Source organism: Ceratotherium simum, chromosome 11 (assembly GCF_057802395.1).
Source record: "Ceratotherium simum simum isolate JZ-2026a chromosome 11, ASM5780239v1, whole genome shotgun sequence".
Taxonomy (NCBI): Eukaryota; Metazoa; Chordata; class Mammalia; order Perissodactyla; family Rhinocerotidae; genus Ceratotherium; species Ceratotherium simum.
Window position 1 is genome coordinate 63,080,961 of NC_141910.1, and position 72,089 is coordinate 63,153,049.

General features: G+C 46.9%; 1 long non-coding RNA gene across 1 annotated transcript; it reads left to right on the forward strand.

Annotated features, from left to right (window-relative positions):
• The first annotated feature begins 29,928 nt into the window (after positions 1-29,928).
• Positions 29,929-30,649, forward strand: LOC147916023 (uncharacterized). Its single transcript, XR_015553593.1, has 2 exons — positions 29,929-30,170; positions 30,287-30,649. It is a non-coding gene; the product is annotated as an uncharacterized LOC147916023 (long non-coding RNA).
• The last annotated feature ends 41,440 nt before the right edge of the window (positions 30,650-72,089 follow it).

Here is a 72,089-nt window from a genome sequence, read left to right on the forward strand (position 1 = left end):
TCCCAGGCTCCCACCCTGATCTGCTCACTCCCAGCCCCACCACTGGATAGTAGTGTTTGGCCTGGATCTATTATTTCTGTTAATGATTAGTAAACATGGTCCAACAGAGCAGAAAACCAGTTTCATTCCCAAAGGCAAGAGACTGCAAGCTGGTCTATTCTGTGACTCTCTGAAGCCAAGGAGATGGAAGCTGTTGGGTCTGCCTCTGTGCCTGGTCTGACAACCAGAATTTGACTCTCTGCAGAGAGAAGCAAGATCCTGCCAGCAGAATGACGGCTGAGATTCTGGCTTTCCCCCCGTCTGTACTATCTAATCGGGAAAATGGCAGGATCGGGTTTCCTGTTTTATTGGCATTCGATAATATATATTGAGTGACCATGTCTGCAGTGAGGCAGTTGGTTTAAAAGGGGGTTATAAGGATTGACTTGTATTTAAGTGCTTAGAATTCCAGAATGGTAATTATCTCAATGTGCATCCTAATTTATAGGAACTCCAGAGAGCTCGACAGCATATAAATTTGAGCCTAAGTGAGTCTCTGAAAGAACATCTCTAACCAGAGAGGCAGAAAAGCACATCGCCAGAAGAAAACCTGGAGAAGTTTGGTCCAATGTTCTCAAACATTTTAGCCACAGGATCTTGTTTTTGCAATAAAAGCTTACATGAACACCAAATACAAAAACAGATACAAGTGGAACAGCTCAAGCAGAAGTAGAATGAGGCCCCAAGTCCTACCTCCCTTTCCCTAATTCAGCCCCCTCCCCAAATAGGCGAGGCCCAAGGTGCCCATGGAACTTGTAGGGCTCTTAGAAAGTTCCTCAGTTTGTAGATGAGGACACCAAGGTCCAGAAAGATGAAATGACTTGTCAAAATCGGAGTGTAAGTCAGAGACAAAAGACCAACTAGATTTTCAGGTCTCTGAGTAAAGCTCATTTACCATTACATTAAGTGCCTGCTTTTTAATAGTGTCCCAGCCAATATTTATTGCTTACTTCCATTCAGAAGCTAATTTTAAAAGCGCCCTTTTTAGAACTGAAACAAAGTTTTAGCCATGATAAGATGAAAAGGCATAACACTGTGGTGGAAAGGCAGCTGACCTGGAAGTAGGAAGTGGTGGTTCATTACCTTAGATAAATCCTTTTCCTTTCTAGAAACCATCTTCATCTGTCAAGTTGGGGGTGGTACTGGGGGATGGGAGACTCTAAACTCACTGACTTTAAGATTCATACAAATTTTAAAGCTAAATATCATGAATTTAGAGCCTCAAAGTTATCTCCTCTGTATTCTCCTGTAAACGGTTCCTTTGAATTAGACCACATAGCTAAAATAGAAAATTCAGTAGAAAGATTAGAAAATAAAGTTAAAGAATCTTTGAATTATTTTGTTTAAATAGCAAAGAATTGGAAAATAGGACAGAAAAGATGAAATGTCAGGATCAATCCAGGATATTCAACATCTGACTAATACTATTTACAGAAAGAGAAAACAAAGGGAAGAAACTTATTAAAGATATAATAATTACTTTAAAAAAAATTGCCTAGAAGGGAAGGATATGAGCTCCAGGGTTGAAAGTATATCAGAAAAAAAAGAAAAGAAAAAAAAAAAAGAATGACAAAAGACCCACAGTAAGTTACATCAGTGTAAAGTTTCAAAATACCAGAATAAGTAAAGATCTTAAAACCTTGCAGGGAAGAAAATGAAAATTCTGTCCAAAAGACTGGGGATCAGAATGGCATCAGACTTCTCAACAGCAACACAGAATATTAGAAAACAAAGAAACAGCGCTTTCAAATTTTTGAGAGAAAGTGATTTTCAACATAGATCTCTATACCCAGCCAAACTAGCTAAATGATGTGAAAATAGAATACAGAAGTTTTTCGTTATGCAAGAACTCAAAAATTTTACATCCCATACACCATTGCTTGGGAAGTTAGCATGGGTTATGCTCCATCAAAATAAGGAATTAAACAATAGATAGATCTGTAGATAGATGGAGAGATAGAGAGAGAGAGAGAAATGATAGATAAATGATGGATAGATAGATGATAGGTAGATAGATAGATAGATAGATAGAGAAAGAGAGAGAGAGAGATCGGTCAAATGAACAAGCCAACTAGGAACAGAACAGCCAACATAGAAAGGCAGCAATGATAAGTCACACGTCCCAGACAAAATAGGCTCTCTTACGCTAGGGCTTACAACTATAAAGGTTTATTTCTTGCTACATGTCCATTGTGGGTTGACTATGGCTCTGCTCCATGTCATCTTTACTCCAGATCTGACTTGATGGAGCATCCTCTATCTGAAATGTTGACAGCCATCATGGCAGAGGATAAAAGAGATCATAGCAAGCCATACTCTGGCTCTAAAATCTGTTTTCAGAAGCAATACACACACATGCCACTGCTCCTCACATTTCATCAGCCAAGGCAAGTTACAGGACTAAGCCTGATATCAACGGGACTCAGAAATATAATCCTCACCCAGGAAGGGACAGTGAATATGTTTTAACATGCAGTCCACCATATCCCAGGATGACAGCTGTGTATCAGGCTTAAAAAGTAGTCCAAATTGGAGCAGAACACAGAGAGTCGTGGGAGGGAGTTCTACAGGTGGGAAAATGCAACTGATAGATGATCTGCTTTATATAAGCACTTGCAAAAAACTATTGATAAACCTTAAAGATAAAAAGAAAATTAAGAATATGTACATAGTCCTAGGCAGGGAATTATTAACTCTAGAAGAAACCAATAAATTATATTAAAAAAAGGAAATATTCCTAATATAGTGCTTGGCTCCTCAGTGAACAATACTTTCATAGTAAAAATGTAAACACTGACTATTGATTTAACTATAAATGAAGTAATTATATCGGGTGGATAGAAAGAGAGGACGTGAAGGGCGTAGTTATAAGAGATTTAAATCCTCAGGTCTACTAAAGTAACGTGAAGGTTAAAGATATTCTTCCTGGATTCTGATTCTGTAATAGCTCACTCTGGGTGTGCTCCATCAAGAATCAGTAACACATGGTAATCAACCAGAGATGCGCTGGCAGTCAATATGGATCATGCCTGGCATTAATAAATTAAAAAATAGCTATATAAGCACATAGAAAATGGAAATAAATCATGTAAAAACCAGCGTGATGTGCTGCAACTGGTTGCCTTTAAGGAGCACAACAGGAGGTGAGAGGGGTAGAGCAGGGGGGTTTTGTTTTTGTTAAAACAATGCACATTTTACTGGGGCCAGCCCCATGTGCTCCACTTCAGTGACCTGGGTTCGGTTCCTGGGCACGAACCTACATGACTCGTCAGCAGCCATGCTGTGGCAGTGACCCACATACAAAATAGAGGAAGCCTGGCACAGATGTTAGCTCAGGGTGAATCTTCCTCAGCAAAAACAAACAAACAAACAAAATGTACATTTTACTTTAACAAAAATACAAAAAATACATATGTCATGCTCTCTCTGATTCATTTCTGAAGTCAGCTGGGTACAGATCATAAATAAATAATAAAATACTTATACTTAAATGATTAATTTTCAAGGCATCCAGACATAATAAACAGAACCTGACATTATAACCATCCCCACATAATGCAATCTTTCTTTGGTGATTCAAAAGGCATTTTAAAGACCTGGCAATGACCTAAGGTCATTCCTCTGAACATCCTTCCTCATTCTTTCCTAATTTGTTAGTCTCGTAGGAAGTGATTTCATGTGGGCCATTCTAAAATCTCAAAGAATCTACTTTCTCTTTGGTAAATGCAAAACCCCCCTGGAGGCTCTACCGATGATGCTGGAAAAGTCCATGGCTTTCCCTTTGCTCCTCAGCTGACTAGGGGAGAGCAGAGGGCTTCCGGCCCAGTCAGAGATCCAAGTTGTGCAACCCAAGATGTGGAAATCAAGCTGAGAGGAGACACTCTCCCTTCCTCAGATGCAGAAGGTATTGAAATAACGGAAGTCACTGAGGAATTTGGAAACTCTGGGTCCATTGTGCCCAAATATCACCACGTGGGAAGTGTAGCCAAGCTCTCAGAGGTAGAAAATTTCTCTGGGGTTGTTTTGCCTGCCCTCAAAAGGCTGGGCTGACCTGCATTGCTTGAAACAGATTTTACCTGGAAAAAAGAAACACAATGAATCTTTCAGATAAGTTCTCCTATATAAATATTAAAAATCACATTTACAGAAAAATTCCTAGTGTCATGGTAAAAACACTTATGATATAATGTTAAGTTTAAAAAGTAGGAAGAAATTGATATATAATCTATAAGTTGTATATGTGTATATGTGTGTATGTGTGTACGACCAACACTGAGCAGATTTATTTACCTCTTTGGCCTCAGTTTCCCATATGTGAAATGAAGCGTTGCATGAGAAAAGTAGCGTGCACTCTTCCTCAAAGCCCGACACCAGTACCTGGTGGGTATGAGGCAGGTGAGGCTTCACATCCTCCATATCAACTTTATCCGAAACAGCTACCCTTCCATCAAAATATGCGATTACATAATCTCTAAAGTCACTGCTGACCATATTTTTGCGTGATTTTGATACGGACAACTATGCAATCCAGCCTGCTTTCCTTCTGGCCTTGGGAACGGGAAGCTCAAAACCAAAGGCCGTGCTCACCTGCACTTACTATATTATCCCAATTACCTGTCGGTTTTTCTTTCTCCCCCACGTGAGAGATTCACATCTTTGGCTTTTTTATTCGTTAGTGGTTTGGTTTTACTGACATGAATATTGAAAGCTCTCTCCAATCCTTTTTTGGAAGAGGCAGAGTTTTAACGACGAAGTTTAACTGCCATTTGGGCCAAAGTCAGAACTGGCTTTCCAACCGCCCCACCAGGGAAACTCAAAGGAAACTATCAAAAGAGCAAAAATCTGGAAATAATCTGTGGAAAACACATAAATCTTTTCTTTACCTAGTATCTAAATGTCCTATTAGCTAAACAAGCAGAAAACCTTATAACATAGCCCCACACACACACATGCTTGTGTCTATTTGAGGTCTACCGTTTATTTTTCTCATCCAAAAAATCAATGCAAACTTCTCATCCAAGCCAAGGTTTAGAAACCATACCTACAAGAAGATTTGCTAATTGGTTTACTAAAGAATAGAAATAAAACTGCTTAGCTCAGTCTTCACATCAGAAGAAGGAGACCTCCTTAGTGAGTTAAAAGGAATTCTGCTGTACTTAATCCTTGGATTCTGGTTCTGCAATAAATCACTCTGGGTGAATGCCACCTAGAAGCAGCAGCAACCACTGTCCACTGGATGCTCATACAGGTATACACCAGTCACATTAGGAAGAACAAACACTGACCAGGGCATAGCGTCGTCGGAAGGCAGAAATGGGTGCTATTCTCTCACCAGTCAAACTGGCTTGGCCTCGGCCTGGGCTGGAACCCATGGAAAGGATTTACTGTCCTCTGGTCTTCTAGGGCAGCTTTTCAGTGGGTCCCAAGGAGCTAGGATTGCAGACTGGTATCTTCAAGACATACTGATCTTGCTCAGCCCAAGGCCACCAAGAGTTTCTACATGGTATGGAAGTTTGCTGCCCAAGGGTTCACCGCTCTACTGAATTCCGGCTTCCATCATCCACCGTTTCGTTGACACTGCCCTCACCAAGTTCACCTACAACCATGTTACCTAACTCAATGAGCTTTATCGGTCTCTTCCTTTCTAGACTCCTGCTACATTAGACACATTGACCATCATCTTCTTCCTGAAATCTATTTTCTCTCATTGAGAGAAATCTCTCCTATACCTCTGGATTCTCCTTTGCAGACACCTTCATGCATTTTCCTTCTCACAATCCCTTATACATTGATGCTCCCTAGGGCTCTGTCCTCAACCTTCTTCTTCTCTCACTGTGCATGCCCCCAGCTGATATTCGTTTCTATGGCTCCAACAACCAGCCTGGCCTCTGACAACCCTCCAGCCCTCTCTTCTGTATTTACAGCCCTTCAAACCCAACTGCCCACTGAACATTTATGCTTAGATTTCTCATCTGTCAAATCTACAAGTTCAAACCTGAACTCAACCCTCTTTCCCCAAAAACTTCCCTCATCTCTTATGTTTTCTCTCCTTGTGAATGGCATCACTCAGGCAAACAACTGAGTCAGGAAGCTGGGATGCTGTCTAGACCCTCCCTCTCCAACCCGCTCCGGCCAATCACCAGGTGATGTCAGTTCTCGTACCAGAGTAGTCTTACATCTTCCCTCTGTTATTCCCTGGCCACTGTCTTGCTTGCTCAAGCCCATGTCATCTCTTACCTGAATAAGTACACAAGTCTCCTCCCTGGCCTCCTGCTTCCACTCTTCCCTGCACATTCTGTCAAGTGATCACATAACGAAAGGCTGACCATATTCTTCTTAGCTGAAGTTTATTCTTCCTTCACGATCAAGCTCAATCATCACTTTCTTTGGGAAGCCTTCCTTGATTACTACTCTGAGCTAATTCTCCTTTTCTGTCTTCCCAAAGTAGCTTGCCTGAGTTTGCCTCTATCACAGCACACTCCACGCTCTTCTGAACTGTTTACTTGTCTCTCAACAAGACTCTTAGCTTCTCTGGCTCAGGGTCTGGTCTTTTGTCTTTTTAATCCTTAGGGCCTAACACACAATTCTTGTACTGAGTAGTCCTCAAGACATCAATAGGAGAGAAGGAGGGAGGTGGAGAGAGGAAGGGCACCTGGGTTCCTCTACCAGCTCTGCCATTAATCTCCTGCATGACCTGGAGCGTGTCATCTTAATTCTTTGAGTCTCAGTTTACCCATCTGCAGAAGGAGCTATTTGATTTATTGAAAACAAATATGTTTTGAGCACCTTCTTTTACGCAGAGCACAATGCTCCGTGCAGTGTCTGTCATAAACGTAAACAGGTCCTTTCCTTTTCTAGGACCTTGTGGTCCGAGTCATATTTTCATGGATCTGTTCTGCAGCAGGGACAGATGGCTCACTTCTAATGCATTTGCCATAGCTCTTCCATTATTTATGTGCCCCCCTGCATGCCTCTCCCGGGGCTCCTGGGCTCTGAGGAAAGTGTGTTTCTAATCCCAACTAGGTTCTCTTTCACAAAGTATTGCAAGGGATAAACAGATGGAGGAGGACACACTTTACCAACACAGTTTTTCTAGAGATTTCCTGCTTTGTGGAATACATCATATGGCTTTGGGGTCTGCATGCACCAGCATCCTTTACATGGATAATTTTAGCCCCAAACTCCACATTTGCCACAACTCACCGAGAAATAGTTTATCTTCCCTTGGCTTGGGGCGTCTGGCTCCATAGTTTGCTTCTTGCACCCCTTTCCTCGTCCCTATCCAAAGCTGTGATGTAAGGGAGGAATGCAACGTTTATGTCAATAGACGTTCGGAGGGGGGACAGTCACAAAAAAAGCTACATTTTCACCTGCCATAGTGGGAAGCCAATAGATTATCCCTCCAACTGTCACATCCAGACACAATATGTTACTGAAAGATGTGGAGCAAAATGACAAGAGTCAACTAGAAGAGTTAGAAGTCGTTGCTCTGGGGAAAAGGAAATAGGGAGGGAGAAGTCGGGGGAAGGTGCTGCTTTTCACAAGAAGTCTTGCAGAATTGTTCAAATAATATGCATGTATAACTTGGATACAAAATTGAAAACTAAATTAAAGAAAACTGAAATCCTCACTGAGCTTGAGTAATAAATAGCCCATATGATGCCAATAAGTTGAACCATTGGCCACTGTGGTGTCTGATGATAAAAGAGTAGTTTTGAAAATCCCTTCCAGTGCCACCCCTCCAAAGGCCCGTTCTAATGAGCCCGCCCCTCTTCCTCTGCTCATGCGCCCTCCAAGATTCCACAGCTCCTACGCTGGGGTGCATCCTGAGAGACCCAGGTGACTCGCATCTTCAGCAACATTGCAGACAGCAGGTGGGACCTGATCAGCCCAGTTGAGACCCGCCTGGAATCTTGCGCATGCTGCTACAATGTTTCTGGCTGGAGGACTTGCTAACTTTCTCATCCGGTCAGCCCCACCTCCTCATCAGCTTCTAGGAATCTAAACAAATAAATGCCTCCCCTGTTGGAAGCAGCAAATCTTCATTTATGGGCGAAATCTGCCAGACCCAACAGCAGAGAACAATTTCTCTCATTACACCAACTCCTCGAGCTCTTGCCAGTGGCAGCTGCTGCCCCATTAAGAACGCATTTTCCACGGTGTAAACCACCCTGCCACCCGCCGGGCTACAGCCAGCTTCGGAGTTGCCGCCAGAAACAGCTGGAATGGGTCACTCAAATCCACGGACTGTGGCGCCCGGAGAAACATTAGTCCCCCAGATAGAGTGTCTCCTTCTTCCCATGTGAGCAGTAGAAAGAGAAAGCCGCCCGGGGGGATGGTGGTGGCTGTGCTGCGGTGACTGGAATCACTAGGAAGAACAGGCACTCACACACAAACTTGTATGCACGCCCACACAAATAATACACCCTGCATCCCTGAAGAAGAGCTGGAGTGCTCAGTGGACACCAGACAGAGCCCAACCTGTGTTCCTGATACATCCAAGAAAAGGCACAATGTTCAGCCACAATATCTACGGACCCAAGGGATTCTGAGCATGCATTAGATTCACGCCTCACTTTTACTCACAAATGGGACAAAGAATTTTTTTTTTTTTTTTTCATTTCATCTAGGGCAAGGATGGAAGCCTGCTTCCTTTGGCTTACATAGGGAGATTTGCGGGGTGGGGGGCACCATAGTCTTATTTTACAAATGCTCACCGTCTCCCTTCCTTCACTCCCTCCAGAATTATTCCTGGAAACCCTGCTGCTTCTAACAGTATCCCTTGCATTTTGGTCAAAGATAAAAAATATTTGATCTGAACGTCCCAGTCCCAACTGGATGGCTTGTCCTTGCCCCAGCAGACTGCCCCCCGGACTCAGATCGCTCAACTGCATTGTGAAAATCCCCCGGAAAGCTCCAGGCATTGTAAGCAGGTCCTGCTGACCAGGCTGATGTTTTCCAGCCGAGCTCTCGAACAATGCCATTTACTGCACACGAAAGATCACAGCCCGCAGATGTGGGCGGCCTCGCTCTGGCCTCTTGAAATTGCATCTGTTTTGAAATGTGACTCGACTTCAATCCGAGGCTGACCATAACATCCACGACACGGACGGGAGGTGTTTACTAGATAAGCTTTTGATATTTGATGTTTGCTAATCATATTAAAGGCTTGAAACAAAATCCCAGCTACAATAAATCCTCACAATTGTACACAAGAGGCAGGAAACGCCCAGAAGCTCTGCCTGGGGGCGTGGTCAGAGGCTGGGTGGCACAGTGAGAAGAACCTGGGTCTGGAGGTCAAAGAAACAAGGACCTAGGGGCTCATTCTGATTCTTTCTGTGACTAGCAGGGGGTAAGTCACTGCCCCTGCTGGGCCTCAGTTTCCCCAGCTTAGAAGTATGGCCCAGACGTGCTAGGGTCCTTCGCATAGTTACAGAGCCTGGGTGGACGGGGAGGTCAGGAGCCTTCCCATAACTGCCTCGGAGTTGGATGTATGAAAAGTTGTGTGGTGATGAGTTTGACTTTGCAGTGTTTCCTACCTCCCTCTCTTCAGTCGATCCCGACTCCGTGACAGCCCGACGCTCTGGTGTCCCTGAGAGATCAACATATCAGAAGCAGCCCCTCATTGCAGTGGGCAAAGCGTGTTTCACCAACAGGGCAGGGTGGCAGGCTCAGGACTTGGACCACAACTATCACTCTCTTGAAGGGTCACCACTGGATTCCTTCCCAGGAGTCGGACTCTAAGAATGGAAGGCAAACTATTTAGGGTTAAAATTGGCTCTGGATGTCATCTCAGCCGCCCCACCCCACCCCACCCCACCCCGCCGTTTCCTAGATGAATAGCCAATGTCCCCTTCCCATGCATCATGTATTAGTGCCTCCTATCTCACTGACCCCATCCCTTACCCACTCATCCCTCATTTGAGATGTCCTCCTAGATTCTTTCCTACCTTCATCATAACCTTGCTTTAGGCTTAGCACACATTAAATTTAAAAGTGGATGAAACATAAACCCCAGGGGATCAGAGAGGGCTGGTCTAGGGTCTCCACCACCAGTCTCCTGTCTGCCTTCACTTTCGCACGGCCCTCAGAACCTAGCCAGTGCCCTCTCCTTACTTCTCCTATTAACCTGACCTAATAGCAGTTACTAATACTGGCATAGGATGTGACCTTCCCCAAGTGGCCTACCTTTTAAAAAGTGACTGTGCGGTCTAACGGCCTTCGAGGCTCTGAGGAGCTGGAGCCCTCGTGGTGGAATGGCAGGCATTAATTAGGTTGGTCTTTCTAGACACGGCAATCTCCCTCATAACCCCACAAATCCTAGCCATCTAAGCCTCTGGCTTCCTGGGTCATCTTGGGCTTCTCAGGGCCATCTGGTCAGAAAATAAGAATCATCGACATTTGTGAAATCCCCATTTCGTAACAATGGGGAGGTTTTACTTATATCTCAGGAATCTAAAACTTCACTGAACTGGTGCCAGGCAGGCAGAAGACCAGAGCAGAAGGGTACACGGGCTCACCTTCCCGGGAGCCGTGCCAGGAACCCTGCCAGACACCCCAAAAGCTGGTTTTGCCTCCAGTTCTCAGATCTGAGGAAAGCCCTGGGCAGAGGGAAGTGACTGGCCGGAGGCTTTGTCTTGGGGGGCGGGGAACCTTCTCATTGTATCAGTGCATGACATCAGGAAAGCAATTTCCTTTGTGGGACTAATTTAGTGCTTGTTCACACAATAGGGTCTGCCTACTAGGCCATGTCATTAACCAAACTGGCCAATTTAAAACTGGGATCTGCACAGCAAGTGCTCACAACCAGGGGACGCGTCTCTCACCAACAGAGGAGGAAGTAGCACGAGTCAGCTAGGAAGAATCCTACAGCCGTGAGCTGCCTTGGGCTGAGTCCCTCCTCCGAGTCAGACACTGCAGCCAGTACCTAACTGAAATCTCCGTGCCTACCTCTTTGGGGTCTGTGTTGTAATTCCCTCTTTGACAGATGACACCCAAGATCCCAGAAGGAGTAAGAAGTCGAAGCAGAATTTGAGCCTGAATCTCTGACCCAAAGTCTAGGCTCTATAGTGAAACCTCTCAGCCTCCAGTTTCCCAAGAAGTTTACAGACAGAAATTAGGCCATTTTAACATTTCACAAAACCCTGGATAGACAGACTCACAACTTTCTTCATGTCACTGCTGGATACTGCAGGACCTGACAGATGCCTAGGACTCAATGTTACCCCTTGGTGCCTCCGTCTGAGCCTCTGCAGAGTTGATATCACTAAGAAACCTACCCTTTGGTCTGGGGTCCACCATGGCTGTCTCAATGGCTTCCTTGCCTAGTTTTCCCTCACTCCAAGCACTCTTCTGAGGCCTGAAGCTGCCTTCTTCCAAGTCGTGGACCCAGCCATAGTCCCCAACTGCCAGAAAAGGAGTGAGAATAGTCTGGCCCTGGCTCTAGAGTTTTGCTGTTATTTTTGTTGCCATCATTTTTCATTTTCATTTTAAAAACATTAATAGAGTTTATCTTTTTTTTTTTTTTTTTTTTGTGAGGAATATCGGCCCTGAGCTAACATCTGCCAATCCTCCTCTTTTTGCTGAGGAAGACTGGCCCTAGGCTAACATCTGTGCCCATCCTCCTATACTTTATATGGGACACTGCCACAGCGTGGCTTGACAAGCGGTGAGTCGGTGCGGGCCTCGGATCCGAACTGGCGAACTCTGGGCTGCCGCAGCAGAGCATGCACGCTTAACCGCTTGCGCCACTGGGCCAGCCCCAATAGAGTTTATCTGTTCTATTAGAAAAGTAAAATCAAGGGGCCAGCTGGGTGGCATAGTGGTTAAGTTCACATACTCTGCTTTGGCGGCCCGGGGTTCACAGGTTTGGATCCTGGGCGTGGACCTATGCACTGCTCATCAAGCCATGCTATGGCAGGCATCCCATATACAAAATAGAGGAAGATGGGCACAGATGTTAGCTCAGGGACCATCTTCCTCAAGCAAAAAGAGGAAGATCGGCAACAGATGTTAGCTCAGGGCCAATCTTCCTCACCAAAAAAAAAAAAAAAGAAAAGTAAAATTAATTTTTAAACCCCTTATAGTTCCATCATTCAAAGATGGCCATCATTAATACTTCTTTCTAGTTTTTTTTTCTATTCATAATTGTGTGTCTGCTCCTCTATGAGACTGTGTGTTTTCATAATGGTGACTAAATGCACAATTTTATATCCTGTCACTCCCTCTTAATGTTATGACATAACCATTTCCCTCTGCTTTTATAAAGTCTTTGTAAACATCCTTTCACCAACTGTATAAAAACCTATTGTGAGGATGGAATGCAGTTTACATTGTGAATCCCCTGTTGTTGGATCTCTAGGTTATTCTCAATTTTTCCCTATTATAAACAACGCTGTAATGAACATACATGTTTATAGATTTCCTTCAGAAATATTCCACAAAGTGGAATTACTAGGTCAAATGTATGAAGAGTTTAAGATCCTCAATAGATGTGTCCAAACAGCGTTATAAATATTTAAATATGTTTTAAACATTGACTCACAGAGTGACAAAATAGGAAGGAAGTTTTAAAATCACCTTGTTCAATATCTTCAACTTCCAAATGCGAAATCCCAGTGGGTCTATGAGATCGTGGTCAGCAGTCACCACTCACTCAACAAAATGGCCCCACCCTATATTTTACTCATTTCCAACAACACTGCACATTTGGCCTTTTCTCAGTTCCTTGCTCTTTCCTGTGCCTGGAATATCCTCATGTTGCCTCCTGGCCCATTTCTCCTTGTGGAGAAATCACACAGACTTCAAGGGCCCTCCTCTGTGGAGGTTTCCCTCCCTATCGGTTGGTTATCATTTGTGCTGGGAGCATGACAGGCCTACAGGAATATGAAGGTCCACTGGTGAGACTCGCTCATCCTGAGGATGGCACCTCTGATCCCACTCTCCCTGCCAAGGGTGTGCCTGCCCCTACTCATGAACACAGAATAAGTGTTCAATCACGTCGAACATTTTCTTCCTCTCCAGCCCAACCCCAGCCCAGCCCTTGACTCTAGGTCACGGCCAGCCAGGCACAGCCCCACTGAGAAGCAAGTTCATCAACCCCTCCCTGACTGCACTTCCATTTCTGCGTGGGGCACCCCAACAGCCAGGTCGACTTCCAAGAGTGAGGCTGTCATGGGGAAAACGGCAAGTTTCCAGCCAGAGACCCACTTTCAAATTCCAACTCCAACTCTTATACGCAGAGACCTTGAGCAAGTAACATGGCCTCCCTGAGCACCAATGCTCTCACCTGTGGAACGCTCTAGCAACTCCCCAACAGGGTTACTGTGAGGAGCGAACATCTGTAAGGCATCACTCTCCCTTTCCCATTACCAGGCACCTATTTCCTATCACTAGGGTTACTTACCCCAAGGGGCCATCAGTCAGGGGCAGGCAACAGAGTGGGCAAGTTGGAAAAACCCAGAAATGATCGCCCCCTCCTTCTCCAAATGGCTAGAGGCTAACTGAGGTGTCTTGTCAGGAAGCGATGTGTACAAAGACACCAAGCCTAACTGTGTAATTATGCCGGGATTCTTTCTAGTAATTAGCTTTTCCTTATGCGAAAGGCAAATAATTATCTTTCTGCCTCAGATCCAGACAGCACGTTCAGAGGCATCTATCCACATATCCGGGGGTGGGGTGGGAGGGAAAGGATACTACCCAACCGAATACAGAACTGTTTGAAGCCAGTAAACGTTCTCAAAAATTGTCTACACAGACAACGCAACATTTTGGAGGATAGTGAGGCTTTTGTGCGTTGCTGGGGTGTTTTACAAATGACAAAGGTAGGTCCTGCTCGAAAGTGGCATGTACAAAGGTGTACCCAGAGGCAGCCTCTGTCAGGAGGTGGTGGTCAGAGCCGGTCCATCCCCAGGACAGGCGGGAAGTTCCAGCAAAGGGACCACACCTACAGAAGGGAGTACACATCTCCACACCCTCCAGGCCCTTCAGAACTGAGGGCCAGAGCCCACTCCGGGCTCGCCTGGATTCCTGCTCCCATCTCCTCACTGTTTCCAGTGTCTCCCCATTAACCCACCTTCCTTCTGACCTCCAACGCAATTCTCCACCCCAACCCTTTTCCTCACCTGGCTAATTCCTTAACTTTCAAGACTTGTTCAAGTATAATCTTGTCTACCAAAACTTTTGCCTTCCATGAATACCCCCAGATCTGGTTAAGGCTCCTCTCGAGGGTTCTCCTAATATGTTGTTTTCTTCATCACAGCACTTCCTGGGTGGCACTGTCAGCCACTCGCACTAAAATAACATTCTAGAGGGCCGAGACCACCTGGTTTGTCCTTTATATCTCCTGAACCTAACACAGTTCCAAGCTCTTAATAAAGCGTTTGTGGAATGAATACACGAAAATAACTCATTGACTGACAAAGAATAGGTTTTTAATTGGAAATGAATGAATGAGTGTATTAAAGAAAGAACATAAGTTTACTTTTGGACAGTATTAAACCTGGGCCAAAAAGCAGCAGCTAATAGGCTAACAACAGACACCACTCTGCCACAGAGGAGACTCTAGGTAGATTCCTAAAAGTTTGGCACAGAGCCAAGGCAGTTCTGGCCAGCTGCCCATGGGCAAGCCCAAATTTCCTGAAGAGGCACAGAGACAGATGTCAATAAAGTGCATCCGGCCATCTAGAGGCAGTCAGAAAAGGCTGTATTTAACTTGCTGTTTGATGCTTCAGTGTCGTTTCCTCAAAGTCATTAATTGGAATTTTAATTGAGATTATTCACTTCGGAGGAAATAGATTAATTCTCCCAGGCTATACAACATTGCTTAATAAATTTATTATTGTGAACATTTTACATCCGTCTCGGTCAGTTTTACCATCCCTTTAAGGTCCAGCTCTTTCTCTCTCTATGTAGAATTCAACATGCATCAGAGTCTTATCTGTCACCCCACCTCCTGATGGGTCATGCTCTCCTACCTGGGTACTGTTACCACTACCAGACTGGGAGCCCACCGAGGGCAGGGACTAGGATTTGTTCCCTTTTGCATTCCCAGTGCTAAGAGCAATTTACCAATCATCCAGAAAAGGTGCTCAATTTCTGTTTGTATAAATAAGTGAGCAAACGAATTGATCCTTCCAATGTTTTAAAAAGCTCACCAAAACCCTTCCTAATACCTCTACCACCTCTCAACCCCTTGGAACCTGATTCAGAAGACTTGGATCCATAAGCCACATTTATTCCTGTCTATTCTATAAAGCTCCTTCTAAAAACATCAGAAGTGGCCCTACACTTGGCTTGAAGAGACTAAACGCTACACTTTCATTGTTCCAGGTACCGCTGAAGGCACGTGGAGGAGTTGGTGGAAGTGGGGCGCCAACAGGGAAGAAAACATGGCGCCTGCCTTCAAGGAGCTCTCAGTGAGGCGGACCCAGATGGGAGGGGAAGTAGCTGTAACTGCTGGCAGCCGGCCAGAGGTGTTGTCACAGAACTGCAAGTCCCAGGAAGAGTTCCATTAAGGTGGAGTCTGTGGAGAACTTGGGGAGGGTCAGGGAGGCCAGAACATTCCAGGGGACAACAAGCAAATAGAGAATCCTGGGAAATGTACTGGGGTCAAGTGTGAGAGAGAAGAGAGTCAGGCCACAGGGGTGGGACTGCGGAGGGCTGGGGGCTTTAGGTAAGGCTCGGTCCATCCCTTCCCAAGGGAAGAAGACCCCAGGCCCTGAGGCTTTGGCTTGGGGAGGAGAGAGGGCTCTGGTGGGGAGAGAAGCTGAAACGCCTCCCCCTGGAACCCACCCCCTCTTGTCTCCAAGCCCCATTAGCTGAGCTCCTCTGTGCTGAGGCCCAATGACGCCGATGGGCACACCCTCCAGGTGGGGGGTCGGCCCCTGACGGCAGCTGGAGAGCCAGGCTATAGGTAGGCAAGATCAAAAGGCCCGAATAACCTCCGGGGTCACAGTGACAAAATGCTTATGGGCTGGAAGAGGATGGAGCCATTAGAATAAGGAAATGAACGCTGGCTTTTTCCCCTGAGTCGGCACAATGGGAGCCGATGGGAAGGGAACAAAGCGGGGCCACTTGGGCTGGAGGTGGCGGTGGGGAGCGGGCCGTGTTCTCTGGCCCGGGAGTTAATGTAGGCCGGGGAAACAATGGGAGCGCTGACCCGGCTGCAGCTTTAGAGTGAGAACACTGTCGAGGTCAGAGCTGCCTGACCCCCAGCGAGGTTAACCAGATCAAAGCCGCCGCTGACCGCCCAGCCCACTGTGCCCCTAATGACTGGAAAATTGGAGTTTCCACCAGCATTGGCCTGGCTACCTCTTCAGGTAACTGTGGAGTAGGAGTGGGAGCCACCAAGGTGGGAATCCCCCAGCCCATCATCTCACCAACTCAGTGACCTCACCTCTCTTCTGGAATTGTTCTAATGGGACCATCCCCCGCCCACCCACCCTTCCCAGCGCATCCATCACCTTTCCTGACTTCCCTGTTCTGTCTTAGGCAACAAAAATAACACTCAGCTTTTAACTTGTTAAAACGTTGAGTCAGTAGGTAAAGAAGAACAATGAGCATCCTTTATATGGCTTTTGTTTTGTCAATTACGAAAGTAAGGACGCCCATTTTAGAAAATAGAGAAAAGCAGAAAGAAGAAGATAAGGACCATCCCAGAGAGAAGCTCTTGCTGACATTCTTGGTGTATTTCTTGCCAGGCTTCTCTCTATGCATGTTTTTACACAGATAGGGTCATTTGTGTTTATAATTTCATACCCTGAATGTTTCAACAGTATATCCTAAGAATATTCTCATGTGATTAAAAACTCTCCATAAACATGATGTTTAATATCTACATCAGGTTCCAAGGCAACCATGCCGAGAAGAGCATAGAATGGACCACAGTGTGATCAAGCACTCACCTTTAGGTTGTTGCTAATGTTTTACTGAAATGAACACTTCTATGATGAACATCTTTGACATAAAGTTGTGCCCGTATCCCTGATTATTTCTCTGTGATAGATTCTCAGGGACATATGGTGGAAATATGCAATCAAAGGGTACAAATGTTTTGGGAGAAAATTTACTTCAATTTTTAAAAATGATTAAGAACCAACCATATTGTGGTCACTGAGGATACAGAGACCAATAAGATGTGGCCTCTACACTTTGAGAGCTCATGTAACATGTGTGCACACACCACTGTAATCCCCACGCAAAATGGACCGCCATTATCATTCCATATGGGAACAGTTTAATGAAAACTACAATATAATGTTGAAGAGCTTTGAGAGGGAAATCTTCTGGAAACCCTTGGCCTTCCCCAACAAGGCAGAAATTGAAAGTTCTTTTCCCATTTAAGAGTCCTATACATAGCATGCTTGATCTATGATTCCCCCCTCTTTTTGCAGTCAAGCCTATGGAAGATGAGTGATTTGAGACAAGAGGGGCACCTGCCACCCCCTCTACCAGGCTAGTTCCTGCCTCTGGCCTTTGCTCACACCATCCCCTGCCTGGAATGCCTCTTCCCAGAAAAGTTCGCAATCAGCCCCAAAGGCAGATCCAACCCTATCCCAGAAGACTCCCCAGTCCACACTTATTTCATTTCCTCTCCATTGTCATGACCACAAAGGTCAGCCGTAATGGAACGCAAGCTCCTTGAGGACAGGGACCCTGTCTTATTCCTCTCACAGAACTTGGCATATGATAGGAACTCAATAACTGTTTAATGAATTAATCAAAAGACATATGCCACTTGTTAAAAGATAAACTGAGGCATATTAAAATTTTTTTGGAGTTTATGTGAGCAAAAATCAATTCCAATTGGGCAGCACCAAAAAAAAGCAGCAAAAAAAAAAAAAAAAAAAAAAGTTTGGAGTCAGGTGGTGAGGATCAAATCTCAAATCCACATTCACTGGCCTTGTAGCTTTGGGCATCCTCAGCTTTATCATCTGTAAAATGCCAATAATAATAGTATCTATCTCTCTGGGAATGTTGTAAGAATGGAATAAGGTTGTACCAGAAAGCAAGGAAGCTCTCAAAGATCACTGAGGTTGTGTCAAAAGGACACCAGAGCCAAGATGAAGGATTGCCCCTAAACAAAAATGATACAATCTGAGTATGAAAAAGAAAAATAAACAAAAGGACTGAAAAGTGAAATATATAAAAATCCATGAGTTCATAATAATTTTTAAAACCTCATTGTTTGGATTTTTAAAATCTAAACATTGTTTAAAATCTTAGAGGTTGTTTGGGCACGAAGTCATTCTGAAAATTGATGAAAAGGAGGAATCTAGCATTTTAAAAGAGAATTAACTGATATAACACGTTTATCTCACATTAATTTGTTAGCACACAGTAAGGATTCAATAATGTTATGCTCTACTGGATAATTAGAATATGAGCTTCTTGAGAGCAGGAAATAGATTGTCTTCTTTTTTTGAAAAATTCCTTCCTTCCTTCTTTTGATTAATTATCTCTAGGTCACCAGTGACCAGCTTATGCTTAGGTTCTTGTAGGTGCTCCACAAGCATCAGTCAATTCTCCTCTCAGAATCCACAAAAGTCTTCCAACATCACGTTCCTCTACCTTTTATTTTTTAAGAGGCAGGATGAGAAAGTCCCAAGGCTGAAGGCAAGGGCTCTGGGAGGCCACACTTTGATCCAGGCAGGATTCCCTCCCCTCCTCTCTCTGCCTCACTTCTTTGATAGGAGAGGAGGAAGGACTCTGCTTTAAAAAAACAGATCATTAGAGCTAACGGGGCCCGTCGCCAACACCCCATCCAACCCCCTCGTTTGCAGATAAAGGAACTGAGGCTCTCGGAGGTGAAGTGACTCTCCCAAGATCACAGAGCCAGTCAGCTGGGCTCCAACCAGGGGCTCTTTCCACTGTGCCACTTCCATAAGTCACTGGAAAAGAAGCTCCAAGCTCAGCTTGAAGATGGCTGAGATGGGTTTGCTGAGCCAAGCGAGCTCAGCTCTGCTTCTGGTGAAAGGGAGGGAAAAAAGAACGGTTTAAACCAACCTGGGTGAAACCTGTTCCCAGGTGCTTTTCTGCACAGCATTTGGAGTGTCACTTGTGCACAATTTCATGGCTGTTTCAAGGTGGGATCTCAGCTTCTCCCAAATGCTCCTGGGCCGGAGTGCCACACACAGGCTCCGAATGGGCCTGGCATTCCCAAGGAGCACAGGAGTTGTTAATCCTTACACCTTCACCTCCCAGCCTGGCCATGGGACCACCCCAAGACATCTAGACCATGCAGAGAGAAGAGGGCCAGCAGAAGACCCAACCACACATCTCAGGCAAGTGGGAAAAGGGCCTTCAGAGCATGGGGAATGGCAGCTAAGCCAAAGCTAGGCTCAGAGGATGGTCTCATTCAGTGCTATGGCTTAAATGCCTTCTAATCCTGGACGTCACCAACACGGAGATCTCAACCTGACTTCTCCACTTCTGCTTACATGCATCTTTACATGTCTGTAAAGAGTGGTTGGTTTCCTGCCTCATCCTCTCTCTTTCTTTCTCTCACTAAATATTCTTCCCACAGTCTTCCCCATCTAGAAATGGCACCATCGACTCAGTTGTTCAGGTCCGACATCTGGGAGTCATTTTGATCCTGCTCCTTCCAGCACCCTCTAGGTCCCATCCATCAGCAAGTCCCATTGGCTCTTCATCAGAATCACTTCCAGAATCTGACTACTGCCATCTTTATCCACTGCTAACACCTGAGTCCAAACCACAGTCATCTCCAGCTTGGGCTGCACCTGTAGCCTCCTAACTGTTCTTCCTGTATTCACTGCTCACCCTTAACCACCATGCTCCACCCAACAGGGATCATCTTTTTAAAATGTAAACCAGATCGTATCACCTCCCTGCATCAAAGCCTCCAGTGGCTTCCTAATGCACTTCAAGTAAAACCCAAATAAAATCCTCAGCATCTCCAAAAGGACCTGCGAGCCCAAGCCCCTGCCTCTCCACACTCCTGCCCAGGCCCTCCTCTCACTGACTGTACGCCAGCCTCACAGTCTTTTTGTCCCTTGAATGCATGAAGTTGTGGCCTCCACCTGGAATGTTCTTCACACAACTTCACACAACCATTATATCCCTCTGGGCTCAACTCAAATGTCAACTTTGCAGAAAGCCCTCTGAGCCCGCCTACTTGTCCCCGATCACGCTACGCCATTGCTGTTTTCTCTTCTTTACAGTGCTTATCACTATCCTTCTTAGCACCATATTTATTCTTTTGCATGTGTGTCCTTCTCCACTTTCTAGTGTAAGCTCTATGAGGACAGGACTTGGCTTGTCTTGCTCAGAGATGCACCCTCCGTCCCTCACACATCACCGGTGCCAATAATGATTTGTTGAAGGAATGAATTCAGCTTCCAAGGTGGGTTGAGCCAAGGGGACAGCCTCTACGAGCCAACTAAAAGAAGACCCCCTCCAACAAACCTTCCTGACCACTTCTAGCACCCTGCTGGAACCCTGATGGTCTATATAGTACTGGTTCTCCAACTTGGCTACTCATTGGAATCACAAGTTTTGTTTTTGTTTTTAGGGGTTTTTTGCTGAGGACGATTGGCCCTGAGCTAACACCTGCTGCCAATCTTCCTTTTTTTGCTTGAGGAAGAGTGGTCCTGGGCTAACATCTGTGCACATTCCTCTATTTTTGTATGTGGGACGCCGCCACAGCATGGCTTGATGACTGGTGTAGGTCTGCGCCCGGAATCCAAACTGCAAACCCCAGTGCCACTGAAGTGGAGCATGCTGAACTTAACCATTACACCACCGGGCTGGCCCCACAAGACAAGTTTTGTAAAACATTGTTGCCTGGATTCCATTCCCAGAAAATCTGATTTAATTTGTCTAGGGTGTGCCTTGAGATTGGGAAGATTTAAAGTTCCCCAAGTGATTCTCATATACTGCCAAGTTTGGGGACCACTTGTCTGCATCTTCTTATGCAGCCGTAGGCAGAAAATGCCCTTGGTGCAGAACTTTGAAAGGAAGGATACAAGCAAAGAAAAGAGGAAACATTAATTGAATGTCTATTCTATGCAAGGTCCTATACTAGGTAATTTTATATGCTCTTCATTTAACTTGGAAAGCAATACTGTGAGGGGCATTATTTATTTCATTCATTCAACAAATCCTTAGAGTTTACTATTTTTCAGGCACTGTTCTAAGCTCTTCACGTTATTAACTAGTTTAACCTTCATAGACAACTCACGAAGCAGGAACTATTTTCACCTTAATTTTCCAGATAGGAAACTGAGGCACAGAGAGGTTAAGTGACATGTCCAAGATCTGGTGTCAGCACCACCGTCAGAACTCAGTCTGGTTCAGTTGAACCCAGTCCAATCGCATAACCTCTATGTTATCCTGCCTCTATTACTATCTCTATTTGATAAACAAATTGCAGCTCAAAGACATAAAATAACTTCTCAAAGTCGCAAGGCAGATGTTTATAGCAGCTTCGTTCATATAATTGCCATTGGACGCAACCAAGATGTTCTTCACTAGATAAGTGGATAAATAAACTGTGGTACATCCAGACAATGGAATATTATTCAGTGCTAAAAAGAAATGAGCTATCAAGCCATGAAAAGACATGGAGGAAACTTAAATGCATATGACTAAGCAAAAGAAGCTGAGGTGAAAAGGCTGAATCTGAAAATCTGAATCTGTATGATTCCAACTATATAATATCATGGAAAAGGCAAAACTATGGAGGCAGTGAAAAGATCAGTGATTGCCAGAGGTTAGGGGGAGCGAGGGATGAACAGGTGGAGCACAAAGGATTCTTAGGGTAGTGAAACTATTCTGTATGATACCACAGTGACAGATACGTGTCATTATATATTTGTCCAAACCCATAGAATGAACAACACCAGGAGTGAACCTTAAGGTAAACCATGGACTTTGGGTGATTACGACACATCAACATAGGTTCATCAATTGTAACGAACGAACCACTCTCGTGGAGGATGTTGATCAAGGAGGAGGCTGTGCATGTTATGGGCTTAGGAAGTATATGGGAAATCTCTGTACCTTCCTCTCAATTTTGCTGTGAACCTAAAAAGGCTATAAAAAATAAAGTCTATTTTAAAAAAAAGTCACATGGCACATGCTGTCACCTCATCCAATTTCGAATCCCTATAGTTTTCATGTGAGTGCATCTACTGTTAGACTTTACGAGCTTTAAGAACAGGGACCCCATAGTTGACTGTTTCTTATTCTCCCCAAAAGCCGGCCACAATGCTGAGGCCACAATAGCTGCTTAATAAACAGTTGTATGCAGTAGAAATTCTAGGGGTGCTCAAAATAAGTGGAGTAGGATTAATTTCAAGTACATGTGGTATTTACAAATAGGCTCACCACATACGTAGCAGAAGTTGTTCTGTAATGGTAAGATTAGAACGATTTGCAATTAACACATCAAAGCACCAGCTGACAGTACCCAGCTCTCTGCTCATTTATGGACTTTCCTTCTTTATATATAAATAGGGGCCTTGCAGTTTGTAAAGAGCTTTTCAAAATTGATAATCAATTGTAATAATGATTTTTAATAATCACATTAATATGATCATCATCATAATGACAACAAGAACAATATGATGGAAGATGAGCAGTTTCCTGACCATTGAGAAAAATAGGAGTTGCAGATTCCACAGTGAGTGAGCCAGTTTTAGAAACTGACTTCCTTTTTCTTTCATTCCATATTTAAATTCCATCTAAAATGTTTACTGATTGAATAACATAAGGACGAGTTTAGAAACCAAATATTATGCACAATCCACGTTATTCTAATCTCCAAGGCTATATTGTACAGCCGTTAGCACAAGGGTCTCTGTTTAGAGAGTGCTCCCTCCCGGTTCTCCTCTCTCCACGCTCGGCACTCGGGCTGTCCTGCCCCTTGGATACACTGAGCCTTGGCTGGAGGCCGTCCTCACATGCCTGGTGTGGTTTCATCATTCAGTCCCATTACTCTGTTGAATTTTCTTCAAAGCAGTTGTCACTAACTGAAATTATCTTCACTGTACAGATGAAGAAACTGAGGCCCAGGAGGATTAAACAACCTGCCCAGGTTCACACAGCCTCCAATAGCAGAGCAGGGATTGGAACCCAGGCAGAAGGGCCTGACGAGGCCATGACCTTGCTTGGGCCTCACCCTGCCTCCATTGCTGATATCCTGTTACCACCTGCTTGATAGAGAGCAAATCCTAGCTCTATTGAATCTCTTTTGGAGTTTTGGGTTTCTTCAAGTGTCAAATAGGGATAAAAATAACTCCCCAGGTAGGTTGCTGTGAAAACTGACTGAATTAATCCCTGTGGAAGACCTAACATACCTGCCACATAGGAGGGCTCAGACATGCATCCTAGCTCTGCTGTCCACCAGCTGTATGTCCCAGGGCAAGTTACTGAACCTCCCTGGGCCTCAGTTGTCTCATCTGTAAAATGGGGATAGTAATATGACAGTCTTCCTGAAGATCTTGTGACAATTAAGTGAAATAATATATTTGAAGAGCTTAGAAAACCACTAGACACATACAAGCCCAATACACAGTAGTAGCTGGTGGAATTATTATTATTATTTATTATTATTATTCCACTCTTAGCTTTGTCCAGATGGATGCATTTTACAGTTTCATCAGAGTGTAGAGACTATCTCAGTGTCTGCTATTTTCATCAATCCTATATCTTAGTCATTTTTTCACGTTCTCCATAGTTTCTTTAATTACCATGTTAGTGCAGTGGAATAGATTATCGAGGTGCTGGCCCCTCGGCTGATGAGTTTTTAATTCAACAAACATCTCCTGAACATTTACTCCACGCCAGTTCTGTGCTAGGGCCTTCATAAGAGACCAAGAAACGTTTGTGAGATAGCTTCCCTACCCTCGAGAAAACTGCAGCACGGGAGGATACCTGCTATAACTGAACTTAAATTTCTTACCAGCTCAGGGGAAGAAGAAATCAATTCAATCGAAGAGGAGACTTGGATTTTGAAACTGAGCACACTCTTTCTAACAAGGCCTTCTGGTGAATATGAACTAGAATGCTGAAAGATTGGAACGGGAAAGGGCCCTCAAGATCTTCAGGTCCGTGATGCTTACTTTGCAGATGGGGAAGCAGAGACCCAGAGAGGGCAGGAGAATTGCCCAAGGCCACACAGCACAATGGCGACCTTAGTGGGCAGAAGGCAAGACGGTGTACACTGACTGCTCTTTTGGCTCCTGGGAAGAAGAAAACAAGAACATAGAGTTTTGGATTCCAGAGAACTATTCTTTGGGCCAGCTACCATGGCTGTGAGGACTTGGATGGTTACTAACCCTCTCTGGGCCTCAGCTGCCTCCCCCTACCTATTGCATAGGCATTTGGAACTCAGTAAAATATTACTAACTCGGGTTGGGTTCATTTAGAATTTTTTTTTTAAAGCCCAGTTTGAGGGCCGGCCCCCTGGCCTGGTGGCTAAGTTCAGCACACTCCACTTCAGTGGCCTGGGCTCAGTTCCCGGGTGCGGACTCGTCGGCACCTATGTTGTGGTGGTGATCCTCATATGAAATAGAGGAAGACTGGCACAGACGTCAGCTCAGGGCAAATCTTCCTCAGCAAAAAAAAAAAAAAATTAAAATTAAATAAAAGACTAGCTTGCTAGCTTCTAAAAGTTGGCCTAAATAAATGGAATTATGACTAAGTTTATACTCTGCAAAGTGTTTTCTTATTTACTACCCCATTTGAGCAAAGATCTTTGAGACAGCTAATAGTGATTAGGAACCTGAGCTTAAGAAGACCGAGCGACTTATCTGAAGTCATCCTGCGGGTAAGAAAACGAATTAAAACCCACTTCTGCCGAGTCCCTGCCTTTTCCTACTGTGCTTTGCTAAGGGACTTTGGTTTTGTTATTATTATTTTTACAGACACACAATATCCCCAGGTTTCACATGCATGCTGTGAAAACTCAGAATATCAGCAAGTTAACTAAATTCTCTCCTATATTTAAAAGCACATATAAGTCACTAGTTTATTTCACTTATTCAAAATATGGACCCAAGAAATCCTTCTGCAGTCAGTGCGCTTGGGAATTGTGCACATGCTCCTCCTCCAAAGGATGTCAGCGCAGTTCCTGCGTACTTCACAGGTAACGCTAATGAACATTTACCGCCAAACTGCTGTGTGCCAGTTACTGTCCTGAACACTGACTCTACACTAGAGGATACCCGGTCCAGCCAGGTGTGTGCCCTTTCAAGGTGTCAGGGGCCTAAAGGCAAGTTTTCCTAACGCCACACAATGCGGGAGTCCCTAGTTAGAGAGGATGCTTGGACCTCTGCGATTGCTTTGAAAAGCTTTTGGGAAGGAGGCCCTGGGGGAAATGCCTGGAACTCTCTCAAATTGGCTCCATTTCAGACCCCCAAGACCAAGAAAGCATTCAAAGGGGAGTCCTGAAGGAACCATTTATATGGAGATCTTCTGGGGGGCTGTTCAGGGGCTTGGACGCAGGCCACGGCTAACAGGGCTATTTCTGTTCCAACCAGAAGACGCCTAACTATCTCTGGCTTCTAACCAGTCAAAATGGCTAAACATACCCACTTTAAAAAGAGACAGAGAGAAAGACAGTGAGAAAGAGAGAGAGAGAAGAAAGAAAGAGAGGGAGAAAGAAAGAAAGAAAAGGTCTAATCGAGAAAGAAAAAAAAAAGGAGCTATGTTTTTCCTTTAGTCTCGTGGTATTGTGGAGCATTAGAGCTGGAAGGGACCTTCCAACTTAGCCTATCCCAATGTCTGGAGTTATAGGATCCTGATTCCCACCCAAGAGAAACCCATGGAATGGTGAGAGATGGACAATGGTCTGAGTGACTCATATTAGAATTCGCCATACACGTTCCCTCCTAAGCTGGACTTCCAGGTATATCTGGGAGCCTAGTATTACGTCCCAGAGGACTCGCAGCATGAACGGGGTCTCCATCCCTCTCACCTCTCCTCCTCCCCAAATCTATGTAGGGTAGAAGGAACAGAGTTTAGGAGCTAGGGAGTGTCATGTATAAATCCTAGCTCCACTAAGTCTCAGTTTACTTTGTGTGTAAAATGGGGATGATAATCCACCCAGGAAGGCTCTCGTAAGGAGAACATAAATCAGTCGCTTTAAAACACCTAGAAAGTGCCAGCCACAAAGGCGGTGCTCTCCAGTAATGCTGAACACCTTTCCTGAGACACAGAGACTTTGCATGGCATCCATGGGGAATGGGAGTCACTGAGAGTTTTAAGAGAATAAATTTCCCACTCCAGATCCTCAGCTCCTGAGCGCACTCTCCCCCAAAACTGACTGAGAGTCCTGCTGAAATCAGGGTCACACGGAGAAGGTGGCAACTGAGCTGTCTTAAAGGATAAGTACCTCATTAAGCATTAAATTGAGAAGAGAATGGAGGAGAAAGGTTTCTAAGCAGGAGGAACTCCTCAAGGAAAGGTAAGAAAGCATGAAAATGCCTGGGTAGACAATGAGATCCACCTCTGATTTATCTTGCAACAGTAAAAATGTCAGGGTGCCTCTAAGTGTAGTTAGTGGAGCCATCAATAAGTGTGGGTTGACCTAATGATTAACTAATTGATAACAAAGAGTTCCTAAGTGCTATCTCCTCATTAGAAGCCTTTGTGATGTGGATTGAGCTAAGAAGGATCTCTGAAAGGATTTAGGCTCAGCCGAGACAGCCCTTCTGCATGGGTTTGCCTGAGGAGCACCTGAAGGGCTTGTCCCAGGAATAGATGTGCCCACGGAGCTGAACCACCCAGTGGCTGAAGGAGCCTCAGAGAGCAGCCAACAGGCTATGGCCCCCTGCATTTGTGGCAGCCTGACATTTTCCAGCCTTTTTTGTGTGAAGATACTCCCTCACTCTTGTCTCTCCTTCTCTCTTTTATTATTTTTGACATTGTCCCAAGCAACCCTAAAGCACCAAAGGTGCGTGCAGGTCACGTGGCCTTTCTCCTCCTGGGACACAGAGCTTCTTGTGCAGTGCTGGTTAATTTCTTACTGAGCTCGTTGTCATCAACTCTTTCTCCTTAATATTAAGGCCTAGAGACCACTGCTTCTCAAACTTCAATATGCCATGACTTGTGGGGGTATTGCGTTAAATTGCAGGTTCTGATTGGGTAGGTGTGGGATGGGGACCACCGTCCTGCATTTATAACAAGCGCCCAGGTCATGCTGATGCTGCTCGTCCACGGACCACACTTTGAGTAGAAAGGCTGTGAACTGGAATGGTACTTGCTCCCCATCCCGCTCATTGTAACAAAATCCCCTTGCAAGAGTGACACAGAACTCAGGAAGCTCATCAATTGATGGGATTTTCTCTGTGCCTCCCTCCTTTTGGGGGAGCTGATAACAACCTCCAGCACTGGTACAGCAACTTGCTGCTTACAGAGCCATTTCCTGTCTGTCTCTCATTTCTCTGCCACCACCCTGTGAAGTAGTTCCAGGAGGCATTTTCTCCCCATTTGTCGGAGGAAGAAAGTGATGCTTGGGGAGGTCCCCATGTCCCAAGCAGCTCAGGTCTGTGTGGCACTGAAAAGCTGACTCACCTTCCCCAGGCCTGTCATCACCACTGGCTCACAGCCCACAGCTCTGGTGGCCTCTGGCCTGGAGCAGAGGGAAGAGGCCATGGAGAGATTCCTAGTAGGAGAACACCTTACCATGCCCGGTGATGGTGGAAGTCATCACTGCCAGGGCTCCACTCACAAATCATCCAGTCTTCTTAGGGTGTTGGCACATCCCTCCATACCTCAGAATAGCCTGCAAGGATCTTGTGCCCTCAAAGCTGAGCATCCTGCATATCTCCACTCTCTTCTCTACCACAACCCTGCAAGAGAAGATTTGTTACTCTCCTTTTTACAGCTGAGGAAAGGAAAGCCTAAAGAAACCAAATAACTTGCTCAAGGTCTCGCAGTAAGTTACCAGGCAGGACCCAGAGTCAGGGGCACCAGACACCCAAGTCTGTTCCTATAGCAACCCGTTTACATCTCTTAAAGGCATTACTTCTCCTCTTCATCTCTACATTCCCCACATCATAGTGCCTTGCTATTCTAGAAACGTCTGTTGCATTCTAGAAACATCTGAATAGAATCAAATTGAACTGAATGATGCCTTATAATACATCATATTTCAAGAGCTTACTGCCTCCTGAAGCGACTTGGAAATAGGAACACAGCATTTTATACTCTAAATAAAGTTAGTACAACTTTATACTTGTGAGATTGCTATAGAGAAAATGTTATAAATGGAAGTACAGTTACAAACAGGACAGCTAAGGCACGATAATTATTTGTTTCTGTTTTATACTTTCTTGTGGGTAAAAGGTCCAACTTGTGCATAGATTTATTTCACCCCTTTTAAAATTTCATTCTTAGCAATAATAAATAAAATAATTATAATAATTACTCTTTTTTTTAGCACTTATTATTTCCCAGATACTGCATTAGGTATACATTATTTTACTTAATCCTTATAAAAAGCCTAGAAAATAGGTGTTATCATCTTTAAAGCTATGGAAAATGATGCTCAGCACACTTAAGTGCCTAGCCCAAATCTTGTTCCTAGTAACAGCGTTTCTGTATTCCTCTGACTTTGGTTCTCCTCTCTATTTTTACCACAGTGTGTTTCCAATAGTGATGCAAAATTAGGTTGAAAATGAGATCAAATTGACTAATGTGAACACTTTGAAATCACCTACAACATTTAGATTGTTTGCTCATCTTTATGATTTTTTCCTTCTCCACTCCACCCTACCCTCATACCCAACCCTTGGAATAGATGTACCGATTGCTAAGTTATGGAGGAATAAGCTGAAACCCAGTGAAGGGTTCTCATTACCAAAAGCCACCCAGATTCAGCCCCCAAAGAGATCATTTTACTTGGAGGTCTGTTCCCCACGACACTTATTTTTAACTATAGCACATCTTTCCATTTCTGCTTAGACCAGATTGTATTGCTTTTGGCTAAAGTCCATGCAAGACTTACAGTGAGTGAAAAGAACAGGTACAGAGTCATTCCATGAGAGTCATCCAGGAGGGATATGTTTCTGAGCGTGAAAATATTAACATTTCAGAGCTAATTTCATTTTTAAAAAACCACACAAATACCTCACTCACAGTCTCGTTCATTCAGCTTAAATACTGTTGAAAGAATGAAATACAGCTTCTCAAGTGAATTTTGCTCTGACTTTTCAAGCGGCCAAAGGGAAAAGAGATCATAAAAGCTATATTCATATCTGGCTCAAATTGTCAGTAATTTCCCTTTTATAGAATTGATCCTCCATGAATGACTTCCCCCTGAGCTCCTGGCGTAGTCTCAGACATGAAAAAGCAGGATAAAAATATTGAGGAAGATCCTTCAGTTCAGCTGTTTGCTCGTCTTGAGTTCACGGATATCTGCCTCTGATGTAAAAACAGTCATCGTCTGGAAACACATGTCTAGAAACTACCCCATCTCAGCTTGGGAAGGGGAACAGACAGTCCTAAGGCAGGGGACGCTACTGTGACCTGCTCTAGTGGCCTTACCCTTCCCAGGGAAAGAGTGGAGGAGGGGCAGAAATGTTCTTCTCTCCATCTCTTTCTCCTCAGCGCCTGATCTCATGCTTGGTAGTGTTGGCACCAATAACGTGTTTGTTGGTGGGATGGAAGAAGGAAGGGAGAGTGGGAGGGACGAAGGAAGGAGGCTCCATCACGCTCATCCAGGAGAGGAGAGGAGCCATGCCAAGAAGTGAAGCTGCGGGAGCAAAGAGCCAGGGGCACGAAACAGCCTAGATAGATGGGAATCTCGGTGGAAGGGGCAGGGGCAGGGAGGGGTAGGGACCGGAGCAGCAGCAGGAACTGGACCATGGGGAGTTTCCACGCCAAGCTAAAGAGCTTGGTCTTTGTTCTCTAGACGACAGTCGTGGGTCAACGAACGGTTTTAAGGAACAGAGAGATACAACTGTGTCGTGCTTTAGGAACGACATTCTGGCCGCAATGGAGGAAGATGGGCTGGTGTGGGGAGGAGGAGCCATGGGTGGAAGAAAGGAGCCCTACCCGCCTACAGGCAGGCTACGGGGAGGCAGGAGAAGGTGCGGATGCAGGGCGGCGAGCGCTTTAGAGGCGGAGAACGCGAGGTCTTGGTGCCTGCTGGGGTGCTGGGGGTGAGCGAGGGGGAGAAATCAAGGCTGACTCCCAGAGTTCTCGTGCAGAAACGACACAGGGGGAGAAACAGGTTTAAAATAGCTCTCTGTTGCTTTTCTGTTTCCCTTTCATTTAGTTTGGACAAGAGAGGCAACAGGAGTTCAATGACGCCTTTCTTTTTCGGCCGTCCTGGTCATTCACCGAGGCGGCGGGGAGGGGCGCTGCAGCGGAGGGCGAGAGCGCGGGCATCTGCAAACACGAGCTGAAGCCGCCGAGGGTTGTTCAACAGCGGCCGAGCCGGCCGAGCACCTGCCGCGGGTGGGACGCCCCGCGCGCGTCCTGGCCGCTCACCCCGCGGCTGTTTCCAGACCAAATGAGGTGGAGAGCAAAGGCTGCGCCCCACGGGCAGTTTCAGGGGGTTCGAGGACTTGCCTTGGAGACACTTCTAACAGCTTAACCTTTAGAGTTTGTTTTTTATTACAGTGATTTTTAAAATTAATTTTTGTGCCTGGGTTTTCCTTTTATTTCTTTTCTAGTTTCAAAACAGCTGCAACCTGCCTTTAACATTTCAAAGTGAAGGGGGTGCCTTTTCTTCCCGGGGCCCCTCTCTCCTTGCGTCCTGTACGGCTGGGACTCTGATGACCCGATGACCAGGAGCAGGAGTGAGTGAACGCCCCACGTCCAAGGTCGCGTCTCCACGCACATCTCGCAGTCCTGGTGGCTCCCTTCCCACCGCGACCCTGTCTCAAAGAGAGTTGGCTTTTTTTTCTTCCTCCAAGGTCTCCTTACCTCACTCTCTCAATCTCCCTGTCTGTCTCCTCTGTTTATCTCTGTCTCTATCAATCTCTGTCTCTCAGTCTCACAGTCTCTCTTTCTGTCTCTCAGTCTCTCTCTCTCTCTGTATCTCTCAGTCTTTCACTGTCTGAATCTCTCTCTGTCTCGGTCTCTCACTCTCTGTCTCTCTCTGTTAGTCTCTGTCTTTTTCTCTGCCTCTCTCTCAATCTCTCTTTTTTCTCTCTGTCTCTCAATCTCTCTCAGCGTCTGTCTCTGTCTCGATCTCTCTCAGTCTCTGTCTCTCTCTCAGACTCGCTCTCTCAATCTCTCTCTCTCTTTTCAAATTTCAAAGCAGCCCCTTGAATGACTGACTATTCAGGGCAGGCAGAATGAGGCCTCTCTCGGGCTCGGGCTGCCGTCAAAGCCGCGCACACTTCTAAAGGGGCTGCGGCCGCTCTACCCGGGGCGCGGGCGGCGGCGGCGGCGGCGGCGGGCGGCCGTGCGGCCCGACTGGCCATCTGTATGCAAATCTCAGCAGAGCCAGCAAACTTGCTCCAGCCTGGCCGGCCGGCGGGCTGTACACGCAGCAATTATCAGTGCACATCGGGCCTTTGTGCCTGCGGCCCGGCTTTGTGGGTGCCGAGGCTGCCCAGCACCTGCACCTCGGAGGTGGCAGATGGCAGGACTTGGCAGCAATATGGAAGCTTGCCTGAATGTGGCCGAGCCACAAATGGACATCTTTTATTTCTTCCTGGGGGTCGGGAGCTGAAGAGAGGGGATTAGTGCTGGATTACCGTCCATTCACGCCCTGGGCAAATATTTCTTGAGTGCCTACTATGTGCCCCTCCGCCGGCCATGTTAAGCAGGAGCCCGACAGGGAAGGACATGGTGTGGGTGTTTTACTTGGAGGAAAGAAAAAAATCTGGGAAGGGGCTATTGACATTCAGAATTGCTACATATACAATTGGCCAGGGGGGTTGGGGAAAGTCTCTTTTTCATTCCTGGGGACTGTGGGCAGGGTGGGCTCCTAGGGCTCCTCCCTGCCCAGTCCCCCCCACAAGGCCCACCTCCTGCCTGGCCCCGCGTGCCCCCTCTTGCGCAAGCCGCTGTAGTGCCCTAGTCAGAGTGCTTTCTACCCACATCTTGAACCCCAGCTGAGGTGCGCCTCTGCCAAGGACTCCAGATGAAGACAGAAAAGTGCTGTTTCTTTGTCAATCTGCCCCCAGAGTGGGGAATGACTTGGGTCCACTGTGGAGACAGGCTGCTGTCGCCATTCTGCTGGAGGACGAGCTTTCTCTCCCAGACGCCTGTGTTAAACCATCACTCTGCAGAGTCCTGGGGGCTTTGCACATTTTCAAACACTTACCATAATAAGCATTGGCTTATGAATTCCCTCAGCCGTGTTGCGAGCTGGTGTTCTCTCCATTTTACAGAGGAGGAAGCTGATTCAGAAAGTTTGGTGAAGACAGAGACCTTAGGGGGAGCTGGGAGAGGACAGCCAGACTGAAGTCTCGGTCTCCTGGTCCCAGCACTGAGCTTTGGGGATGGCAGGGCAGGTCCTTCCCTCAAAGTCAGTTGGTCTCTGCTTAAAAGACCATTTCAATGCCAGACTATGTAGAGGAAACGTTTGGACAGGGCCTACAAATCCCTTTTTATTTCCAAATAATGTATACAGCTGGCACTGGCACTCTGCACCTGAACCTCACTTCGTCCCTCTGCCCATCTCTTACCCCACCCGTCTGGTCCTCACCCATCTCTCATCCTTTCATTGGTTTCGAGCTCCTTGCTTAGCTGTGTTTGCCATGAACTACCTCCTGTGGGGGCCGAGTGCTTTGGGGCCATACCTGCAAAACTCCTCCTCTAATTTATGGAATAAATTGTGTGAAAACCCACTAGGAAAGCTGCTACAGTTCTTACATTTCCAATCCATAAGAACAATGCAAAACATCCCCTGCTGGTTAATGAAAACAGAACTACCGACAAACCTGACGTCGATGTTAGCATCTCTAAGGGAGGAAGTCAAGGCCGGGATGAAATGAGAGTCAGGGATGGGGAAAGATCAGGCTGGGGTTTGGGTCAGCAGCTGAGGGAGGAAAGGACAGGGAGGCAGGGAGGATGCCTACCGCACATGTTTGCAGATAACAGCTAATACCATTTATGCAGCTTAATGGCACACAGTCAAAATGTCCAGTGTGGTGACTAGTGCTAGGAGGACTGTCCTCTATCACACAGGAGCTGCAGGTCCCTGGGAGCTACCCTGGGGACAGGGCCCTTGCCGGCCCAACCCGCCATCCTGAAGTAGCTCTCAGCCTCGCATGCCGGGGTTGGGGCTGCGCTCATTGTCCTGGGTTCCAAGAGTTGCCAGGACGTCTGGAAAACTGCCTTCGGCATACTTCCTGAAGGAAGGAGGATGTAGGGCTCATGGGGAGCTGAAGTCAATTTAACACATCTGTACTGGGCAGGGAGGCCAACTTCAGTGGGATGAGTAATTTTAAATGGGGTGAGCAAAGACCCAGAAATGGGAAAAATCCAGAGCCGCTCAGGGAATAGTGGGTTGCCTGATTTAACTGAAATAAAAGTTAGTGAGGAAAAAGTGCTGAGATGAAATCAGTAAGAGTAGGTCAAGCGGAGTCCTGACCATTGAAGTCAAGAGGTGGGACTTGGTCCCTGGTCAATGGTAAGCCCTGTGGGGTTATGGGCGAGGAATGTGACTTGCTCAGATCCGTATCTTAGCTAACCGGGCAGTAGTGGCTTGAATGGATTGCAGTGGAGAAAGGAAGAGAGGCAGGGAGATGGTGAAGCAAAAGGAGGTGGCTTTTTAAAGATAAGTAGATGTTTCTTCCTTGATATAGGATGAGGCAGACTGGAATGGGGTCGAAGGAGAAGAATTTTGTCGCCTGGAGTCAGCATCCTTATCTGTAAATCTGGGATGCTGTTACCCACCTGACAGAAATGCTGTAATTAAACAAGGAATGTGTGTCTACATGCCTAGCACGGTGCAGGGCACACAGTGGGAACTCAGTAGCTATTTAATAAGTGAATGGAACCATGGCCGAATGAAAGAATGGAAAGATGGACAGACAGGTAAGTGGATAGCAGATGGATGGAGGGAGACAGGGAGGGACAGATGGACACTTGCTGAGTCCATTCTTCAAGATCTTATTCAATGCTGCCTCCTCCAAGAAGCCTCCCAGGACCTCCATTTATACTAATCCTCACCCCGTCATGTGACCCCTTTTACTATCCCCCCAATAATACAGTGATCTCTTCCTCCCTTAAGGAGGAAGGAGGACAGGCCTCTGCACATTTCAGTGGCCGCTTACTCTGGCAACTTTGCTCTCACTTCACCTCACCTCTAACCACAGTCTCTTTCAGGGACACCAGCTGAAAATAGGCTCTGGGGCAACATTTGCATCTTGGGTCTTTGGAAGGGACGTATGCTACTGAATACACAATTTTCAAGATGATTTGATTTTATCCCAAGGCCTGAGCCCACACTCAATCAGTAACCTTGAGCAAATACACTTACTCTCACAGGGCTCCCTCCCTCACCTGTACAATGAATGTCTGCCTCACTGCAGGAGGATGCATAGGGCCCCAGAGTGCCTCTGGGTGGGGCAGGGGGATGCTTCCAGAGGAGCCATGGAGGGAGAATAGTCCCCTCATGAGTGATCCTCAAGGCAAAGTGGCTTTGCAAGCCCACAGTCATCTTTTCCCTGCTCCCTGACAGGAAGTGTAGCAGTCCCTTGGGACTTGGGCTTTTATGTCCAGCTTAGGAGCCCACACTCACATGGCTCCATGCACGTCCCACCAGATTGCAATACCCTAGAACAGAGCAAATCCTTTGGAGGCACGAGAGGGCTGCAATGTCCTCATGAAAGAGAAAGCAGGCAGCTCTGAGAGAAGCCACCAGAGTCCATATGTCTATAAGAATGTATCATCCTCTGAGATTGGGGTTCCCTTCCTCTTCCCAAGTCTCATCTGGGACTGAGAATTTTAAAATGAGATGCAACAGGGAACAGAAATAATCACAAGGGAATTTCATCCAACAATCTGGAAGAGTCCTTGGGTTCATTCTGTCGGTACTGTTTATTGGGTTTTGGTTTTGGTTCTAAACAACGACTTTCTCTGGAATCCTCCCCTGATTCAACGTGGGAACTAGAAACTTAGAAGAAATCATTAGGTCCAATCTCTGTCCTTGTGCAAGAAGCTCCCCCCCACACACACACACACACCTTGCCCACCTTCGAGTCTCCTGAATCCTGTCAGTGTGAGACAGAGCGCTGTCTCACAGGCCCTCTGCAACTCTGCTGGATGCTTCTCAATATTAAGAAGTTCTTCTTTTTCTTGCCATACAAATTAGACCCCTCCTTTAATCCAGGTTCCTCACATCCACCAGGAACCTTCTGACCCCAAGGGATCTTTCTCTTTTGAATTTCCTGACAGTAAAACTCATTTGGCCCCTAACATGAGTAATGCACTGTTAACTGATTTTCTGTGTGCACTTGTAGCTTCTCCTCTGTCTTAGTCAATTTGGGTTGCTATAACAAATACCACAGACAGGATGACTTAAACAACAAAAATCTATTTCTCACAGCTCTGGAGACTGGAAGTCCAAGATCAGGGGGCCAGCATGGTCAGGTTCTGGCGTGGGCTGTCTTCCTGTCTTGCAGATGGCCATCTTCTTGCTGTATCCTCAAATGGCAGAGAGACACCATCTCTCTCATGTCTCTTCTTAATCTCCTTCATGAGGGCTCCACTCTCATAACCCAATTACCTCCCAAAGTTTCCACCTCAAATACCACCACACTGGGACTTCAGCATATGAATGTAAGGGGGTCACAAGCCGTCAATGCATAGCCTTCTCTCTTCTGATCCAGATTTTGGGTTCCTCGAGGGAAGGGGTCTGTATCTTATTCATCTCTAGTCCCCACTGTCCTTGCCTAGTGCCTGGCACAGAGGAGGTGCTTCTTCATTCTCTGAGCAAACATTTCCTGAATCCCTACTATGTGTCAGGCGCCAGGGACACAAAGATGAATAACACGCTATCACTTCCTTCAAAAAGCTCATCTAGTCCCAAATAGCTGTTGAGTGATTTTAACTTGAGGCTCATTTAGGCTAAAAAATATCCACAAGACTACGTTCCATGGGGACACTTCCAGCTGCTTGGAATGGTGACAAGAGAAGTGCAATCCCCTCTACCTTCACTGAGCCCCTGTCAGACCACAGAAGGACTTCCCGACCCCACAAGATGGCCGTGCACTGGCGGCTGCCTGGTAGACAAGACAAGGGAGACTTGCGATGATATGAGGAAGACCCAAACCCTGTTTGTCTTTCACTATAAAGCCCATCTGACTTTTCTAGAAGCTCTGATTCTGGGCATGAGGAGAGAAACTAGGGTTGTTTTAAAGGAAATATGAGGACCTGGCGCTAAATCTGTGGGCAAATCCCTTAATCTCTCTGAGCCTCAGTTTCCTGACTTTAAGAGGGGAATAAACTGCCACCCTCTAAGAATTGTTGTGAGGATTAAATGAGATAATGTGTGCCTAGCACAGAACTCATCGTATGTGCTCAAAAAACGGGAGTTGTTCTTAGCCTTGTAGGCAGAACCTATGATCAAGGAAACAGTTGAAAAGATGGCTCCTGTTTCCCAGGAAGACACAGTTGTCAGCAGTGCATACGGCCTCGGGGGCATGCTAAGGCCCCACACAGGAGGCAGGAAGGCTGTGCTAGGTCTCCTAAAACCCTCAAGGGCCACAGCTTAGCTTGCCACCCAGGAAACTCGGGCATGGCCATTTCACATCAAGTTCCATTAGCCAGTCCACAGCCATCTGCCTGCAAAGCAAGGGGCCCCTGTTTTACAAAAAAACCGGCCTTCGGTGACACTCACTCGATATATTTAGAGCACTGGGGTGTTATATAGAGACAAGAAGGGCTCTGGATGCCGAGGGACGGCAAGGCCAGGGCTGCTTCGAAACCCAGCACATCTCTGCTCCCCGGAGCGGGGCAGGCCGTGGGCCCCAGAGAGCCTGACCCATCGCTCGTCATTATTCCTTTCTTCTAAGCAAGTCCAGAGGGCAAAGTGACAGTGCAAACACTTCAGCGGCAAGAGTAATGGGGCACACACAGAAGGAGAGAAAGAAAGGGCTACATTGTGCAATGTGATTCCCGACCAGATGTCAGTTTTTGAAAAATAGAAAGCAGCCTGGGATGTGTGTGTGCATGTGTGTGTGTGTGTGTGTGTGTGCATGCATGCATATAAGTAGAGGGAGGGAAGGGCACTGGGAACCAGAAGACGAGTTCTAGGTTCAGATCGGCCAGGAACCAGGCACGCTGTGTTGGACAAGTCAATCAATTTCTCTAGGTCACATCTGAAAATGCAAGAAGTTGGACCAAATGGTTTCTGTGCTTCTATTGTTGCATATGTGCAGAATCATACAGATACGTGGGTGTTAACATCCCTACTCAATGCAGACATACATACCCATGCTTAATCATCTGTCCAATCTCTCAGTCTGAAGTCTCCATACTTTCTGGCATGATTGAGCCATGAACTTTTTCCAGCATTCTCTGTAAGAGAGAGTTTACCATATCTGTCACATATGGAGGGTTGATTTTCAAAAAACCAAAAGGGAAGGGAAAAAAAGAAGGAGAGAAGGAAACCATTTCAAAGCACTCTCTAGACCTCAGGTCTTGGACCCAGGAGTTTCACGTACGTTACTTCATTTAATCCTAAGAACAGCCTTGAAAGGTAGGTAGGCATTATTTTCATTCTTTTTGTAGATAAAGTAATTGAGGTTCAAATATGATTTTCTCAAGACCCCACAGCTGGCAAGTGGTAAAGGCAGAATTCAGTCCTAGATCTTGCTGGATCCAAAGCCTATACCCTCCCCAAGATGCAATGCAGAGTCGGGAGGGCTGTACAAGTAGGACTCACACCAAGGGATCCTTCAGAGGGTGAGACCCACCCTTCTGGCCAGAAACATCTTTCCACCCAGGTCACAGTTCAAAGCCCACCAATAGGAACACAGTCCCACAATAATGCACCAGTCCCTCTGGCGATTAATAGCAAAGGCTGAGTTCTAAGAACACCTGGCCAAAGCCACTTTCCCCTCCCCTAGAGACCCCAGCGCAGCTCATGGCTTCTTCTTTATAAGAGGTGAGGGGGCTTCCAGCTGAACTGAGAGGTGATGGAGGGAAGTGCCAGGAGCAGCAGGAGAGGAGAGAGGGAATTTGGAAACAGACAGAAACATGTAGGAGGTCCCTGAGACCAAAATGTGCTGACTTCATACCTTTTTAGAGAGCCCTATAGGTAAACTAAAAACAATCCGAAGTACCAGCCTGACCCCAACTACCTGGATGAATGTAACACTTGTCCCTTCACTCCTCCTGGCCTCAGTTTCCCCACACATTCAACACATGCTGTACTTGTTGAGCCCACACTGTTACAGGCCCGGTGATGGGTGCTGGGATGAAATAGTAAAGAAGGGCCTATTCTTCAGCATCTCACAGTCTAGTGGGGAAGACAGGGGCATAAAGAGACAATTTCAATTCATTCTTTTTTGTGTGTGTGTGAGGAAGATTAGCCCTGAGCTAAGATCCGATACCAATCCTCCCCTTTTTGCTAAGGAAGATTGGCCCTGGACTAACATCTGTGCCCATCTTCCTCTACTTTATATGAGATGCCGCCACAGCATTGCTTGATAAGCGGTGTATAAGTCCACACCCGGGATCCGAACCTGTGAACCCCGGGCTGCCGAAACAGAGCACGTGAACTTAACCACTATGCCACCAGGCCAGCCCCAATCTATTCTTCTTTTTTTTTTTTTTAATTTTTTGTTTATTGCAGTAACATTGGTTTATGACATTGTAAAAATTTCACCCAATCCATTTTTAATGACATCTGAAGTAGCCTTTGAGTCTGGACGTCTCTTAGTTCACCCTGGTGGTTATTGACTTCCATTGCACCCATGCGCAGTCAGCTTCTCATAATCTAGATCCCAAATGATAGAAGATGGCATTATGGAGCTGAGAGAAGGAAGGCAGAGAGAGCAGAGGGAATCCGTGATTCTCAAAGTGGACGGCAAGCCGTGGTATTCAGGAGAGGCTGTCTCCCTCTCCTTCTACCAGAACAATCTACCCCTGCCAGGCTGGCCTCCAGGGACATTGGGTCTGGGACTGCCTGCCCTCCAGTCATCTCCCAGGAATGCACCTCTGTTCGGCCTCACTTGGTTTCCCTAGGATGCGGCTCCCCCCTCTCCTCACCCCACACACGGTGACGCCCATATGAGAGACACTCTCCCTTCCGACTCCACCCTGATCCACTTGCTTTCACCTGCACCCCACATCTCATCCTGCTCTGGACTCCCCTGGCCCCCAACATTATAACTGTTCTGACCCCAGCATCACCCTACCCGTGGGGTATAACACAACATTTGCTATCTTGACCTCTGCCATTCTGACTCCCCTCCCAGCTCCACTCAGGCTGCCTTAGATAAGGCCCCTCTGGTCAGCTGGTCCTCAAATCCTCCTATTCCAAGACTCTCATCTTGGTCTTCCTGGCTTCTAAGGCAATAGCAGCAAATAGTTAGATAGCAGTTAGCTGTGCTGGCACTGTTTCAATGACTTTACAAGTGTTAACTCAGACTTCACAATAATCCTAAAAGAGGGATACTATAATTATCTACATTTTACAAATGAGAAATGGAGGCACAGAGATGTTAAGTGACTTGCCCAAGCTGACACAGCTGGTGAGGGACAGAATGGAGATTCAGCCCCAGGCAGTGTAGTTTCACACTAGTAACCACAGCCCTCTGTAGCTTCTCAAAATGCAGGTCCTCACCACCACAGATCCACCCTGGCCTGCCACTCACACCCACACACATTCACACTCATGCTCATCACACCCACGCACAACACACACTCGCTCATGCTCCATGCACACACCTACGTTTAGAGCACCTACAGTTTTACCTGTCTACATCTCTGAATCCTTCCATTTCTTGAAGGCCCAATTTGCTCAGCTCCTCCAAGAAGTCTTGGTCAATCCCCTCTTCTGGCAGTGCTCTCTTCTCAAAACTTCTTTACCACTTTTTTTTCATTCTTGTGCCCCTGGCACCTAATCCCTATGTCTGCTACCTCCGACTGCAGTATTGGCTCCTGAGGAAGGCATCATTTTACCCATCTTGGGATCAACTCAGTACCAAGCAGACCACTCTGAAAGTTACAGTGCACCCCAGATGTTGAAAGCATAAGAGAATGAAGAGGTGATGGTATTTACATTGAGGACTTTGCCTATGTTCTCGCCCTGACTAGCTCCCAAAACAAAAACAACAAAAGGATTTCATTTGGTGCTTTTTACTCAACCCTAGAAAGACTATGTTCTGTAGAAACATTATCAATTTTCTAAGTACAGTCAATCCTCATTATTCAGGATTCTGTATTTACGAATTCAGCTACTCACTAAAATTTATTTGTAACCCAAAATCAATACTCACGGTGCCTTCACAGTCATTCCTGAACATGGGCAGAGCGGTGAAAAATTTGAGTCACCCCATGCACACGTTCCCAGCTGAGGTGAAACAAGGTGATGCTACCTTCTTGTCTCAGCTCTCACACTGTCAAGTGTCCTTTTCTTGGTCTGTCTAGTGCCATGGTTTCTGCATTTTTGTGCTTTTTTCATTATTTTGTTGTTTATAATGGCCCCCAAGTGTAGTGCTGAAGTGCTCTCTAGTGTTCCTAAGTGTGAGAAGGCTGGGACGTGCCCTACGTGTGATAGATAAGCTCTGTTCAGTCATGAGCTATAGTGCTGTTGGCCCTGGGTAGTTCAATGTTAATGAATCAACAATATATATTAAATAAGGTGTCTTTGAACAGAAACACAGATGAAACAAGGCTATGTATTGATTGGTTGACAATAGTATTGTGACCAGAAGCTCACAGGAACCTAGCCCTGTATTTCCCCCAGGATCAATGGTTCAGTATTCACTGATTCAGTGTTTGTAGAGACTTTCTAGAACCTAACTATCGCGAACAGATTCTGTATAGATCATACACGGATATGTATGAATACATATGTGTGTATGTATGTAGGGGTATATATATATATTTCCTTTCCTATCAATAACAAGCATCATTTTAAATCATTTAGAAACATTTAGAAAGCTAGCTTACCTTTTCTTTGTGAGTTATCAATAAGAAAATGCAGACCAAATTCAAAGAACCCACCTCCTAACTTTTGAGTCTTACCATCTTCTTTGAGGCTAAGGAGCACCGAGCCAGCTTTGAAGCAAAGGACCCCAGGCCCACCCTCCTGAAGCTGACACCCTTCTTTCGGGGACCCCTGGACAGGGCGTTCTCAGCAGAGTCCTTGCATGGCCTGCCTGAGGCTGCCAGCTCCGAAGAAGAGGAATCTATTCCCTTCCTTAGGAAACTCCTCAGGTACCAACTGATCTCATTCATTTCTTGGGAGCATTCCTGGACAGGGATGGCAGAAAAATTCCATGGAGAAGCATGCCGGAGCCACCTGATTCACTTCCCCGCAGGACTCCAGTCTACACCGTTCTGAAAATATGAATTTGAAATTCGAAAAATTCTAGCCAAAGCCATTTTCTGCCTTCCCTAAATAGTCCTTTGTAGATGACAAGCCTTGCCCCAGGAATCTTCTCACTGATGGTCACCTTAGTCCTCGGTGGTACAATTTCATTCCTTCCCTGCCTAATCTGTTCTCAGGCCACAAAGACAAAGCGGGGCTCCCTTCTGAATGACACCCATTCACGTCCCCATCACTGTGATTAGACCCCCCTTGGGCTGCCTTCGCTGGTTAAATGATCCTCATTCATTGAACTCTTCCTCCTCTGACCTATATCACTGCCCTTGTATCAATTTCCTGGCTCCTTTTTGGACTCTAGGTGAAGAATTCGAAAAATGCTGCCCCTCGTCCAGGGTCTTATGACATCTCTCTCTTTAGTTTCATCCTGGGAAGTCAGGCACATACCAGACCCTCTTTTTAGAAAAGAAACTATCGCCCAGTTCATCTTCTTAATTTGGCTTCTCCACGCTTAATTCATGTTCTAAGACTCAGAGGAAGCTCTGTCGTTGCTATTAAGTATCTATGAAAGTTATATTAGGATAATATATTCAATTCTAGAAACCCCAGGTAAAGAGAGTGCTGATGATTATCCATATTATTCCTATACTTAAGACACAGCCACTCAGAAACTGTCACAATAAAGCGGGGACTAAGCTATTTCCTGATCCTAATTAATCTATTAAATACTCTCTTTCCCCATCTCCGTCTTTCTCCTCCACTTCCAAGACACACATATGGATGTCGAGGACTCTTCGATTAATTCATGGCACTTTGAGGTGTCATTCTAGGTTCTCTCTTCCAGGTGTAATTTACTGTAATCACCTCAGAAAATGAAAGCCATTTTCCTGAAGCCAGGGTGTAGGCAGACACTCATTTGCATCCCATGTTTCAAGCCCTAAATTACTCTCTGGTTCCCCAGAGGTCAGGCGGGAGCAGTGGTTGTCATCTTGCTTCTGCCGTGCACACGGTTCTTTGAGCACACCGGTGGCAGCCCCTGCAAATGTAGCATTTGATCCCAGCTTTCTTCCCAGGCCCCAGCATTATTAAAAACGTCCATGGTGTGGCTACAATCTGATAAATAAAAATCAACAAGATGGGCACTGAATGTGTCATATCACTGAGCTAGACCACAGTACAGCAAAATGACGAAAATCTGGCACGGGAAAAAATCGTTGAAGACCCAGGTTGTTTTGCCTGGAGAAGAGAACATTCCAGGCAGGCTGCGTGAAACTGCCTTCCCATGCCTGGGGGCTGTCATGTGGAAGAAGGATTAGTCTTAGGCTGTGTGGTCTCCAGGGGAAGCACAAGAAGCAATGAGCGGAAGGCAGGGAGAAAAAGATTTCAGCACCACACAGCGCAGACTGTGGATGGAAAATGCACAGCTACCACGCGCTGAGTTCCTACTATGTGTCCGGTGTTCTGCTGGGCACTAGGTGTGTTATTTCCCTTAATCCTCACAAGCACTCGGGCAGGCCAACGTGATTATCCGCATTTCCTAGCTGAGGCTCACAGGGGTAGAGAGCGCTGCGCGCAGGAAGAGGGAAGATCAAGATTGGAATCCAGCTCTCCCTGACTCCAGGGCTCTGTGTGGGGAGGATCTGCTTCAGCAGGTCACGTGGCCGCACCCTGGGCGTTCTGCAAGAAATCCACGGTGATGGGTGATGCGGAAGAGGGATCCGGCAGGGATGGTGTGAGAACCCATCACTTAGACACTTTCAGCCCCGAGAGTCACCACTCAGATGCTACCAAGAGCAAATCACCAGCAAGAAAGTGCGAGGGGCTTTTTTTTTTTCCCTGTATTGAAATCATAATAATGACAACTGTGTATGAGGTGTCTGCATGTCTGCAGTATGCTGGGCAATACAGTAGACATTTAACAATGTTGCTCCCAGGGTCTCAGTCATGACCCAGCCCCACCACATAGTTCAGATAAACACACTTGGCTCAAAGAGGCCAAGTGACCTAGCAAGGACACATGGCCTGGTACTGGTAGAAGAGCCCCAAATCACCAGGATTCTGAGAAGTGACCTGCCTCTTGGAGCAGAAGTGAATGTTTACACCATGAAAAGTAGAATAGTGTTCTAAGAGGTTGGACTCTGGAGCAAGACCTGTGTTCTAACCCTAGGTCCACCACTCCCTGCTGTGTGACCTTTGGGAAGCTACTGAACCGCTCTGTGCCTTGGCTTTCTCGTCTGTGAAATGGAGATGGTTATAATGATGAACTGAGTTAAAGCATTTAGATCCTTGCCTGATACCTGGTAAGTGCTATACAAATGTTAGTTATTACAATTTATTTTTATCTGGGTAAACTGCTCGGAAGTAACTATGGAGAGAGTGGCGAGAGAGGCTCCCTGACTCCCCAGTTGGTTCGCTAGGGCTGGCCGTGATTTGTCCCATCTGCTGGAGATGGAACCAAAAGGGCATTCTGCAGACTAGGGAAACTCTCCTCAGCAACTTTGAACCCCAAAACTGGCCTCTGCTGGAACTTCTTGGAGCTTTCCTGCCCGTCCAACATGCCCCTTTTCACAAGCAGCTGGCAGGCTGTGCAGAGGGCACATGGGGGCCAGAGGAGCAGTCTCCGGTCCCTGCTGAACTGCCCACCGAAACGAAGAGACGCCCCGGCGTTCTCAGCAAAGGGGTCCCTGTTGGTATAAAAGCACGCAGGCCTCAGCTCCTTAGCGCCAAGCGGAGAGGCAGAGCAGCCGCCCAGTGTAGATGAGATTTTGTCACAGCAGCAGGAATAGGACAAGTTAAAGACTGACGACCTCGTTCATTAAAAATCCTAAGCAAGCACTGAACATCTATCTATTTTTTGCTCAGTCCTGAATATTCCTTGTACTTAGGTGGGACAAAGGCAAATTTGGGAAGAAGGTGCAAGCACAGAACCACAGATTCGCAGGGTTGGATGGAGGAGGCAGACGTTGATGGAGCCCTACTCTGTGCTGGGCAGTTTGCACACGTGGTCTTAGAGTTGTCAGGATGGCGACAAGGGTGCTGAGGTTGAGACCTCCTGAGTCACTCTCTCTAGGTCCCGTGGATAATAGACAGAGGGACCAGCCCCTGAATCTAGATCTATGCGGCTTCAAATTCCACCTGCATCTCACTAGAAAAGGCCTAGAGGTCACACACTCACTGCATTCACCCAAGAATCTCCTTTTTAACAAGGGTCCTGTTTTGGGTCCCCAAAGGCTGGTTTTTGCTCATAATAAGCTTCTAATCACGTAAAGGCCTGCACACTCTTTTCCAGGCACTGCTGCTGAGGCAGGAGAGAGGATGTGCCCAGGTCAGTGCCCTCACAGAGCTGGCCGACTTCAGGAGAGGGCTGAGGTCCACCAGGGCTGCCAGCATTGGAGAGAAGAGTGAAAGGCCTCCGTGCAGCTCCACCTCCTGTGTCCTAGGGGCTCCAGCTGACTCTCCAAAGCAAGCAGCGACTTGAGCTTGGCCCACAGCAGCAAACAGCTGTGCAGAGGAAAGACACCGCCCCGATTCCCATCCAAGGGACAATAAAGGCAGCCTGTACTGTAATCCACTGTGCCGCAGAAACCAATCATTCCTCCTCATTACTGAGCGAAGAAATGCCTCTCAGGGCCCCTTTTCCTCCTTACAAACAAAATAAAACAAATCCTTCCTATGGATTTCATTTGCCATTTAATGCAACCTAATGATTTCCAATTGAAACCATATTTGTATTTGTATTGACTTATTAATAGCACATCTATTTTCCACGCAATAAAGCCTGAACGTGAACTGATGACTTTGACTGAAATGCATTAGGTAGCATTAAAGATTAAATAAACACTGTTTCTATGAATAATGTTTAATGTCGTCTATTTGCCAGTCTATTGAAAATTGATCTCTGGGTATTTCAGGCTGGGGTTCCACGGAGTGCATTGTGAACACATTAGGAGTAATGACTATGCGTTAGGACGCGGAATGGTTTCCAGGCAATCGCTAGAGCTTGTTACAACTTTAGTATTTTTCTGTTTAATTTGCACAAATTGCTCCATTGTTGATGGCAAAAGCGAAGCGCCTTGAGGATCAAACTGAAACACACACCTGATTTCAAAAGGCAACTTAGAAATGACTTCAAAGAAAAACGAGAAAACGATTCCTTTTTCCTCCCTCTGGGCCCACTGATCAAGTTTGTCCACTTTAATAATTATTGATCTCTGCCATTTCTCCTCATGTTTTGGGGGGCTACTTCTACACTAGAGCTCAGATATGAGCTCCCCTCTGGCTCCGTCACTGGAGAAGGGGTAACCTTGGTGAGGTAGCCTTGGCTGCTCCTCTCCGGCTCTGAACTCTACCTAGAAAAGGAAGCAGTTGGGTCAGATGACCCAAGGGCCCAAAAGCTCTGGCATTTCCTGACTCCGATTTCTCTGGATATAAATGTTTTTTTTGACTCTGTGTCCCCAGGGCCAAGTGCAGGGTCTGACACCCAAAGGAAGGCCGGACTTTCAGAAACTTGGGCCAAGTTTAGAAGTCAGTTTCCTGGCAGACATGCCTTCAATAGGCCAATAATAATAATTATAATTATACTATAACTACTACTTATTGAGCATCTACTACAGGCAGGGAGGAAGCTGGGTATGTTATATACATGGCCTCTAATCGTCTCAGTAATCCACCAAAGAAGTTGTCACCATTGCATACCCTGAGTGATTTCTTCATTTATAATAACCGACGTTATCCCCAAGATGATTATCAGGTGGTACACTGCTTTCACGTGATTCTCTTTTTGATCCTGACTATGAAGTTGTTAGGCAGGAAGGTTTTTACACCCATTTTACAGATGTGAAACTGGGGCCCAGAGAAGTGAAATGACTGATGGCTTCCTCTGCAGTCTCTTCTTTGTTTCTTCCCTGCCCTCTCCCTGCCTCTCTTGTCCCTGCACTCAGGTTCTCTGTCTTCCTTGCTCCCCTCTGCAGTCTCCCAGTGACCCTCCCAGCCCACCCCCAGTCTCTTACACCTTCTCTCGCTTCTTTCCTCTTGGTTCTCTGACAGTGAGGCCAAGGGGATGGAGGTTATGATGTAGGCAATGGAGAGCCATAAAGGATTCTAAGCTGGAGAGTGACGAGGTCAGATGAACAAGGAGCATTTGAAATGCTGTTAGCAAGAGATCTTTTGGCCAAAGTCTTAAAAAGCCAACTGGCGGATATGGAAGGCACGTCTTTAATATCTTAGCATGGTGGATCTGGAAAGACCTTCAGCCCTGAGCCAGCCTTATCCCTAAATTTTATTTTTATTTTTTTTTAATAATTTTTTCTTTATTTATTTTTCCCCAAAGCCCCAGTAGATAGTTGCATGTCATAGCCGCACATCCTTCCAGTTGCTGTATGTGGGACGCGGCCTCAGCATGGCGGGAGAAGTGGTGTGTCGGTGCACGCCCGGCATCCAAACCCGGGCCGCCAGCAGCGGAGCGCGTGCACTGAACCGCTAAGCCATGGAGCCGGCCCTTCCCTAAATTTTAGAGAGGAGGAAACGGAGGCACAAGGGAAAATTATCTTCCTCGAATCCCTCTGCCAGGTGGTCCCCAGTTCCTAATGGTCACCTTTTTATGTGAGCAAAATTGCTACCTCTCCTATTGCCATCACTTCTGTTTGCTCTGTCCCTTCTCCTGCCTGGGCCCCAGGGCAGATGGGTTTCCTCTGCCTCGCACAGTACTTCCACTGTGGTGTAGAAACACCTGTCACATGGCAGGGGTGCCGTAGACAGACAATCGGCAGATTGTTGGTTCCAGTTGTGCACGGACAACTGTATCAGTGCCTCTCGCGCCATATGGCTGGGGACACGTGTGGCGCTGAGCCTGGCCCCAGGAGAGCCTGGTGTTTCACCTGTTCCTTCCATCTCAGGCCGGACTCTGCTCTCACCCAGGCTAGGGTTGGACTCGCCCTGGAGAAGTGTCATATAAAACCACCCTCACTATAACCATTCAAGCTGCCGCCAAGCGGTGCCTGCAAAGGCGTCAGTGCTTCACACCTAAAGTTGGTATTATTATCTCCATTCCAGCTTGAAAAAACTCGACTCAGGTTGAACTGCCTAAGACTGCATAGTGAGTGAGGGTCAGTGCTAAGATTCGAACCCAGGTCAGGGGAATTCCACAGCCGAGGCTGGTGCTGCGTCTCTCCCTCCAGGACATTGCTGACTCCAGGACCCAGCTTCATTCCAAACCACCCTTCACTCTCGGTTCCACTGACCTGTCCTGAGCACTAACTCCACACCAAACATTACAGAGGCTAAAGGAGAACGAGCAAGACAGACTCCACTCTCCAAGCACCTACAGCCCAGTTAACCATTCACTGGGTGAGCACCAGATCAGATGCCGTGCTCTACACATATGATTTATTCCAATTTCCATAACAACTTTGGGATGTCATCATTGCTACCCTCCTTTCACAAATGAGGAAAAGGAGGGACAGCAATGTCAGAGTAAGAAGTTAAAAAGTCAGTATTCAAAACTATGGCCATTTCCTTTCCACCACAAAACAGAAAGAGCGGAGTGGAAGCAACATGCACTCACGCCATGCATGGTTGACACGGTAGAAAAGGTTGTGTCAGGTCTCCTTGAGCAAGGACATTTGGGCTTCAGTGGACAGATATGGCATCTGAGTCGGGGGAAGCGGCAAGGCCCAGAGTAGGGGCCTGACGAGGGTGGGATATGTGGAGAACAGTAAGACCCAGTGTGACTGCAGTGGAGGTGGGGGCGTCAGGGACAGCCCGGGGGAGCCCTCAAACATTTGTTTCACACCTGTGTGCCAGGCCCGTGCTTGCTGTTTTGCACACATGATCTAATTTCATCCTTCCAACAACAGCCCCCTAAGGAAGACCTTCTCCCTTCATTCACAGATGAAGAACTGAGGATCATGAGGTTAAATAACTCACCCAGATCACCCAGAGCCAAACCATGGACTCCTTCTGTCCTCTCCTTCTGCCTCCCAAGATGCTGTGTTGTAAGAAATAATCAGTCCCTTGGACCGAAGGTTCTCAAGATCATGCACTTAGTCCTAAGTAGCTTTGAATCCTGTGAGAGCCTGGCCCAGGCCTGGGCACATGGGAGGCCCTTGGGAGAAGTTGCTGGCTATTGCACAGATTCCATCACGGCCTCGTCCTTCTGTTCACAAGGCCTGCAGAGCATCCGTTTATTACGTGGAAACCAGGGGACAGGGTCAGCTGGTCCTCTCCCACCTGCGTTCTCAGGGGGGTTGACAGGTCTCTATCTACAGTCACGAGCATGGTGTTAAAGGCAAGACAGCAGGTCCACTGGGCGGGGAGTCAGAAGATGCGAGCTCTGGCCCTGGTTCTGCACAAACAGCCATAGGGCCTTGTACGAGTCATTTCACCTCTCTGATTCTCAGGTTTTCCATCTAGAAATTGAAGTTCTTAAAAAAGAAGATATCAGGGGGGCCGGCCTGGTGGCGCAAGCGGTTAAGTGTGCGCGCTCTGCTGCGGTGGCCCAGGGTTCACCTGTTCGGATCCCCACGCACCGACACATTGCTTGGCAAGCCATGCTGTGGCGGCGTCCCATATAAAGTGGAGGATGGGCACGGATGTTAGCCCAGGGCCAGTCTTCCTCAGCAAAAAAAAAGAGGAGGATTGGCAGATGTCAGCACAGGGCTGATGTTCCTCACACACACAAAAAAAGAAGATATCAGGAAGATGACATCCGCCCGTTGATAGGGCTGAAGTGACAAAATATCTTGTCCTAAGGTGATGAGCTACAAGGAGAACCATGACGATCACGAGGGGGCCACAGAAGCCTGCAGAACAGAGTCACTCGCCAGCTCACCCAAGGACGTGCCTAAACTAGACCAGATCTGCAGCTGGAAGTGGAAAGACGGAAACATTTTCCTCCCATCCATCTTTCCCTCGGCATGACCTTTCCCATCCTCCTGCCCCACACCAGCCCCTTCCCACTCAGGCTCTCCCCTCCCTGTCCCTCTGGCTGCTGCGTCCACAGAACACCTTCTGCCTCATCACAACGAAGTGACACCAAAGCCCCTGGGTTCTCTTTTCTCAAGGAACTTGCACTCTAAGCCTCGTCTCTGATGAGAGAAGCAGGGCCTTTGTCCCCAGTAGAAGGTGCCAGAATCTTCTGTCGGTCAGAGCCCTTCTCCAGCCCTGAGATCACAGTCCACCTCACAGAGAGGAGACAGAGCCCCACACTAGGCGTCGATGCCCTGGGTCCAGTCCCAGCCTCTCCCCTTTCTTCTCTGAGCCTTTGTTTCCTCATTTATAAATTAAGGCTTAGATGATTTCTGAGTTCTTTTCCAGTTCACAAACTCTTGTTGCTACTAGTGTGAAGCTAGGAGAACCTGCTGGAATTCATTGTTAGTATAAGAAGCTTTTGAGAATGTGGTTCAACCGGTATTGTGGGTGCATTCAGACCCTCCCAAGCCTCCAAAAAAGGAAAAGTCCTTGGTGAACTTTCCTCGAAGGAGCCTCACCAAAGACTTCCTGGACACAAGAATCAGGCCCACGGGGATCTCCCTACCTCCACTCACAACTACTTTACTAAACATGGTCTCTCTATAATTTCAAGTTCAAATATATACCTGATTAGAAGGAAACAAAATAATACTTTGAACATCAACTTTTTTTTAATTTAAAAAGATAATCCCATTTTCTTCCTTTTGCATTTCAGGGAAAAGTCTTTGCAAGGCACAAGAAAGATTTTTTTTTTACAAGAGATTTTACTTCAAGATTAGGTAAACAGCATTTTTCCAGAAATAAGCAAGAAAGCTGCGTCCCCTGGGCTGATTTCTTTCAGTTTATACGCTGACTACAGTGACTGCCAATTCTACACGTGCCACCAGCTCCTTTTGAATAATAACAGCCAAAATATATAACACTAGGACTTTGAAGCACACACATGCGCAGAGAATTGGGTAACCTCAGCCCTGAACTATTTTGAAATGATTTTTAACATTTCTTGATTTCACACATCTTTGTTTAAATGATAGCTTACTGTCAAGCTGTATTATCCTGTTGATCATTTTGGGTTTGTATCAGTGTGTAAATTATTCAGTTTAATTTAATCTTATTTCTATCGAAAATGTTAACAGTTATGCCTCTAGCATTTCAGTCACAATAGGGATGAATTAAGCTCCAAAAGAGAGATTCTAACCATTTTAGAGATGGAAGGGCTTTTGGAGCATACCTAGACCTACCCAGAGGAGGAAACTGAGGTCTAAGGTCACCAGCCAAATGATGGCAAGGGTAGGACTAGAAAACTGCAATCCTATCTTCCGAGGGAATGCTACTTCTTCTACAGAAGCCTCCTCAATTCTTCAATCAAAAAATACCAAAATGCCCCAGGACTCGTCTCTCATGGGACCATTTTGCCCAAGACCTTACAAAGACATTCTTCCTTAGTTTGGAGCCTTTTTCAAACTGTCTTTACCTCCTGCTTCCAAACATTAAGAGCTGTGTCGCATTGAAGGCACCAGTGTCGAAAGCCAGAGAATTCCCTGCTCTGACCCTGGGCTTGCCCAATTGTGAGACTCCACGCACTTGTAAGGAAACAGAAGTTCCAGCCCTTTGGTTAGGAGATCTGGGATACCATGCATTTCAACTTATCCTCCATAACTACTCGGCCAGCTGGTCAGTCCCTCCAGCAAGAAACTAAACAAGCCTCAGTTCACTTGTCGTCTCTTGTAGAACACCTTCCCTAACTCCCTCTCCTCCCCCCTGACCCTGGTAAAGTGACCCCCCATCCCTGCTGTGAACACAACCACTGCCATGACTCCTTTTTGTGAAAGGTGCAGAGAGAGAAGCAAGGTGGAAAAGAGGGTTCTACGTACAGGAAATGGTGATATAAAACTGGAAGCCAAGCAAAGACACTAAATGGAATTCAGTTTGGCTGAAGCACAGACTGTGGCCGGCATGGTGAGGCACAAGGCGGGAGAAACAGACAGGAGGCAGATTATGAAAAGCTTTGCAAACCATATCAAGTTTGGATGATATCCCAGGAGCAATGGGGAGCTACTGAGGAATAGTAAGTAAGTAACAAGGGATATAATCAGATTTGGGTCTTTTTAAAATTTATTTAGCATTTTTCTAAGTTGCTAAAGTAATGTCTGTGTGTGTGTGTATAGTAACAAGTGAAATAATATAAAGATAAATCAAGAAGCCAACCTTTTGTCTCCAACCCTCCCTCCATTCCTCCCCCAACCCCAGATAACTGTTGTTAACAGCCTGGTACATATCCTTGCATGGCTGTCTCTTTTACTTCAACATTTACAACATATACACACACACATAGGGGTTGGCTGACTTGTAACTGAAAAAGAATCATGCTATGCATATTACTTAGTGACTCAGTTTACCTAACAATATATCAATGACATTCCATAACAATAGACATAGACCCAAATCTCTCTCTCTCTCTCTGTCAATTTCTTTGGACACAGATGTACTTACATACATAATTTCACAAAAGTAAGGTCATAGCAAACATGCTGGGTTGTTACTATTTTTTAAGTTTTCCTCTTTTTTTTTTAGCAATTTGCATTTTAAGACTATCCCTCTGGCAATTATGTAAGAAATAAACTAGAAGCAGGCAAAAATGGAGGCTTGGAGACAGGAGGCTGCTATTTGGGTTCCAGGAAAAAGATGGGGTGGCCCGACTCAGGAGTGGCTGTGGGGTAGAGTTACTTAGGGCAGCCTTGTTGAGTTCTCCAGTGCCAAGTTGGTTCTGAGGGTCATAGTTAAGAAGAGACACCCAACAATCTTGAGAGGCAAGATGATTCAGGAAAGAGAGATGAGTTTTTTAGTTGACTAGATCTGGGTTCTAGTCCACAGCTGGGTATTCCTGGACAAGTCACTTAAATGATCTGAGCCTCACTTTCCTGTCTACAAAACTGGGGTGATCATCTCTACCTCACAGTGTCTCTGTGAGGATTCAATGAAAGAGCTTGTAAGGAGAACACTTCTTCCCAGGCCTAGTGTGTTGTAGACACTGAGCAAATGATTAACACACAAGCACTACTGCCCAGCCCACGGGAGCCGGTTCCTCACAAACTATACCCCTTCTCTATCTCCCATAGCCCAGCCAGGGTGGCCCATAGTAGGGCCCCATCTGTACCTCCCAGCAGATCTGTGCTGACCCCAGGGCTGCATCAGGGCTGGCCTCAGAACTGCAGGCAGCCAGGCAGGACCCTGGAAGTCTCCCAAAGAATATTTTCCCTATATGTTTGCTGAGGCCTGAGGTCCCTTTCCTTAGGACACAGGCGACCTCTAATTCCACAGCCGAGATCAGATTTGGGGTTCAAACTCCTGAGAGAAGAGGGCCCAGTCACTAATTCCTTTGCTGTGGCATGCAAGTGACAGATCTCAGATCTTTTCCTCCCTGGGGGTGGGGGTGGTGGAATGTGCACCTTAAGAGCCTGAAGGGACAAGTCAGAGTTCAGCACGGATGGGGGCAGGGGGCAGAATCTGGCCAGGCAACAGCCTGAAATGTAGATAAAGCAGCCTTACAAGGCTGGGCCCTCACCGGCCTGTATCCGGATTCCTAGGACCTGCCCCGGGACAGGTATTTAGTACATGCTTGAAGAGAGATGACACATAACTCTCAGATTTACATTCAACAGGAATTCCTAAGGAAATAATGGCGAGAGATCAGGCACTGTGACCAACCCGCTGAGGGGAGACATTTTTAGTCAGAGGGCAGTGGGCTCTCAGGAAAGCGCATAGAGAGAGAGTTCTCCTCAGAGTTGAGTGAAGAATCCCATGTGGTAGAGGAGCCTGGGGACTGGGAGCATTGGAGGGGAGAGCAGGCTGGAGGTCAGGGCCATCTGGCCGCCGGTTCTGAAGCTTCAGACTCAGTTTTTGGTAACCTGGCAATCAGAGGCCTCGCCCTGGGCTGGATGCTGAGGGGGAATTCAGAGAAGTATCCTTCACTCCTCAAAGGCCACATACACACACACACGCACACACGCTCAGCACACAGAACCCAGGCCTCCCTAGAGAAACAGGAGGAAGAGGGCAGGAGGGAGACAGAGAGACAAAAAGAAAGTGAGGAGAATGGAGAGAGTATGGAGGGGGGAGGGATGATGGAAAAGAAAGGAAAGGGTGATAGGGGAAAGAAAGGCCTCGCCGCTTCAGGGACCCCAGGCCAAAGCCATAGGCCAGTCTCGAGAAGGGCCAGCTAGGACAGCAGGGGCCGAGACACCGCTGGGCGGGAGGATGGCCTTGCACTGCCTATGATTTGCTCTGCCATTTCAACAAGTCTTCCCACACTCTCCCTCCTCCCCATCCTCACTTTCTCCATCCGTACAACGAGACCATTGGACTAAGACGTCTCCGAGGTCACCTCCAGCTCTGCAAGTCTTTGCTTATGTCCGTGACTGCTTTGGGCATTAATGGTTCCATGAGTCAGGGCAAGGACAGGGCCTCCAAGAGCAGAGCTGTCAGAGAAGCCTTCTGGAAGACGCAGGGTAGAGTGGGAACCCAGGCCAGGAATGTTCAGGAGCTTCCAGGAAGCCGTTCTAGGAAGGGCAAGGAAAACTTCGGAGAGGGCCTCACGGGGGCCTCTGAACCCCCCAGTGCCTGTGGCCGTGCCTGGAGGCCAGGAGCCCCTTGCCTGGCTGCTGGCAGGCCAGGGCAGCAGCCAGCCAGGGACGGTTTTCCCTCGGCTGCAGGCAGCCTGGCTCCAGGCCCACCTCCCGGTGCCCTCGGCCTGACATCTTCTGGGCAGAGCCGCGGTGCCCAGGGAGCCGTGTGGATGGTGTTAGTAAACACGCTTTCTTGCGCCCAGCCTGGCAGGGCCTGTGGGCAGCGGGAGGGCGAAGAGCTGGCAGCTCCCACGGCTGGGCAGGCGGACGGGCGGCCAGACAGGCAGGCGGGCCGCCCCGCACAGCCAAGCCAAGGCCCAGAATGGAGCAGCTGCTCCCGTCGCCATGGAGACAGAGACTGAACAATGAGCAGCCAGAAATGCAGCATGGCCGCCTTGCACTGCGGGCTCCCACACTCCCACCCGGCCTTACACCTACACACATACACACACACGCATGCACACACACATGCACTCATACGGACACACACAGCTTAGGCCTCCCTGCTAGAAAGGCAGCAGGAGGACAGCAAGAAGAGAAGGAGAGGGGGAGAGCGGGGAGAGGGAGAGAGTGGAGAGAGGAGAGACGAATGGAAAAGGAAGGAGAGAGTGAGGAGGGGAAGAGAGGGGAGGTCACAGCTTCACTGCTGTAAAGCTGAGCAAAAATCTCACCCTTTGATTCCAGCTAAAAATACGTTTTAAAAAACTAACCAGCTTTTCAGAGGGTCATGTGGTGCCCTGGGTTCTTGTGTAACAGGGGAACTAAGGGGGTTCTAATTAGCAAAAGGCCTCTGGAGTCAAGTCACCTTATACTTATAGAGGGGTAGCTGAGAGAGCCTAACGGAGCTTTAAGTCCCAGGAAATTAGAAGAATGCTTTTTCAAAGATCTAAATCCCATGTAATTCCTCCTTGGAGATAATGTGAAGGGGAGGCCAAAAGGTTTAGCCACAGTCCGGAAATGGGAACCTGAAAAAGGCCTGGTCTAGGCCCTCAGGAAGGCAAAGGGAAGCTGTGTCCAGAAGCCTGAGGATGTGAGGGGATGTGGGGGTGACATGGGGGGCTGTGTGGGCTGGGGTAGCAGGAAAGCTGGGTGGGCTCTGCTTGTGGTGCTCACTAGGCACTTCCTGAGCACGTCCTCTGTGCACACTGACAAAGAGAGGTGAGCTAGTCAACCCTGTCTTGCAGGAGCTCCCAGGGCCTGTGAGGGAGATGGCAGAGTCCACAATGTGCACCAGCCATCTCCGTCTTTTGAACAGAGTAAGCGCACACATCCCTGTGTAGACACGCCTCTATTCACCAACCAACCACCAGTCACTCCAACCCCCACCCTTGTTTCTACAATCAAAACCCAGGTCTGGGAGCACCTGAGCCTTCCAGGACCCCTGTCCAAGGACTGGCAATTCCCATCCTAATTTTCATCAAGTTTCTAACCTCCCAGGAGGTCACTTGATTTCTAATGGCTTTGCTTGATTCCTTCCTGCTTCCGAGCAGGTGGGTACCTGCTAGACCCTTAGAAAAGACAAGACCACTTGCTAGTTGGCCTGATTGAGTGAGAGAGCTGGAAGGGACGTTTTAGAGATTATTGTGTCCACCTCCCCACCCCCCAATTCAGAAAGGATGTACTTTAAAGATCACAGCAAGTGAGTGCTAGAGCTGAAAGGGGAAACTTATTCTGTCTGAGGGGAGAGGGGGCGCAAGGGGTGGGGAACATGAGAAAGAGGAATAAGGCAGTGGCCCTGTCTCTGGGGACAGAGTTTAAAAAATGAGCTGGAAGAGGAGGCAAGAGAAACAAAACACCTTGGAAGGGGGAAGGGGGTTCAGAAAGAAAAGGGAAGCCTGGGTGGGAAGAGGTGCCTCCTGGTCATAAATCTCGATGGAGTCAGGTTCTAGCAGGTTCCAGCAAACACATTAAAGCACAGCTGAGAAATCCTGAACGACCACCCTCAGCTTCCAGCATCTAAAACCATAGGCACTACCAAGGAGAAAGCACAGTAGACAGAGGAAGGAATGAGCCCCAGGACAGAGCCAGACCCCCTCCCCAGCTCCCCAGCTCCCCCTCTCTGCCTCGTATCCCTCGCTGGAAGGTTCTGGGAGCTCTAGGAAGCCATCTGCGCTGGCTCAGAAGTGGTGGAGGGGGAATTAAAACCACGAAAGGAAGGATCAGAGAGAGACTCTCTTCCCCTCAAGAGCCACTTTAGTAGATGAAAAAAGCCAGGCGATTTTTAATCATCACAAACTGTTTGAGCCTCGAATTCCATCCTCTGAAGCCCGGGCGGCCTCCGCTGGCTGAGGCTCGCGGGGCTCCGGTGGTCCCAGCTCAGGCCGGCTTGGGAGCCCACCTACGTCTCCCTCCCCACTTCCTGGAACCCTCGGCCTGTCCTGCCGGGTCCCGGGCCGAGGCCAGGCGCGCTGACCCCGCTTATCTAAGGAGATCTGACAAGACTCCGGCCCTCAGGGGTATGGCCGCTGGCAAAACATATGGTGCATCGTAAATAGGACTTCCTTTTAGGAAATGAGCCGCTGTAATTAAATCCCCATTCATTTTTTGTAACATACACACAGAGACAAATAGATCTTTATCCTTTGTAGGCACAGAAGAGAAATGGCTTGTGGGAGGCAGAGATTCTCTGGTGTCAACTCTTATAAAAGGCTTCCTAGATCCAGGTGGAGGGAGACTGGGAATTCTTAAACCAGCGCCGGCCCCAGTGGGTGAGCGGCTCTCTCTTCCACCAGGACAAGTGCGGAGCATTTTGGAACGGAGGAATGTATTTGCCTTGAATTTAGGTGGTGGAAGTGATCTCCTCTTTCCATCCCGCAGTCGTACAACAGAGCAAACTCGGAACAAAGGTCAAATTAGATTTATTTCAATTGGCTTTAATTTGATTCGCTTCAAATGCGCACCGGCTGTGAGCTGTGCACTGGGCTGGGCACCCGGGTGGGCTACAGAGGAAAAGGACGACGGCGGGACCCTGAGGGACCCGGGGACCCGGGGACCCGAGGGACGGGTGCTGGCCGGACCCAGGCTCGGGTCCACAGGAGGGCTTGAACGGTGCGGGACGGCGGTTTGTTCCGGGGGGTCTGGGAAGTTCATGGGGTAACAGGGAAGGGTAGGATTTCCTTCACAGGACCAGTGAGCGCGCATCCCAGGGAGGAGAGGTGGAGGCGGGAGAGGAGACAACCGCTGAGATGGGGCCAGTTAGAGCAGCCAGATTCGCGGGAGATGAGGCTGCAAAAAAGAAGCAACTGGACGTCTCCCCTGTCTCTTGGAACCAAATACCCAATACTTGATTTCCTCGGAAGTGAAATTTTGTTTTACGAAGTCATCACACATCTGTAGTCTTGCGCACAGTAGGCAAAAAAAAAAAAAAAAACCCTAAACTAAAACTGTCTCTCCAATTGAATGGTAGGTCAAAGGCACTGAGTTCTGTGGTGTGCGGGTCTCCTAGGTGAACGGGATCCAGCCATTTGCAAACTCTCAAAATTGCAAATACCACGGGGCCCTTCCCTGTAGTTACGGCTTTGAAATCAGTCGAACACCGCAGAGCTTCTTTGAGATGCAAACGTTGGCAGTGGGCTGGGCTCCCGCACAATTCTGATCGCTATCTCCACAAAATATGCTTGACCACAGGGCCGGGCTTTGTGAAGGGCTTTGGCTGGTTGACCCCAAGGAGGCTGAACCCCTGCTACCAAGGCTTATTGCAAGGTAGAAAGTGTTAAGGGCCATTTGACAATGACACAGGAATGCTGGGGAAAAGGTGTCTCCACCCGTAGTGATCAGGGCTGGCTGTAAGTCCCAGGAGGAGGGGAGTCTGCGTCACTGCAGGATTCAAAGCCACTGGCTTGCCTTGTTCGAATCCTGACTCCAAAGCAAACTAGCTGTGTGACTTTTAGCAAAATACCTAACCTCTCTGTGCTCCAGTTTCCTCCTCTGTAAAACAGGCATCATAACAGTACAATAACCCCCTCCTAGGGTTGTGGTCTGTAAAACACATAGACAGTGTGGGGCACATAATAAGTACCTGTGTTTGTTGTTATTGTTATTGAATGAATGTTTAAGTACTTATACAGAGACTGTGAGGTAGGGATATAATGAGGTAGGGATATAAAGAAGCCATTTTAGATGAAGAAAATTCTGTTACTTGGCACCCAGACGGATGTCAAAAATAAAAATAAAGTTTCCTTGCTGTCCTTGTTCGAAGATGAAATAGACTACCTTGGGAAGGTGAGCCCACATTCTGGCTGACAGGGACATCATGGAAGGGCGCCAAGCTTCAGCCTAGTGGTTGGCCTAGACGACTTTTGAGGGCCCTTCTAGCTCTGAAATTCTGTGCCCTTCATTCTGTCACACACCGAGGGAAGTCTTCTCCCAGTGTTCCCTGGACTGTGAAAAGGGAAGGAGGAGCACGGTGGCTGTGACGCTCTGACACATCCTGCCAGAGGGCTCCTCCCCGTGGGCCCCATACTCCCCGGATAACACCAAGCACATCACTGGGAAGGGCTGGGACTTGCGATGTATCCTCACTCTCCTGTAAGGAAGGGGTAAACAGTAGTTAGAGAGTTTCAGTTTCTCTCTCTCTCCCTGGACATCGTCTTTTCATGTTCCTTCATTTAAAGATTAGGCAACTGGGTCCTGGAAACTTGCCCAAATCACAAACAGTTCCTCACTGGCTGAGCTCAACATAAACCCCGGGTCCCCGTCCTCCTTGACCTCGGTCACCTCCGTGAGCTGCTCCATAGTTTACAAAGGGCTCTAAGTAGATGATTCTGATCTGGCCCAGAGAAGATACCTGTGGGCCCATTTTACAAACGAGCAAACCAGGCACAGAGAGATGTTAAGGGACCTGCTCACAGGTACGCAGCCAGCACACAGTAGAACTGAGATGCAACACTCTTCTCATGGCGCTCCGTCCACACAGCCCCTCTCTTGCTCGCCCTGTTCTCAGAGTTCACATCTGATCACAGCCTCATGGTCACTGGTATTGGGGGGTTTTTTTGCCAATTATCTCAGTTCCACTCTACATCTACCCTTGGACAGTCTCTCATCTCTGGGACTAGTTTCATCTCTAAGAAACTGCTCTGTCTATGAACTGAATTCTTCACTCAGGGAGCACCTCTTCACACTTTTCACCATTCTCCCCTGTTTTACATTGAACAAAACAGCAGTTTTCACAAGGATAATTACACTTTGCATTTGCTTAGCACTTTCAGCTCCTGACAGCGCTTTCCCATATTCTACCTTGTTTTATCCTTATAAGCCCAAGGGACTGACAATGTTCTCCCTACTCACAAACGCAGAAAGGGGGCCCAGAGAAATGAGGGTCTGGTTCCAGGTCACCCAGCTAATCGGTGGCGGAATGAAGGGAGAACCTAGTAGATTTCCAGTTCTACACTCTTCCACTCAATCTCACAACACTCATTTCTTGCCATGGATTGTGCTTCTTTCTCAAATGTGTATCATGAATCACTTTAAGAAGGAGAAGATCATTTTGAGTTTCAGAAATGTCGAAATTGGCCAATCGTTACAGGAAAAAAATGCTGGCCTGGAGTCAAGAGTGGACCTTCTAAATGCGGTTTTGCCATTTACTCTGTGTGTGACCCTAGACAAGTCTGTTCTCTCCAAGCCTCACTTTCCTGGCTGCAAAATGACAAGGTTGGACCACACCCTCTGGGAGGCCCCTTCCAGCTTCCAGAGTCTGTGTTCCTATCTTCAGATCTGACTAGTAGAAAATGGGCAATTTTCCTTTACTCTCCACCTTGGAGAGGCACAAAAAGGAGTAGAGATGCACAGAGAAAGAGCTTTTGGAGAAAGTGACTCTTTACCTAATCTTCTAGTTTTCGGTGAAACCGTCTCCACTGGAGTGCCAGGTAAATGATTAAAACGTGAGTGGGCATTGTTCTGGCTTTTTTCATGATCCAGTCATTTAATCCCAACACCACTGTGTGAAACCTAGTCCTGTTTGCATGGGGGAGGCCCATAGATTTTTAATTCTTCTGTGGGAAACAAAGGCCCTCATTCACTAAACAGTAACTCAAGAGGGTCGTTTCTGCTCTTACCAGTCTAAAAAAGTTGTCTGGCCACGAGATCTCATCATCGAACTCAAGAGGCAAAAGAAAGCTCTTCTTACACTCGGTCCCTTTCATACGTGGTAAAGCCGGTGTTTGCATTTTCCTCTTAATGAATAAGGTCTCAGGTTTATTTTATAGAGAAATACATCAAGCCAGAGGTTTTAATGACAAGATAATGAGTAGAGGTTTGTTGCAAAAGGATTTGTGTTACAGAAAACAAAGTGACTTTGCCATTTGTTTTTGGAAGAAAGACTTGGCAGCTTCCTTCAATAGCTAGCTGAGAAGTGACTTCACACATCCATAGGACAAATTTCTATCTAATTTACAAAAGTTCCCAGAGAACACTCCCTTCGTTCCCAGAGGAGCACACAGAAGGCATCTAATTTATGGCTCACGAGTTGTGATATGAATTTATTCATGGAAGACAAATATGTCATCTTCAAATGGCTCCTGAAATATATAAGATGGAATTACATTCCCAGCGAGGACCATAACATGAAAGGTTTGTTGTCCGGCCATTTGTCTTCTTGTCTCACCCGTTCATTCAAAGACGCCTATTTGGTTAGAGCCAATTAGTTTGCAAAGCACTGTGGGAGGCTGTGAAGGTGGGGCGGATCGGCACACCCAGATACGAGAAACTTCGCCCAAAACTTCCACGCTGTCCTCCACTGGCTTGCAATTTTGTCAGGAAATCAGCTGACTGCATATTTGTCTGAAATACAATGAAGAATTTGATAAACCCTTGAAAGAGGTCAAAACAAATAATTACAAGAATTCCAAGGAGGGAGTAATCACAGCTGACTGGAGCTTCAAGGAATGTTTTGAAAAATAAGTGGGTCTAGAAGAATCGGAGCAGCACCACCCTCTAGAACCTTCTGCAATGATGGAAATGTTCTGTCTGCTCTGAACAATAACAGTAGCCACTAGCCACATGTAGCTGTCGAGCACTTGAAATGTGGCTAGTATGACGGAGGAACTTCATTTATCTTATTTATTTATTCTTAATTTTTAAAATATATTTTTTATTTTTATTGTTGTAAAATATATACAACATAAAATTTACCATTTTAAGCTTTTTTTTTTTTTTTGGTGAGGAAGATTGCCCCTGAGCTAATATCTGTGCCAATCTTCCACTATTTTGTATGTGGGATGCTGCCACAGCGTGGCTTGATGAGCGGTGTGTATGTCCACACCTGGGATCTGAACTCGCGAATCCCGGGCCACTGAAGTAGAGCACCCGAACTTAACCACTACACCACTGGGCTGGCCTCAACTTTAAGCATTTTTAAGTGCACAATTCAGTGGCATTAAGTATACAGTCGTGCATCACTTAACGGCGAGGACACCAAAATTTTATACCCATTAAACAATAACTCCCCATTCCCCCTTCCCCCCAGCTGCTGGTAACCTTCTACGTTCTGTCTCTATATGAATTGTCTATTCTAGGTACCTCGTATAAATAAATTTGTACAATATTTGTCCTTTTGTATCTAGCTTACTTAGCATAATGTTTTCAAGGTTCATCCATGTTGTAGCACGTGTCAGAATTCCCTCCTTTTTAAGATTGAATAATATTCTATTGATGTGTACACCACATTTTGTTTCCATTCATCTGTTGACATTTTATTTAATTTTAACTAACTTAAATTTAAACAGCCACATGTGGCTGGTGACTTCTATATTGGACACTGCAGATCTGTAGGATTTGGGCACCTCTGTGTGTTGGAGTACGTGTGAGTGAGGTGTGTGTGTGTGCACATGTGCTCGCACACACCAGGTTGGAGAGGTGGCACTGGAATGAGGAGAATTCAAAGGGAAGGAATCCAGGTGAGCACAGAGAGGGGGAAAGATAAGACCTCTGGGAAAGAGGAAGGTGCTGGTGGCTGAAGCATAAGGTATGTTAAGAAAGCTAAAAAATAAGGCTAGAGGGCCAGCCCAGTGGCTTAGCGGTTAAGTGCGCACACTCCACTACTGGCGGCCCGGGGTGCGGATCCCGGGCGCGCACTGACACACTGCTTCTCCGGCCATGCTGAGGTGGCGTCCCACATACAGCAGCTAGAAGGATGTGCAACTATGACATACAACTATCTACTGGGGCTTTGGGGGAAAAAAAAAGGAGGAGGATTGGCAATAGATGTTAGCTCAGAGCCGGTCTTCCTTAGCAAAAAGAGGAGGATTAGCATGGATGTTAGCTCAGGGCTGATCTTCCTCACAAAAAAAAATATATATATATATATTTTTTTTTCTTTAAAAAAAAAAAGGCTAGAAAGAGAAGATTGGCCAGAGCATAAATGGTCTTGAATACTAGGCTAAAAATTTGGAATTATTTCAAAATAAACTTATTTTATTTGTACAATTGCAATATTATATGGGTCTTCAAGTTTTTCAAATCATCATTCCTGCTATTATTTTATAAAGAATCAGGATCAAATGCTGGACAAATACCTGCAAGATCTCATTTGAGAAAAAATAATAGATATAAATGTTCCAGTCTAGAAAGCAGATAAATTAGACAAATATTGTTAAAGTTGCAGGACAAAATTCTCACTTCACAAAAGGATTCACTGGAGACTTCTTTTATATAGTGCACTCCCTTAAGGCACTAAAAATAGGATTTGATTTATTTTGAAAAATGCATTTACAACTTTTCCAGGCCCACACTGACAGCACTGAGCAGAGCACTCCTACAGAACCGTTCCTTCTTGTAGAGTCTACAACACAATGTGATGTCAGTTTTTCTCCAGATTATTCGAAACAGCAAGGAGTGGAAAGAACTCAGGCTTTCAAGCCTGAAATCTCTCAGGAAAGTGATTGAACTCTCTGAAACATGGTTTCCTTATCTGTCAAATGGGGAAATTCATAGCCATCTTGCAGGTCTTTATGTAAAGTGCCTCGCCCAACACCTAGAAGGTTGTAGAAACACCAAAAAGTGGGAGGTGGGAAGGGATGTAAGTCTTTGAAATTATATTATTTACAAAACAACCAAAAACAGACTAAAATGGGCAAAACGTTGCCAGGATTCAGGACATCTTACGAGGTGTGACTTAATGGTGGAAAAAGGCAATAGACCTTGGTCACAGTTTTATTACCTCATTGAATCTCCGAAGGGGGTGGCTGTAAAGTCTCCCATAGGGGGCTTCAATTCCACGAGCTGCCTGCTTCTTAGAACTTCATTCTCAGACGTACAAGGGTGAGGAGCAGTGAGGACAAGCAAAGCAGGAAGAATGCAAACCCAGAAACCAGAACTGCCTCTTGGATGGGGCCAGGGTGGCAAGAAGATTCAAGGTACAGATCAAGATAGAGACAGGTCTCGTATTCTTGTTATGTCCACTTGATAAATGTGGAAATCGAGTCTCAGACAGATTTTAGTTTCCCCCAAGATGATATAGAGAGAATTACTGGATAGAACAGCAGCTGCAACTTTGATGACTCTCCTATGCACTGAGCAGAAGAAATGTCTGTTTCACTCTGCCATGCCTAGTGTAATTCTGCCACTCCATGTGACAGGGAACGCTCAGTAACCGGCTAATGGCAGGTACATGAGAGGCTCCAGAACCTCAGAAGACATGAATTCAGCAGTGTCAGCAAGAAAGGGCTACTGTGAAGTTTTAACTATGTTTCTAGGGGACCCTGGATACCACCTCATCCTATTGTTTTGAAGATGTGGAAACTAAGGCTCAGAGACAGGAAGTAACTCAGCAAATCGCTGGCAAAGCAGAGACTCACAATTCCCACCCCAATGCACTCCCCTCTGCCAGAGGTGAGATTCTCCCTCCTTAGAACTGCCCCTCGTGTCTCTGTGTTAGGAGATCTTTCAAAGGCACGACCACTTTGAGTAAGAGCATCACAGGTCTTCCTCAGGAATCTCTTACCCTTGTGTCTAGGACCTCCTTGACTCAGTTGGGAAAACAACATGAGACCTTAGCCCTGATGGCAGATGCTAAACATTAGCTGAAAAACAGTGTATTTGTAAAATTAACCCAGAAACTATGGGGAAATACACAAATAAAGGAGTTTCTAAGAGTAACAATGTTCACAGAGCACAATTTGTGCCAGTGCGTGTGTGTGTGTGTGTGTGTGTGTGTGTGTGTGTGTGTGTCTTGGCAGTCATGAATTGTATTTGCATGATATTTTGTAAACTTCCAAGCATTTTCATATCCACTCTATCATTTGTTCCACAGAATGCATTGATATCTGTGGGACTTCTAATATTCCTTTTTATAAAAAATCTTAACCCCGAATTAGTCCCATTTCCCATCATTCTCTGCCTTCATCTAACCAGCAGTTTCCATGCAAACTGACTTGCTCAATATCTCCAAACCTTTGTTTGTTCTTTTCTTGCCTTCTTGAATGTCTTCCTTCAATATCGTTTGTCCCCTGAATATCTCCTGCTTATCTTTCGGATAAGCGCTGCTTCCTCCAGGCAGTTCTCCCTTGCATTTGCTGACATCCAGGTCTAGACTCCCAGCCTTTCAGGGCAGGGATTCTGCTGGACTCATGTCTGCATGCCCCATGCCTGGCACAGTGTTTGGCTTAGAACAGGCACACCATGGATTTGTGACCACCGCGAAGGGTGAGACAGCGAGGTTTGGTGATTTGCTTGGTCCCAAAAAGTGAATTCACCCCAGAATTTGGATTAAGACTCATAGATCCTGACTCTTAGCCCAATGCAGCAGCTGAGCAGCTTCTGCCCAGAGGACAGAAGGTTGCCATTCAGAACCAGGGTCTGGCCCATTTGCCACCGGGGGGCCCTGCACAGGGAATTCCTGCTTCCCTCTTGACTCTCCCGAGTCCTGAGCCCTCCAGCAGCCCCCTCTGCAGTGGGGCTCACAGCGCACAAGGGTACTATTTCCTCTGCTCTCTCCATAGCGGAGGAACAGCCTTAAAGGAATCTGGAGGCTCATACGTGACCGTGTCTTTCCTGTTGTATCAGTTTCTAATTGTGCAGGGAAGGGTCACAAAGCATGTCTGGGGGACACTTTCATCCCGAGCTTGGATTTTATTTCATTTCCTTCCTCGTTCTCCATGGCTCTTCCAGCACCCCGTCATAAAGTTGCAGGGCTTTTAGAATTATTTATAATTTCATTTTAAGTTTAAGTGAACTTTTAAAAGCCTCCAATTCCTTCACTGTGTTTATTTAGGCACAGGTAATACTATAATCCACGATGATGCATTCGAAAGTAATTGTCTTATAAAGATTTGCCTGATGAATCCTAAGTGGCTACTGGGTTACTTGTAGTGAAAGTCATTTGAAGTCATTTGGCTGAGTCATGGTGTTGTGCTGTTCTGCAAACCATTCACAATATGTGTTTGACATATGTTTGAAGCCTCAGGAGGGTGGTGTTCACGGGACCGGTGATGGCTAACATATGACCCCTGGTCCCTTCAGGAGCTCAGAGTGGAGAGGGAAACACAGATGACAAGTGTCGTTAGAGGAACACAAATGAGTTACTGAAAGGACATTGACAGGAGAAAGAGTAATTTAGACTGAAGGAAGCAGAAGTAGAGTGAAACCTTGAAGTTAGATTAGACTTGGTCAGAGGAAGGTGAAAGAGAAGAGGGAAGTACAGCTCTTCCCTGAGGGACTGAGGTGTGGCAGGGCTGTCCTAGAAGGATTCAGTGGGGACAAAGAGGGAGAAATTGAAAGGAAAAACCAAGGGGAAAAGGAGAAGGGAAGTATTTCAAGGTCAGGGAGAACCTTTCTGTCGTCCTACCCTTCATCCCACAAAGTGGAACAACGTTGGAAAGAAAGTCATTCATTGGCCATTGGTCACTCTCTCCCTGAAGCAGAAGGGGATTTTCTGTAAAGTTCATGAAGCTTAAGCTTCAGGGCCCTCAATCCAGTGACTCCTTCCAGAGCCTTAGCAATGGGCTCACCCGGTTTTACAAAACTTGTAAAAGTAAACTATTTTAGCGGCCGTTGGTGAAGAACACTGGCTCTCTCACTCTGATGTCCCCCTGGTTACCTTCCCCTAATGCTGGATGGCAGTGCAGTGGTCACAGGCATTCTTGGGATCCAACCAAACAGAAATTGATATGAAATACTGACTCCACAAATCTAGCCTGGAACTTACACCACACCACTACAATGAAGATGTTATGACAAACTTGCTAATGAATGTTGTCAATTCAAAGAATATTTAAGATCCATCACTGCACAAGAGTGCCTGGAAACCTTACAGCTCATCTATGAAAGAAACTTGATGGAGGTTTTTCCAAAATTTACAATTGTGAAACAGACACTTTTCTAAAGTATAAATAATAATAAAAAAAAAAAAAGCAAAGATTATCCATTCCATGCTAAAGACTGAAGTATCTTTCCATTCTCTCTGTAGAGAGGGATATTACAAAACTGTTGGCATATGAAGAAGCGACCCCCAGAGTGTAGGAAACAGTATTACAGAGGTGTCCCAGGCAATTAATTACTAAAACTATCATGAGTTTTCTGGGGTTTATGATAATCAAGGTGTTGAACATTTTTGTATTTGATTTTGTGGTGATCTCTTTTATCCTAAATAAGTATTTCCTTTCATATCTAATTTTGTTTTTATAATTTTGTAAAGAGGATCCCAAAATGTCATAAGCTTCAGAGCCCACAAACCTGCATCCACCCTGCCCTGACTCTGTCCACCCCCTCAGCCAGGGACCATGCCAATCCAGGCATAAGGATTCAGCTCCAGACAGCTCTAGCTTCCCGAAGCTCTGAACCCTGGGCCTCTCTAGCCTGTGGTTCCCAAGGAGACAGAGCAAAGCTGGTTACGGTGTTTCTGATCCCACTCTCGTTCTTTTCTAGTGTGAACATTCTAGGGTCCTGGTTCGGAAGCCACTCCAGAAACGCCTTGTAAGGAGGTCAAGTTCTTAGGGGTGTAGGCTGACAGAGCTACAGTCATTAGCCGTAAGCTTGTTAGCTGGAGTTCAGAGGGGAGAACTGAGGCCCAGAACAGGGCCTAGCATCCAAAGTTTCAATTCAGAATGTATGGACTGGGCACTTCCTGCCTTCCAGGCTCTGGACCAGGTGCTAAAAGTCCAGAGAGGAATCAAACATGGCCCTGCCCTGGAGAAGCACACATTCCAGCCAGGCATACGATGGGGTGGGAAGGACAGTAGCTCTAACACAATGAGATAAGGGGCTTAGAACCCAAATCCCCTGCCTCTAGACCTAAGACCATGAAGTGTTCATGAAGAAAGACTCATCAAGGAGCAACCTAGTCATCTGCTAGCTTCCTACTAAGTCAAGCAGAGAGGAGTGGCTTTGGACCCATCGCTGGACCTGCCACTGTTGGGTCTTCAAAGTTCTCCATCATGTTGGGGATTTTTTTTTTAATTTAATGAACATTATATGGGACTTCCTATGTGCTAAAAATTGTCCCAAGATATCTATGTAAATTAATGAATTTAATCCTCATAATAACACTAGAGATGAGTGGTGTTAAACTTCACCCCACCCCCCTTACAGATGGAGAAACAGAAACATGGAGAGACTAAGGACTAGCCTGTGATCCCAGAGGGAGGGAAAACTACAGTGAGGCCCCAAACCAGGCAGCCTGGCCCCGGAGCCTGTGATTCACCCACTAGGCAATGTGCTGACTCTAATCCAGAGAAGATGGCCTGCCGGGCCATCCCAGCTCAGACTACAGTTCATGAGGATCAGCGGAAGCTGGGAGGCCAGATTGGGTGAGAGGATGGAGCAGATTCCTTGAGGAAACTCCAGCAGCACTGGTGACAGATCCCTATGCGTGGCGCCAGGAGTCTCACTGTGAATCTGGGCCTGGAAGTCCAATGACCTGTCTGCACCTCGGCTTCCTCACCTCTGGAATGGGGACAAGGTCCCATCTCACCAGCCATGAAGCGCCTAGGTAAGGATTGATGCCACTCCATGCTAGAAAGGCCTTTGCAAAGGGGGGAGACAGGGAGGTTGTTCAAACAGGGAGAAGAAATCAAAAAGCAGAATTTTAGCCAAGAGACACTCCTCCCTTGAATTCCCCCCAGAGTATTTGATGGCTGCTGCAATTAAACACATTTCTGGGTAAAATGGTTCATGTTTCAGATTCTGTGATGACGAATTTGCGGCCTCATTGAACAACTCTTGGAAAAGGCTGAGCCAAACACAGATTCGCCCGGCTTCTTTGTGGGAAGAGGCCAAAGCCGAGTGGGTCAGGAGCACAAGGTGTGGATTGTTCTAGTCCCAGGCTTGGGCTGCCCTTGTGCTCCACTGGCCTCCCCAGGCACCCCGTTCCCACCGGGGAACTCCCCCAAGTTCACTGGGAGCCGCGGTGGCGTCTTCTCCTTAAACAGAATGAGATCTATTTCAAGGTATACGTACCTCTCCATTTCACACGGTGTAAGGCATGATTCACAGCTCCCAAAAAGAATCAAAAGACTCCATTAAAACAGTGAAAGCGTGACATCCAGCTTCTGTAGCGTTGGCTTTTCTCACTCACCTGGGGACCCAGGTACCGAGTGGCAAGGAAAATGCCACATCCGTGCCCATTAGCAGTTCTTCCTGGGCCAAGGACTGGGAAGGAGTGGAGGGGAGGGCAGGCAGTTAGGGCAGTTAAGAAGGAGGGAACGTGTCAGAGGGAGGTACGTCAGCTCACAGGAACCTCCCTCTCTCCCAGGACTGCCAAGGTTTCCCTCGGTCTGTTGGCAGATTTGGTCTCACATGGTATTCTTGGAATCTGTGAGACTTGTCTTTCCCATTCCTGTCCCTGTCCCTCTCGAGTCACTGGCCTTCCTCTGTAGGATGTCCCTCCCTCCGGGAAGCCTCCCCTCCTCATCACAGGGTGGGATGGTGGACACTTTCACAAAAGCCCCCATCACCTTTAATCCATTCCCAGTGCTGATCACACCGTAATATCACGTCTATTCCTTCTGGTCTGTCTCTCCCCACTAGACTGTCAGTTCCCTGAGGACAAAGACTGTGCTATGCGTCTCTGTAGCCCCAGAACCGAGCACAGAGCCTGGCACAGAGCAGATCGCAAATAAAAGTTGACTGACCTGACATAACCTGCTTTATGGGCTGGATTTGTTAAAAAGATATGTTATAATCTTAACCCCCAGGACCTCAGAATGTGACTGTATTTGGAAATTTTGGAAATAGAGTCATTGCAGATGTGAATAGCTAGGATGAGGTCCTACTGGAGTAGAGCAGAGTCCTAACCCAACATGACTAGTGTCCTTATGAGAAGAGGGAAATTTGGACACAGACACAGAGGGAAAACGACTGTGTGGAGACAGAGATTTAGGGAGAACACCATGTGAAGATGAAGACAGTGACACATCGACAAGCCAAGGAATGCTGAGGATTGTCAGCTGTCAACAGAAGCTGGGAGAGAGGCATGGAACAGATTCTCCCCGAGGACCTTCGAGAGAACATGGCTGGCACCTTGATTTCAGACTTGTAGACTCCAGAAGTGTGAGAAATAAGTGTCGTTTTAAGGGACCCAGTTTGTGTCACTTTGTTGTGGCAGCCGTAGGAAACTGTTACGCTCCCCCCTCCACCCACCTCCTGTCTAACCCCAGTTCTTCCCCTTAAACACAGCGTCTCTCAGAAAGACTTCACCTCTTAACTCCTTTCTGCTGCTGGGGCCTAGTCCTCCTTCTTTCTTATTGCATAATCTGGGCTGAGGAAGAGGTATCCATTGAGTGTTGTTTAACAGAAATCTTCATTTTTTTTTTTTTAACCTACAGTATTTCAAGTGGTCTTGAGGATGCTTTCAGAATTCGAATCCCACCAGAAGCCATTTTCAATAACCAAAACACCTAGAGAGTTATTCCGTATCCGGCAGCAGCCAATGCCTGTGTCCGAGTGACTGGGAACCGAAGGGCGGATCCTCCCTCTTCACCTCCCAAGAGGGTTTCCCAGTCTCCCATGGCGGATTGGCGCCAGGGAGCGAGAGCCCCCAGTGCTGAGATGACAGGAAGCCGGGTGGCAAAATCTGTCCTCCACCCCACAGAAGACAGGAAATCCAGAGCTGAAGGCTGAAAATCTGACCTCAGCTCACCCCTGCATTGTGTTGGGCCCGGAATGAAAGAATGGGCTGCACAAAGGCCTCTAAAGAAAGCGATTAGGGCCTGGCCCCTGTGGCGAGGGAGAGAGCCGCGTCCCAGCCCAAGCTGCCTCAGCTCCAAAGGCTGGATGGACTCGTCCAGAGGGCCGGAGAACAGCCCAGCCCTGCCACCCCTGGGATCCCTGGGGAGGGGTGCACCCAAGGCTCCTAAGAGTGGCTTAGGTCTGCCTCTAACAAACCAGGAGCACAAAGGACAGGCTCCCACTCAGACCCCAAAGGAGCAGGGGTCGGCGGGGAGTGGGCAGAACACAGAGCCGGAGCGGCTGGAGACCCTAGCTGTGCCAACACCTTCACTGGGCTTGGCCTCAGTTTCTCCACTTGTAAAATGGGAATGACCTCTCTCCACCTCAGGGGTGATTATGCAAATTGATGAGCTACTTGATAACAATAATCCCTTCAACTGTGAGGTGCTTTACAGTTTACGTAACCCTTGAGGGCCTTTGTTTCATTTAATCCTCCTGGCAACCTTGCGAGGTTAGAATTATCATTGCTGGGCCGGCCCTGTGGCTTGGTGGTTAAGTGCGCGCACTGCGATGCTGGTGGCCCCGGTTCGGATCCCGGGTGCGCATCGAGGCACCACTTCTCCGTTCATCCTGAGGCCAAGTCCCACATACAGCAACTAGAAGGATGTGCAGCTACGACACACAACTATCCACTGGGGCTTTGGGGGGAAAATATAAAATAAAATAAAATCTAAGAAAAAAAAGAATTATCATTGCCTTTTACAGGGGAGGTCACGGACTCCAGAGAGCTCATGTCCCCCAGTTCAGAGGAGAGAAGGAGCAAGCTGCATGCATCCCCCATATACCTCGCCGCAGAGACTCCTAGCCTGGCACACCCGACGCCTCTTCCTGGGCCTGGCTGTCACACACTTCCCCAATATGGTGGGCAGACCTGGACGAGTACACAGGGCAAGCCGGGCTGCAGGAGACTGAGGCTCTGGCCATGTCTGCTCAAATCTTGTTACCTCAAAATTTCTTAACTAAACTGACTAGATTTTTTTTTAATTATAAAAAGAATCACCAACATGCATTGAATATTTATTATGGGCCTTGTCACCGTATTAACTCATTTACTCCTCACAGCAAACCAAAGAGCTAGATACCTTTTTATCCCTGTTTTCCCAAAGTGGAAACTGAGGTCTACGGAGATGAAATAGTGGGCATAGCACCAAGTGGAGAATCTGGAAACACCCCCAGGCTGCCGCATCCCGGGGCCTGTGGTCCTAAACCAGGACACTACACTGGCATCCACACGTCAGAGGATGGAGGTCACAGTCACATCCTCTAATCAGAGATTAAAGGCCATTGCACCCCAGAAAAATGTCACAGAGCCACACGGCAGAGGGACCTGGATAAAACCTGGAAGGAACAAAATATCATTTTGGTCCAGCCAATGATTGTCAATACGACATGTTTCCTCCACTCAGGGAGCTCACAGACCATTGGGGAAAAGAGCGTGTACACAGAGTAATGAGGCTGTGTGATAATAGATACTCTTTGATGGGGGCACTGAGTGAGCACAGTGCAGGGAGAATTCCCTTCTCCCTGGAGTAGTTGCAGAAGACAGAACAGCAAGGGGACTCTTGAGCCAAGCCTTGAATTGGGCTGATGACCAACAAGGACGAGAAGGAGGAGAAGGGGTTCCACAGAGAGGAGACTCAACGCCCTGGAGCCCTTGGCCACTGGGGACGACCAGCCCATACAAAAGAAGCACTAGCTGTCTGTGGGCTCCGTGTAATGGAGAGCTGATTACAGCCCCCTGTGTACTTGGCCAGAACCTACCTCCACCTGGTCCACCTTTAGATCCAGGTACTAGGCCCTCCTCCAATCATGCCCCTCCCCACAGGGGCAAGGGGACATGCCTACTGCATGCAAGATGAAGCTGG